Source organism: Triticum urartu, chromosome 7A, assembly GCF_056163025.1.
Source record: "Triticum urartu cultivar PI428250 chromosome 7A, HENAU_Tu73, whole genome shotgun sequence".
NCBI lineage: Eukaryota > Viridiplantae > Streptophyta > Magnoliopsida > Poales > Poaceae > Triticum > Triticum urartu.
In genome coordinates, this window is record NC_141879.1 from 118,800,322 (window position 1) to 118,872,410 (window position 72,089).

Below are 72,089 nucleotides of genomic sequence, written 5' to 3' on the forward strand. Positions count from 1 at the left end.
TACAGAGCGATCAATGCTGAAAACAGAACCTGCAGGTTTGCATTGTTGACTAGAAAGTGAAAAGAAGGCATTTACATGGCTTCCCTTCCATGCTGGTGAACTACAGATCTTTGAACAACCTCACCTTCTAAGTTTATCAACAGGGTTTCCTGACAAGTTCACAAAAAATGGCAGAAGTCTTTCTATTGACAAACAACTGAATACAGAGCGATCAATGCTGAAAACAGAACCTGCAGGTTTGCATTGTTGACTAGAAAGTGAAAAGAAGGCGTTTACATGGCTTCCCTTCCATGCTGGTGAACTACAGATCTTTGAACAACCTCACCTTCTAAGTTTATCAACGGGGTTTCCTGACAAGTTCACAAAAAAAAGCTACATGCAAATCCTAGTGTTTCAATCTGATATACAGGAAAGAAAAGAAAAAAGGAGCAACTTTCAGCCTAAACTCACCATCTCTAGAGGGCTGACGCTATGCAAGAAGAAACCATCTAAATCTGTTTGATCTCCAGGGATGGGGTTTTGAATATATGACATTGAATTGTCATGATGGAAGTGTCCACAAGAACCACCTGTGCTTACATATGCATTCTGTATACGAAGCAGCCAAGGATAAGCAATCACTGATGTGAAGTTTTCATCGACAAAGAGAATAGAAAAATTACAGCTTCTTCCAAAAATCACTGATGTGAAGAAGAAGAAGAAGACTAGCAAGAAGAAGACTAGCAAGAAGAAGAACAAGAAGAAAAAGAAGGAAAAAGAAGAAGAAGAAGAAGAAGAAGAAGAAGAAGAAGAAGAATTTTTCTTCTCTTTCTTTTTCTTCTCTCCTCCTCTTTATCTTCTTCTTCTAACTAAGGTAGGTAAAAATGCCAATTTTTAGCTAAGTTAGGTAAAAATGCTGAGTGTAGGTCATTTTAGAGCTAAGCTAGGTAAATAGGTTATTTTGGAGCTTAGTAAGGTTATTATGTCATTTTCGAGGAAAATAAGCTAAGGGCCTGTTCTGAAACTCTCCCAACTCCCTCAACTCCACTGATTCAGCTTCTGAAGCCAGCTTCTCACTTCACCTAGCAATTGCAAACCGTTCGGAAGTGTTGTTAGCTTCTCGCAACATTGCAGCCCAGCTAGGAGGGTTGTGGCCTGATAGGCATAGACTGGGCCGGCTAGATGCAGCCCAATTAGGAAGGGGTACCTGTTCGAGCGAGAGATTCACGTAACGATTCGCTCGGTTATGTTTCTTTTCGAGGGGGAGCGAAGTGGTATACTTGGTGGTGGCAGCTCGCTATAATTTCAGCGAACTCCATGCTTCATGATTTGGTGGAGCTGGGCCTGCCTTGCTTCTCATTTTTGCACTATGGGATCGCTCAGCTTCTCGGGCTAAATCTGTTCGGGACGAATTCATCTGAGAAGTTTTTGAAGCGTGGAGCCGGAGGACATCAAAACAGGCCCTAAGTCTATGTCATTTTGGAGTAACCAAGATTATCATGCCATTTTTTACCTAATTATGCTAAGTATGTCATAAATGAACTGAAGAAGCTAAGTATAGGTCATTTTTATCTAACCTAGGTAGTTATGCCATTTTTGAGCTAACTAAGCATATTTATTCATTTTGGAGGACAAAATGGCAAGTGATGGTCATTTTAGAGCTATCCTAGTTAAAATCGGTCATTTTGGAGGTAGGTAAGGTTATTTTGTCATTTTGGAGGAAAATAAGCTAAGTCTATGTCATTTTGGAGCTAAACCAAGATTATCATGCCATTTTTCCTAAGTATGCTAAGTATGTCATAAATGAACTAAAGAAGCTAAGTATAGGTCATTTTTTTAGCTAACCTAGGTAGTTACACCATTTTTGAGCTAACTAAGCATATTTATTCATTTTGGAGGAAAAAATGGTAAGTGTAGGTCATTTTAGAGCTATCCTAGTTAAAATCGGTCATTTTGGAGCTAGGTAAGGTTATTTTGTCATTTTGGAGGAAAATAAACTAATTATATGACAGTTTGGAGCTAAACCAAGGTTATTATGCCATTTCTTTACCTAAGTAAGCTAATTATGTCATAAATGAACTAGGTAAGCTTAGTATGGATCATTATTGAGCTATCTTAGGTAGTTATGCCATTTTTAGCTAACTAAATATATTAAGTCATTTAGGAGGGGAAAATGCTAAGTATAGGCCATTTATAGCTATCCTAGGTAAAGTATGTCAGTTTGGAGCTAAGTAAGGTTATTATGTCATTTTCGAGGGAAATAAGCTAAGTATATGTCATTTTGGAGCTAAACCAAGGTTATTATGCCATTTTTACCTAAGTGAGCTAATTATGTCATAAATGAACTAGCTAAGCTAAGTATAGATCATTATTGAGCTATCCTAGGTAGTTATGCCACTTTTTAGCTAACTAAGCATATCAAGTCATTTTGGAGGAAAAATGCTAAGTATAGGTCATTTTATAGCTATCCTAGGTAAAATATGTCAGTTTGGAGCTAAGTAAGGTTATTATGTCATTTTCAAGGAAAATAAGCTAAGTATAGGTCATTTTGGAGCTAAGTAGGTCATTTCTTAAGCTAAGTATGCATTTGTTAAGCAAAACACTTGGGAAAACTTACCATCATCACGGAGGTGAAGGACCGGTCGGGTTTGCTCCAGTACCAGACGAAGAAGGACCGGTCGAGGTTGTGCCAGTGCCAGACGGAGAAGGATCGGTCCATGCTTGTCGGGAGGCATGCTGCACCAAAGATCATTTGCAATGTCTCGTTACCATGATGCAACTGAAATGTGAATATTAGTAACTAATGACCATTCAAATGAAACTCGCCTTCGACGCTATACCAATCTAGGGCATCGGCGGAGGGGTCTGGCCGTTGTTCTGGCACACGGTCTACACATTTTGTTTTCACGAGTCAGTCATATTAGTTACTAATGAAACGAACATTACGTGCATGATTTGGCTAATATGCAGGAGAAACTTACCACTAGGAGCTCGTATAGGGCCCGGTGAGACACGTCGTTCCAGTTCCTCTCCGCCTCCAACAAACTAGCCGTCCTCTCCTCCAAGTCCCTCTCCCTCTCCGCCGCCTGCTTGTTTGTCTCTGCCAGAAGCTCCTGGGCCCTAGCCTCAATGGCGAGCTCCATTGGCCGTGGACGAGGCCTTATCTCAGGATCGGAGCTCGTCTGGTGCTTCTTGATCTCCGGGAGAGTTCTAGGACAATGTATGAGTCCATCCCCAATGGCTACCGAGCCATGGTACCTCCCGCCACCAGATAGCATTACGATCTCTGGATCAAAAGGACTCTGGCTCGGGTTGAAGTCCTCTCCTTTCCTCGTCTTCCCAACGTCTCTGTACCTCATGAGCTTGTTGTGGGAGGAGATGTTGGTGAAGCTCTCTGGATGATCGAGGTCATCCTCAGAGAATGCATTGGCCTTCTTGTACGGGACAGTATGGGCCATGGCATAGAGGTCGTACAGCGATGGCACATCCTCCTTGTTGTGTTGCGTCTAAAAGAGAGGAACAAAATATTAGTTAAGGGCTCAAGCTAGCATGAAGAATGAGATTACATGAATCGTGAAGCAAACCACATACCCAGTGATCCCCGTACTCAAACATGTTGGAGCTCCCTTGATGGTGTGGCACACCTTGCATTTGGGCACACTTATCCCTGGCCTTGTTGTGGATGGCTAGCCATTGGGGAGAGCACCACTCATCCACCACCGCCTCCCAACAGTCCATCCTATCTGCGCACCATCTCGGGAGCACCTAAGTTAGACAAAGAGAAATTTCAGCGCTACGCCTATGAATCAAATCAAGGAAACTAAGTACAAGGCCTTAAGAATAGCTAATTACCTTCATGTACTTCTCCTTACTCAGATACTTGGCGCGGCACTTCGTCTTGGACCTCTTAATGTTAGTCGAGGCATAGTAGTCTCCAACAGCCTGCACCCAAGCCTCGTGTCGTAAGTTCTGAAGTAGGCGCTTGCACTCGGCTTCGAGAACCATAGCCGCGTCCGCCTCGTGTTCCTCGAGACACCTGTAGAAGGTATGCAATCAAACAAGACAACAGTGATTAGTACAATCACTAGGTACTATTGCTTTTTAATTCTGTAAAGGAGAAATTACCCAAAACCGTCGGATCACAATGTCGGCCACCGTCTCACACAAGACACCGTCGACCCTCTCCTCCGGCGGGGCCGGGGCAGCCACGTATAGCTCCCAGCTCAGTGCTAGATGTGGAACCTGACCCTCACCGAGCAACGTGACCCACCCCGGGAAGTTGTGCTGGCAAAGCACACCATGCAAGGACCTGGTTGGGCATGTGGGCACCAAGGGCATATTTCCAACCCCTGCAGTATGACAAGGCCAACACATTAATATTAATTTGAAGAAACATGAAGGACAAAGGTTAAGAAAGAGTAAATGCACTTACTTCTCCCTGTTAAGCTCAATCAACCACCTGTGATCGCGGGTCGCTGGCACGGGCGGGAGCTTTGTACCACCACGCTGGTAGACCTTCTTGCCCCCCGCCTCAACTAGCTCGCCCTCGCTATAGCTATCCTCAGAAAAGTTGTCCTCGCCATCAGCATGGCAACTAGTCTTCGAAGTCACGTGGGACGAAGACTTTGGGACCGAAGTCTCGTGGGATGAAGACTCTGGGACCCGAGTCTCATGGGACGAAGGCTCGGTGACCCGAGGCTCATCGGCCCGAGGCTCGTGGACCAAAGTCCGAGACGGGTCCATGTTAGACAGGTCCACCTCAGATGGAGTAGTCATGTGGTCGGGAGAACCAGCTGGGGTGGCGGCGAGGAAGGCGTAGCAGCCTTCCTACCTCTCCCACCGCCACGCCCACCTCTAGGGCCCCTCTTTGTCTTCCCCCGATGTCTCCCGGCCGAAGAAGAAGTGTCCTCCAGTGGTGTCTGCATACTGTCTAGTAGCACTCTTCGGAGGTGCTGGGTGGAATGGAAACACCCCTCCCAACACGCGCTGAGGAAGGAGGCTCGGAGCGCTCTCGACCCGCGCCCACCATCTGTCAACACCTGCAATGACAAAGAGTAAACGAAATTAATACAACATAAACATAATAAAAAAATAAGTGTATCATCATCATGAACATAATAAAAAATTGAATACCTAATAACATGAACTAATTAATAATGTATATATATATATATGTACATAATAATAATTGAATATCTGACTCATAATTCACAAATGTATGACCCCGTTGGCCTCTAGAAGGATGAAGTGCACCTTTTTTGGGAGCTGTCGGGGATCGGGGTGTCGGGGTCGGGGTGCTGTGTCGAGGTCGGGGGTGCTGTGTCGGGGTGTCGTGTCGGGGTCGGGGTCAGGGTGTCGTGTCAGGGCCGCGGTGTCGTGTCGGGGTCGGGGTGTCGGGGTGTCGTGTCGGGGTCGGGGTGTCGGGGTGTCGTGTCGGGGTCGGGGTGTCGGGGTGTAGGGGTCGGGATGGCAAATCCTCGACCCCTGGGAGACCCTCGACCCCTTTTCCCATTTTCCCCTTGACCCCTCGACACCTCGATCCTTGACCCCTAGACACTCGAGTCCTGTCCCCCTCGATCGTCGACCCCTTTTCCCCTCGACCCTCGACCCCTCGACACCTTGATCCTCGACCCCTAGACCCTCTACTCCTTTTCCTCTCGATCCTCGACCCCTCGACCCCTTTTCCCCTCGACCCTCGACCCTTCAACACCTCGATCCTCGACCCCTAGACCCTCGACTCCTTTTCCCCTCGACCACTCGGCGAGCCTCTTTTCCCTCGGCGACCCTCGACCATCGGCGACCCTCTTTTTCTACTTTTCCTACTTTTTTTCATCTTCTACTTCTGCTTCTTTTTTTCATCTTCTTTCTTCTTCTTCTTCTTCTTCTTCTATTCTTCTCCTCCTCCTTCTCCTCTTCTTCTTCTTCTTCTTCTTCTTCTTCTTCTTTATTTTCCTTTTTCCTCTCCTTCCTTTTCTTTTTCTTTCTTCTTTTCCTTCTTACTCCTATCTTCTTTTTCTTCTTCATTTTCCTTATTTTCCTTTTTCCTCTCCACTTCTACTTTTTCTTATTTTTTCATCTCACAAAATGTACTAATAACCTAAAATATGACTAAATATAAAAAATAACCTACAATCTACTAACCTAAAAAAGTAACTAAATCAACTAACCTAAGCAACTAAATCTACGAACCTAAAAAAGCAACTAAATCAACTAAAATAGCAAGAAAAAGGGAAGAACCTCACCAGGGGGCGGCTGGATGGAGCGGCGCCGGGCGGCGGGGGGCGGCTGGACGGAGAGGTGCCGAGTGGAGGGGGGCGGAGCGGCGACGGGCGCCGGGGTGCCGGGGCGGCGGGCGGGCCTGAGCAGTGGGACGGCGGGGCGCCGGGGTGGCGGGCGGCCTTGGGGGTCGGGGCAGTGGGGGTCGGCGGCGGCGGGGGCGGGGGCGGCTCGGGCACGAGATGGTGGGGTGAGGTGAGGGGAGAGACAGAGGGGGGAGAGGGGTGGAGCGCGGGCGCTAATCATTTTTTGTTAGGTCAAAGCTCTTTGTCGTCTGCTAGCAAACGACAAAGAGCCTAGGTAGTGGGGTGGGGCCGGGGGGCGGCCGTTAGGTTGGCCACTTTCTTTGTCGTCTACTAGCAGATGACAAAGAAATTGGCTGTTAGGTCGTTCTCGTTAGTGGCCACCCACCCTCTTTGCCATCTGCTAGCAGACAACAAAGCTTCTATGCCATCAGCTAGCAGACGGCAAAGAGCAGGCTGAAGGCAAACATGATCTTTGTTGTCAGCTCATTATTTACCATCAATTTTCTATAAGTTGATGGCAAAGACGTTCTTTGTCGTCAGCTAGCTGACGGCACAGAGCTGGCTGACGGTAAAGATCCTGATTCCATTAGTGTAAGAGAAAACATTACCGCTGATAATGGGCAATGCATAAAACTCATGATGAACTCATAATGGGTGAGCAATGATTTTATTTCTAAGCTTAATGATCCTCATCTCTTACACAACACACTAGCATATAATAATACGTGTTTATTTAAAGCCTGGAACATCTGCCAATTAAAAGTTTTACCCACAAGGAACATTAATGTTCACTATTGACATGATGCAAGACATAAAGCCAAAGACTCGCACCTACAATACATCCTACATGTTATATGTGAATCTACAAACATGAAATTTGATCAATTACTCATGGGGTAAATTTTCTTTCTTCTTTACATATCCTTCCAGCAATGAAAGAATGTGCACATAAAAAAGTGTCTTCCTTTAGTTGAGCTTTTCAGTTCGGCACAGATGAGCAGTTCACTTTCCAAATCCTGGAACAGGTAGAAGTATCGCATAGCTGCGGAGAGAAAGAGAGAGAGAACACCAACCTGCGGTCGATGTCGGAGCAGCTCAGTGGATGCCAGTTAGAGGACACCAGAAGGAGTAAAACCACGAATAGTGACACTAAATTTGGAATCCTGCAGAACAAATGATATATACAATTTAGATCTTTTGACACAATGGTATAACACCTACAAATACATGTTCTTTACACAACAACTATAGTGTAGTAAACATGCAAATGGAAAATTGCATAGGTATCATTTTATACACGAAAGAAATACCTAAGATGTTGTAAGATAAATTTAATACAGATAGGCCATTGCTATGTTACATAAATCAAGTGCATAGGCCTCGGGTAGAAAGTTGTATACAAGCTATTCACCTACCCAATTCCTCACACAGCAACATCAATGCAATGGTCATGAAAGAATTGCATAATAGTGTATATAAACAGGAGAACAATCTACTACAAAGTTCAATAATACAACAGATATTGGCAGGGTGGACCTGACCAAAAGTGAATATCGATTGGCAATATGTTGATTCTTTGAAAGAAGGGAAATATATAGGTAAAATATTAAAACCTAAGGCAGTGAAAAAAGAATTAGCATGCATTATAAGTGACTTCACCTAGTATCATACAGACAACCGGCGCTTTCCAAAACTTCAGGAGGTGTGGACAATTCCAGCAGACTAAGTACAGTCACCCTAAACCTCAAGAATTTCTCGTGTTCCCATGCTACCTGCAAGATTACAATCATGTCACTTGGAAAGCTTGAAAGTTTAACAAAATATAATACTTAATCAGCAAAACTAAACCAGTTCAAGGCTTCTAGATTCCAAATGTATATACTAAACAGGCATATTAGATTCCAGAAATAGCATATACTCGATGGAGGGAGTACTTCTGAACTTATTTCTAAAGCACACCTGTTGCCAATACAAGGCTAATTCTTGATTCTGCATTTGAAATTCTATGTCAAGCTACAATGTGAGAAGAATTTATTTAGCAATAAATATATCAAATTCCATCGTGCTACTACTGACAGTAGGTCCACATAAGACGGATTATTTGAAATCCTGATGAGATTTAAACATAGCATTCATTTCTTAAAGTTAACATGTTAATTAACATATTGTTGCTTCTTCAATATGTTCCCATTTTTAACCCCACAAATGACCTATTGTTACAATTTCAAGCTTGGGCAGACCAGATTTTTCACAACCCTGAATATCATAAACAAGTGATGAAGGCATTCATGAAGCATGTGTCTGTTTGTCTCAAACCATGGACATTCTGCAGAAATCAAAATAAATACATTGATCACATTCCAGACTTGATCATAAAATCTCACATTGATATGCAACTATGTTGAAGCGTTGCCCCTATTTTATTTTTAGATAAAGGAGTTCATTGAACGCTATGAAGGCTATCTACCAAACCAATCTCATCGGCTAATGAATGAATCTGCACCAAATTAATGAAAAGAAGCAAAATAATTAAGCAAGAGATGAGATGGGGTGTACTAACATGGGGGCCATGGAAGTTGACGAAGAACACCTTGTAGGCATAGAGAAACAAAATCTGCACAAACAAAGAGACAAAGATGTGAAGCTCTAGGAGTAGAGGAGAGAAACTTTCACAAAGAAGAGGAGCGTGTGTAGGTGCATCGTGCTTCTCCTGTTGATGCCTCTCTCCTTCGTCGGGCGGTCGCAGCGAGACAAGAGCAGCACAAAGCCAGCCGTCTCTGCAGCCCGCATTGCAACCAGATTTATTGCTAGCAAACCAGATTTCCACTAGTTCCAATTATGAGGCCTGCACATTTGCTAGCCGTTTATTCCAGCAACAACCTCCTTGAATAAAATATCCAACGAATCCAACACAAAGAACATCTCATTGGGATTTATTTATTTGCCTATCTCCAAGCAATACATCCAATGAGCCATGCTATGCATCCACGGTCTACTTGCAACTGATTTGATATAAAGGAACCCTCAAGTACAGGAACTAACCAGTCGTAAACAAGATGGCTACAGAAGTGCAGGCCTCCAGCGATGGCTGAGTTGGGACGGCGAAGGCGAAGCAGCGCTTGACGACAATAGCGGAGCAGCATCGGATGCGTTGCTCCTGCCAAGTAAGACGGTGACGGCACCGTGGACCACCACGGATGCAAGAGTGGGGATGGAGACGGAGCTGCATCGGTGTCCGCACACGAAGAAGTGGGCAGAGCTCCTCGATGCCATCCCCTTGCTCCCGTCCTCTGCAACCACTATGGTGGCCGACTGGAACTCGAAGATAGAAGGCTTGGGGAAGAAGAAGGTCTCAGGGGCGTGCCTTCTCTAGTAGCTGACGTCGGAGGTGATGGGATGGGCCAATGGAGCAGAGGCAGCGACGAGTAGGGATGGGGCGGCGGCTGCGCTAACCCTAGCCGCCGGGAGGACAAAACGAGGGAGAGCGAATGAGGAGGGAGTACTTTTTTTATTTCAGCATGATAAAATCGATCGATGTGGCATGAGCAAGCGAGCGCCCTACAGTTCGCTCTTGGAGAGTGCGGCGACTGTGGCGGAGGGCTCGGTGAGTGGCGGCGGTGGCTGATGAGGAAGAGGGAGAGGAATCGGGGACGAAGGCAGCAAACGGGGAACGAGGGCTGGGCTATTTGTCTCACGTGAGCTAGCTCCCTGCGTTTCCACCTTACCTTAGCCGGTTAAAAAAACGGCACATTAAATCGGGACAGGTGGAACGCGCAAGGAGGCGCTATTTACACGGCTGTTAATGGGTTTGATGGTGTTCTGGCAGATTACATTGATGACAATTTGGCGATGGTAGAGAGCACTTCTATCTTTTATGTCAAACAATTTGCAAATACTATGGTAGAAGTATTTGGTCCAGAGTACTTGAGATCACCCAATGCTCAGGACACTCAGAGGCTTTTGGAGATGAACAAAACCCATGGGTTTCCATGTATGCTTGGGTCTATCGATTGCATGCACTAGAAGTGGAAAAATTGTCCTACAACATTTTACATCATATATTAGAGATGCTCTTGCCTCTTAGTGGATGTGTGCTTGACGCTGGCATGACAGTCACTTCCGATGCTTGGGGTACTTCTGCTGTCGGTGGCGGCTGCTGATGTGGGGGCTTGATGCATGGATCCGGTTGCATCCTCTTTGGTGGTTAGCGGTATATGTTGGTGTCGTTAGTCGATACGTGGGTGTGGGGGTCTGTCGATGGTCGCAGCATGACGGGGTGGTCAGCGGTGGTGGTTGTGGCACGGGGTTGCGATGGAGTTGTGGACATAATCTGAGCTTGTGTGTTGCGAATGTGGTTGGCCCGTGTTGGCGGCGCGGTGGAGGTGGTGGCAGTAGTGTCGGTGTCCTGTTGGCGAGGATACTCTCCTTGGTGTTCTGACACTTGCAGTGTAGTGGAGCGGCGGCGGATGGTGTCTTTCTCTCTGTTCTAGTTCGAGTGCTCTATCATTGCCACTTCGGTCATGCTTCGGCTTGTTTGGAGTGTGTTGGTGGTCGAGCCTCCTCTCAAGAGGCTTGTCGAGGTGGAAGGTCTATGGGCTCTGGGCGCATGCTTTGGCCGACAGGGGTCTGTGGCGGCGACGTGGTGTCGTCCATGGGAGTCTCTTTCCTTCTTGAAGGCATCGTTGAAGAGTTCATCCTGACACTAGATCACTATTGGTTGTAGCGGGTTTAGCGATTACTGGCGCGGTCGGATCCCCTCCTATGGGGTTCGATGGGGTGGTGGAGTGTGAGATCTAGGTGATAGCTTTGTCCCAAGGAGGGTCAGTACCAGTGACATTGGCGCCTACGGGTGCCATTTACTTCTTGGAGGTGTTGTCGAAAAGCTTCTTCTCCTTACCTTGGGTGTTTTTGGCCCTCGGCGTTGGCTTCTGCTTGGTGGTGGTGTCTAGTTTCGTTAGGGGTTGCTTGTGTTATCATAGTTGTCCCTTATCAACCGCGTGTTGTGTAGTTTTCGGCCTAGTTTTCCATATAAACAGTGCCAACTCTCTTTTTCTTAATGAAATCGCAAGAAGACCCTCCCCTAGGAAGAGTTTCCATAAATAAAGATAAAAAAGGAATCTTGCCAGACTACCACCCTAGGTCGTTATGGGAGATATGTTTCATGTAATTACAGGATCACCTAATCGTGTCATGTCCTTCAAAGATATCTGCCAAACTACTACCCTAGGTCTACCTTTATAAGGGCAAGTTGGAGTCTTGCCGGCGGAACAAGGTCATGCGGGAGCACATACTCATATAAAAAACACCATTGTAGCTCTCTATGATTAGCAAAAATAGGTAAGGACGTAGAGTTATTGCCTTCTAGGCTTCCTCTTTGCCTCAAGTGGTTAAACTTGCCCATCTGGGGCCTGGACCTAGGTAAAATCACTGTGCCATCATCATCATTGATGAGGCCCCTTCGAGCTCCACCCTTCTCTTTAAAAGCTTACATGACTACTTCCATATTGTAAGATTGGCAGGGCATTATTCGTCGTCATTCTCCCCTCTCACCATTCCTGGAAACCCTACGTCTCGACTCGACCCACAACCCTGCAGAAACGCCTGGATCAAGTCAATTGGAGCCGGCTCACGTCCATGACAGAGGCCTAGACTATTTCGCAAAAAACAACCCGACTTACTTTAAAACAGAGATCTCGCTTCCGCTGACACCATCAACGGCGACCCCCTGCCTATCCATTGCCTATGCTAGAAACACTCCAATAGACAGTAGCCTTTGTAACCCCTGACCTCAAGGGAGCAGCTCGGTCCATCATGAAAGGCCACCGCCACGTTGGAACACATGCAGCGTCCTGGGTGACGCATGCTTGATCAGCAACGACGATAATCCTACACCCCGTAGGCGCAGTGGCGTGCACCGAAGCCCCATTGCTTAGCGCGGCAACAAGGTCTCCCACTCTGTTAGATTCAGCGCCACACCACTAAAACTTCTCAATAGTAGGCATCGCTCCACTAGGCCTCCTCCCGCCCGTGCTGCACCCCCTCCATCCCATAATATAAGACGTTTTTACAAGTTAACCAACTGGCAAAAACGTCTTATATTATGGGATGAAGGGAGTATGTATCATGGTTCATCTTCAAAATCAGAGTCGTGGGTGCAAGCTATGCGAAAAGGGGAAGTGAGAGCAAGCCCCGCCAACACTTGCCGAGAGCTCCCATCCGTCAGCCACAACACTCACACTAATTGTGGTTAAACTCTTAGAGGAGCAATGATACTCAATATACATTTATTTTCCCCAAAAGTAAGGTTCTGCGCTGAACCAATCTCCTTTTTCTGTAGCAATTTATTAATGGGGCCAATTGACTTTCCATTGTACTGGCTACTGTTTTATTTGATAACTATCAGATCTAAGATGTACTTGGAGTGTCTTTTCTTCAAAAAAAAGGGACCTCCTTTACATGGCAGGCAGTAGCACAAGACATTGCATATTCGGGATGGCACCAAATATGCCTGCATAGGGAATGAAACATGCAAATAACGATGAATAACGTAGGATGCAAGATAGAAAACCTGAACAATTGACATATAACTTTATTAAGCTATTATAGTCTTGACTTAGTGCAATAAAGCCGAATCTATTGTATCCTAGAGTAATGTTTGATTGAAACCGACTAACCCACTAGTCTAGAAATTGAGCAAATCACCAAAAAAAGACTGATGAGGCTAACGACATAAATTGTCTGTGAACTAGGACATGCCAAAAATAAACATATTGCCCTGGTGGATATTGTTTTCTGACAAAGAATTTATTCCTCAAACTTTATCTCTGTTTGCATTAGAAGTCCGTTCATTGGCTTCCCCAAACATGAATTGCACAAAATCAAAATTTCAATGTGAGGATATTCATGGCATCCGAGACTCCAAGAACTATGTTTTTCATTGTAATGAAACATCAATTTTCAAGAAAACATATGGCAATATCAACATGATTTTACCATAGCAACACCCCAAAGATGAATTGCACAAAATCAAAATTTCAATGTGAGGATATTCATGGCATCCGAGACTCCAAGAACTATGTTTTTCATTGTAATGAAACATCAATTTTCAAGAAAACATATGACAATATCAACATGATTTTACCATAGCGACATTGTTATGTTCGAGAGTGTTTTTATCATGGTGGTGAGACCATAATAGCTATACTTGTTAATGTAAAAGATCCAGGTATCATATTCAACGAAGTTTAGACACAACAAATGGATTTTCCATAGAACAGTATCTTTAATACAATTAGGGAGAAGAGAAATTGGTATACAGCTGGATAAATCATATATTCAGGTTGTCAACGGATTCAAATAGCCGGTCACAAACAGGAAAATAGGTCTAACTAATAAATATATTGAACTTTTGATGAGCTAACTCAAGAAGAATATAGCATTGTAAGTTTGTAACTCACATAGCTTCATAAATAATTAGCTAGGCTCTCTAAGATTCATGTAATTGTTTCCCACAAAAAAAAGATTCATGTAACAGCAAGTAGTCCATCTATGTTGTGCGAAGCTTACTAGACCTCTCCAATACATCCACCAAGAGATAAGGGCAATTTCTTTTGAGATCTCCATAACCAGGGCTTGCCACCACAGCATCCATATCCTGTGAAGTGGACACAAATTCAATGCAAGCATCCTTAAGCCCGTCGCAGTGATGTTGATCAGCCAAGCCCAACGTGGTTGCCATGGTCTGCACGTTAATATCCTCGCAAAGGAGGCTTTGACATAATAGCTTTAGCCTCTCCATGGCATATCGATTCGCGGCCACGAGCAAGTGCCGAGCCATTTCAATATGACCTTCCCAATCAAGATCATCAAAAACAGCTGGCAATGCATCATTATAGATGAAATAGAGCAGTGCCTTGAAGACATTAGACCGCATCTCTTCGATGGTTACGAGTTGTGCCCTCGTCTCCCTCATCGGCCCATAGAGCTCCGCTTCAAACACAGGCGACCGCATGGCGAGGATGATCTTGTGTGCCATGAAAGTCTCTCCTGCAACACTGAATGTGACATCTGCCTTCTCCTTTGCTTCTAACAGCCTGCCGAGATGCGATATGATGTCCGAAGGCGGCACCTCGATTCTAGGGGGTGGTTTTATTTCAGAGACCCGAGGTTCTTTGATGACTGTGATGGCGCAGTTGATCTTGAGGCCGTCGTCGTGAAGGTACACCAATGCTTCTAACTCGCCCCTTTTTATGAAATGAGTGCCGATGGGTGGAGCAAACCTGCTCCCCATGTTTTGGCAAAACACTCTCGGCTCTGTCTTGTGCACGGAACACAGCAACCCTTCGCCGTCGACCAGCCTGAGGTCGCAGGATGTGTGCACTCTGGCGTCCTTGCTCAACAGCTCCAGGTAAATTGCCATGTGATCTTCGTTGTGTTGCCCATCACCATCAGGATAGAAGCGGATTTCCCACTCATGGCCCTCGACGGAAAAGGAGCCGGACCGGATGACCTTGCCGATGCCCATGCCCTTGTGATGGCTGTACCCGCAGATCTCGAACATGTAACTGTCCTCCACTTTCACCGGTGTGCACCTCGACACCGTTTTCGTGGCCGGCATTATGCAGGGTGTGGACGGACGAGAAGGATCGCCGCCGACGGAAGAACCGCCACCGCCAGCCACAGCGGCGGTTAGGAGTTTTGAACTGCGTGCCCTAACTCAGCGCATACGCACGATTCAGATGGTGAAGAAATTTGAACGCATTGGCAAGTGCATATGTGAAAAATGGACGGGAAAAGAAGAATGGAAAACTAGATGGTGGAAGAAACCCAACCTTGAGATGATCGGAGAAGTAGGCGGCGGCGAAGAAGACCAGAGGAAATCTTAAGGTGAGGAGACGCAGACCTCGTGGGACGTGGGTCTTTTGGAAAAAGAATTCTATGAGACCGGGTCTCACGCGAGACCCATCCTAATTGATGACACGTGGCATTCACAAATCTCACGTGTCATCCATCAGAACGGGTCTCATCTGCAAACCGTGAGATCTGGTCTCATATAATTTTTTTGCGGTCTTGTTGCTTCGTATCGAACTGTTCTCACACGGTAGTTATCGGACTGTGCTGCACTAATTACGTGCTTCCCCCATAACTGCTCCCCTTGAAGCACGTTTGACATCCCATAAAAAACTCTCAAATCTTTCTTCCTCGATTCCATGTATGCTACTGGTTCAAACAAACAAGGAAATGTTTTTGACCTGAAAATGGCGTACTCCTAATTGTTTTTGACCATTCATTTTGGATTAGGTTCTTTACATTATTGGAAGCAGTTCTCCGCGTTGCTGTTGGATTTTTACTGAATTTTTGCTACCTTTATTACATGCGCTTGTGTGTAAGGATTGTAAGAAGCTTCGAAAGTACTCCCTCCGTTCGTGTATTTGTTTTTTGACAAAATTCTAAAATGTAAGATGTATTTCTTCTAATTTTTCATAATTTCCTTGTTAGTCTTTTAAAAAAAGAAAAGTATCTATGTCTTGATTGTCTGTATCTCCCAATGTAGCAAAAGAAGGAAAGTATCTCTCTATCGATTGCATGCATCTCTTATTTTTCTGGGCTAATTGATTTACTTGCCACTAATCAATAAATTTGCCAAGGGTAATTTTTTCCTAATTTGTTAATAATTATGTGTCTTGGTCACCGTATCGAAAATAATACACCTTACATAAAGGAACGGAGTGAGTATCTACCATACTGCTAGCATCACTTACAGATGGTTTGAAAAATCGATACATGGAGTAGTAATGATTTATTTAATTATTGTGAAAAAGGACCAGATCTATTATCAAGATTCATAAAAAGTACAAAGCATTCTAAACATAATAAATATTACATCGAGAACTCCGCACCGTCAAACAACCACTACTACCACCAGAACGAGTTCCTGACGCGTCATTGTCACTGCTTCCCTACCGAAGCGGGCTTGACCTTCTCGATGACATCTAGGAAGTCTTCGTGCAGGTGCCCCTAAGGACCAGCACCCCAGAGCCGTAGTCGTCACCATTAAACCCTTGAATCGGTCTGAAGAAGCTGGCACAAAATCTCGCCGGCACACACGCACGGCGAGAAACCCTTACCTCGCCGTCCCAAGGAGAGGGCAGGAATATACGCCGGAGCTCCGTTGACTCCGTTCTAACGGACGGACTCGAGGAAGATCATAGCCCGGAAGACCAACACGAAGATAGACGCCTGCGTACGCCAGAACGCTGCCCTGCGGGAAAAAAACCTAAGGAAAGGTGGATCCATAGACTCGTCGACGAAACTTGGAGGGGATGAGAGCCCTATCCATTACAGATGAGAGAGAGAAAGAGAAACCCTAACGAACGGTCCTAGCAGGCCAGATTGTTGTAGGCTTGACCAGCGTTTTGAGATATTATGTTGATACAAAAAGTCCCCAACCGCTCACAAGCTCAAATGAGCTCCCCATGAACGGTAAAAATGGAAGAAAATTTGGAAAAAAAAATCTTGAATTCTTTTTGTGGCAAACTTTAACAAATGTTTTGAGAGCTTGCAACTTTTCAGTTTGAAATGACATTCGTGAAAGTCACGACAAAAGAATCAACACTCCAAAATGCTTTTGAAAATGGCATTTTTGGAGCATCGTTTTTTTGCTTTCGCGCGACTTCCATGAATGTGATTTCATTATGAAATTTTGCAAGCACTATGAACATTTGTCAATGTTCCACACACAAAAAAATCAGATTTTTAAGAAAAAAATATTTTTATTGATGTTATTGTTCATCCGAGCTCATTTGAGCTCAAGAATAGCCGTGTCCCGTTGATACGGCATAGCAAGCAGTCTCTGCTCCTTTACGCATGCCGAAAAGGAGGAGCAGCTATGGTTCAATTTAGGGCGTGTTCTGAACCTCTCTAGCTTCTCAAAACTCCACAAATCCAGCTCCTTGAGCTAACTTCTCACTTCACCTGGCTATTCAGATGCGTTCGGCCTGCTTGGCAGCTTCTCCCAGCCATTCCGATGTGTGCTGGCGGGTTGTTGCGGGGAACAGGAGCCACGCGAGCTGTGCGAATCGTTTTTCACGACTTGGCGATGGCATCCTCGCTGTAAATACGCTGGACTCCTCGCTTCTCCGGTTCGTGAAGCTGGCAAAAGGCTGCTTCAATATTTTGCACTAGAGGCCCGCAGCGCTTCGCGAAGCCCACTCCGTGGAGCTCAGACGTTCGGTCTAACTTCGCTCGCGGAGTTGAAAAAGCCTGGAGCGGGAGGAGTTCAGAACACACCCTTAGTGCCTGTTCGGCAACTCTCTGGCTCTACAGCTCCGCTCCTGAAGCGGCCGGAGGGGAGCGGCCTGCCGTGTATTTTCTCGGAGTTGCAAAAGTGATGCTCCGTCGGCTCTCGTATTCTACGGAGTTGGACAATTCCCGAACAGAGTCTTAGTCATTACGTTCGCAAAAGAGAGGATGGAGTGGAAGAGATGGCCGGTGATTCATCAAAGTTTAAATTATAGTAATATATTACCCGCATTTCTCCGTCAATTTTTAGACCTGGACATGACGCCTGTCAAATCCCGAAGAGGCCAAAGACTTTCAGGTCAATGCTTCACCTGGCAATTAGGTGCCACCTCAGCACACGTAACGAATCAAAGTCCTTCGCGAAAAGAGAACTAAAACCAAAATTGGTGTCCAAAAGTTCACTATGAATTTCGGAATGAAGCATCCATGACCGTGTGTGGCATGCATTATTGCGTTATGTACGATGCATGTATGACGTAGACACGCATTGATATGCAAACCAAGCAACACTGCAAACCCGGGTGACTGCATCAGAAACAACGTGATACTGCCACACGAACCTCACATAGCTTTAAACTAACAAATCCTCCAGCTTTCTTTCTCCTCTCCTGTGATTCCTCCTCTTATAAAGTTGACTTACCTAAATTGTAAAGTCAATCAACATAGGTAAACGTTTGCAGCCGGCAAAGCGGCCCAAACTTGGGCTGGTCCCTTCGCTAGCCACGCGCGCACTGCAGGGTACACGCATCAGACCAGCTCATCGCCCATCGCTCTTCTCTTCTCTTATCTCTTCAGGACGAACCAGATCCATTCGTTCTTCCTCGCCACGAACACCATCTCTTCCGCACACAAGCTGCACACATCGCTCATTCCTCGGTCTGCCATCACCTCGGCTGATCCGGGGGTTCAGAGATGTCCACATCAGCAGGCCGGGAGAACCTCTCCAGCCCGGTCCCAGACCGTTCCGGCACGCGTGCGTTCTTGTCGACGCTAGCCACAATTTTTCCCCAGCGCTACTCTCACTACTTCTGCTACGCTTGGACTTCCCCTCCAAAAAAGGAAAATGCTACGCTAGGATTCCATTGACTGACCTGACCACAGCAGCCGCCATGCATGGGCACCACGAGATCAGCTCCAGCAGCGGAGGCAGCAGCCCGACCTCCCTCTCCGACCCCTCCATCGACAGCGACGACGGCTCCGCCACCACCGACGAGTACTGCCCCGACGACCCGCGCGAGTTCCGGCGCCACGTCTCTTTTTTCTCCCCGTCTGTGCTCGCCGAGGTCGACCCCAGCAGCTTCCGTCCGATCTCCTCGTCCTCCTCCTGCGTCCTGGCCGACGTCGACAAGCACCTGCAGCGCATGGTCCTCCTCCTCCCAGCCTTCTCCGCCGCCGCCACCGCTCCGCGTGCCGACGCGCTGCGTCAATGGCTTGCCGGCTTTGACGTCGGCTGGGTGCTGGACATGGACGACCGCCGAAGCCTCCCGCGGCGGGAGGTCGGGAGGAGGGTCAGGGCGTGGGCGCAGGCGCTCGGCACCATGGAACGCGTTTTCCGCCACCGGCACCGGAAGGTCCGCAACCCGGTCAACGACGCAGCGGCGGGGGAGCTGGCGGCGCTGGGGCAGCTCGCGGCCGAAAGCGCCGGCGCGATGCTGAGGCTGGCTGGTTCCGTCGTCGCGCTTGGGAGCTCCCCGTCGAAGCTGCTGGCGGCGCTCGACGTGCACTCCCCGGTCTCGGTGGCCTACCCCGGCCTCGCCAGGATGTTCTCGTGGCCCCCCTACCACCCCGTCACGGCCGCGTCCGACGCCGCGCTGGCCGGCCTGGTGGACGCGTCCCGGCGCTGCGTGCGCGACCTCAGGGCGTTCATACGCGCGCCCCAGTACCCGTGGCGGATGCCGCAGGGCGGCGAGGTGCACCCGTGCGTCGGCTTCTGGATGGGCTACTTCCGCTGCATGCTGCGCAACCGCGTGTCCCTCTACTTCGTCCTCGCCGCCGGCAACGGCGACGCCGACACCGACTCGCCGCCAACGACGCCGCTCGCGCCCCACGAGAGCGGCCTGGTGACGGAGCTGATCTCGTGCCTAGAGGCCGTGCTGGAGGAGCAGTCCGCCGCGCTCGCGTTCCCAGGGCTGAGGCATATCTTCATGCTGAACAACACGAGCGCCATCCTGCGCCGCGCCGTGCGCTCCGACCTCAGCATGCTCCTGCCGCCCAGCTGGGTGCTCGTCCGCGAGGAGCGCATGGAGGGTTACATCAAAGCTTACCTGCAGGTTTCCTGGGGGACCGTCGTGTCGCGCCTTGACGGGAAGCCAGGAGCCCTGAACGCCCTCCGGCGACGGAACCCGCTGAGCGCATTTTACCTGGCGTTGGAGAACGCGTGCAGCATGCAGAGAGGCTGGAAGGTGCCCAGCCCAGCGCTGCGGGCCGCCCTCCGGAGTACCGTGTCGGGGAATGTCGTGCCGGCATACCGTCGGTACCTCGACGACCACCCGGAGGTTGAGGTGCCGGCAGGGCGCACCGCGGAGGAGCTGGAGAATCAGTTGTCGGAGCTGTTCGAAGGCTAGTAGACTGAAAGCTTCGCACTGCATGTTGTATCTGAAATTCTGAGCCAGAGACCAGCTTGTGCTGGCGCCTATCCACTTGCAGCTGGATTCAGAAACTCTCAATGTACTACGTAGAAGCATTCAGTTTTGCAGCAAAGATAGATGGTTAAACACTACCAATACACAAACACCTGAATCCCCAAAACCGCTGCAACACCCATCGTATGCTGACATTTAAGAGAGAGAGAAACAGATTCAGTACCAACAAATGGCAGAAGTCTTTCTATTGACAAACAACTGAATACAGAGCGATCAATGCTGAAAACAGAACCTGCAGGTTTGCATTGTTGACTAGAAAGTGAAAAGAAGGCATTTACATGGCTTCCCTTCCATGCTGGTGAACTACAGATCTTTGAACAACCTCACCTTCTAAGTTTATCAACAGGGTTTCCTGACAAGTTCACAAAAAATGGCAGAAGTCTTTCTATTGACAAACAACTGAATACAGAGCGATCAATGCTGAAAACAGAACCTGCAGGTTTGCATTGTTGACTAGAAAGTGAAAAGAAGGCGTTTACATGGCTTCCCTTCCATGCTGGTGAACTACAGATCTTTGAACAACCTCACCTTCTAAGTTTATCAACGGGGTTTCCTGACAAGTTCACAAAAAAAAGCTACATGCAAATCCTAGTGTTTCAATCTGATATACAGGAAAGAAAAGAAAAAAGGAGCAACTTTCAGCCTAAACTCACCATCTCTAGAGGGCTGACGCTATGCAAGAAGAAACCATCTAAATCTGTTTGATCTCCAGGGATGGGGTTTTGAATATATGACATTGAATTGTCATGATGGAAGTGTCCACAAGAACCACCTGTGCTTACATATGCATTCTGTATACGAAGCAGCCAAGGATAAGCAATCACTGATGTGAAGTTTTCATCGACAAAGAGAATAGAAAAATTACAGCTTCTTCCAAAAATCACTGATGTGAAGAAGAAGAAGAAGACTAGCAAGAAGAAGACTAGCAAGAAGAAGAACAAGAAGAAAAAGAAGGAAAAAGAAGAAGAAGAAGAAGAAGAAGAAGAAGAAGAAGAAGAAGAATTTTTCTTCTCTTTCTTTTTCTTCTCTCCTCCTCTTTATCTTCTTCTTCTAACTAAGGTAGGTAAAAATGCCAATTTTTAGCTAAGTTAGGTAAAAATGCTGAGTGTAGGTCATTTTAGAGCTAAGCTAGGTAAATAGGTTATTTTGGAGCTTAGTAAGGTTATTATGTCATTTTCGAGGAAAATAAGCTAAGGGCCTGTTCTGAAACTCTCCCAACTCCCTCAACTCCACTGATTCAGCTTCTGAAGCCAGCTTCTCACTTCACCTAGCAATTGCAAACCGTTCGGAAGTGTTGTTAGCTTCTCGCAACATTGCAGCCCAGCTAGGAGGGTTGTGGCCTGATAGGCATAGACTGGGCCGGCTAGATGCAGCCCAATTAGGAAGGGGTACCTGTTCGAGCGAGAGATTCACGTAACGATTCGCTCGGTTATGTTTCTTTTCGAGGGGGAGCGAAGTGGTATACTTGGTGGTGGCAGCTCGCTATAATTTCAGCGAACTCCATGCTTCATGATTTGGTGGAGCTGGGCCTGCCTTGCTTCTCATTTTTGCACTATGGGATCGCTCAGCTTCTCGGGCTAAATCCGTTCGGGACGAATTCATCTGAGAAGTTTTTGAAGCGTGGAGCCGGAGGACATCAAAACAGGCCCTAAGTCTATGTCATTTTGGAGTAACCAAGATTATCATGCCATTTTTTACCTAATTATGCTAAGTATGTCATAAATGAACTGAAGAAGCTAAGTATAGGTCATTTTTATCTAACCTAGGTAGTTATGCCATTTTTGAGCTAACTAAGCATATTTATTCATTTTGGAGGACAAAATGGCAAGTGATGGTCATTTTAGAGCTATCCTAGTTAAAATCGGTCATTTTGGAGGTAGGTAAGGTTATTTTGTCATTTTGGAGGAAAATAAGCTAAGTCTATGTCATTTTGGAGCTAAACCAAGATTATCATGCCATTTTTCCTAAGTATGCTAAGTATGTCATAAATGAACTAAAGAAGCTAAGTATAGGTCATTTTTTTAGCTAACCTAGGTAGTTACACCATTTTTGAGCTAACTAAGCATATTTATTCATTTTGGAGGAAAAAATGGTAAGTGTAGGTCATTTTAGAGCTATCCTAGTTAAAATCGGTCATTTTGGAGCTAGGTAAGGTTATTTTGTCATTTTGGAGGAAAATAAACTAATTATATGACAGTTTGGAGCTAAACCAAGGTTATTATGCCATTTCTTTACCTAAGTAAGCTAATTATGTCATAAATGAACTAGGTAAGCTTAGTATGGATCATTATTGAGCTATCTTAGGTAGTTATGCCATTTTTAGCTAACTAAATATATTAAGTCATTTAGGAGGGGAAAATGCTAAGTATAGGCCATTTATAGCTATCCTAGGTAAAGTATGTCAGTTTGGAGCTAAGTAAGGTTATTATGTCATTTTCGAGGGAAATAAGCTAAGTATATGTCATTTTGGAGCTAAACCAAGGTTATTATGCCATTTTTACCTAAGTGAGCTAATTATGTCATAAATGAACTAGCTAAGCTAAGTATAGATCATTATTGAGCTATCCTAGGTAGTTATGCCACTTTTTAGCTAACTAAGCATATCAAGTCATTTTGGAGGAAAAATGCTAAGTATAGGTCATTTTATAGCTATCCTAGGTAAAATATGTCAGTTTGGAGCTAAGTAAGGTTATTATGTCATTTTCAAGGAAAATAAGCTAAGTATAGGTCATTTTGGAGCTAAGTAGGTCATTTCTTAAGCTAAGTATGCATTTGTTAAGCAAAACACTTGGGAAAACTTACCATCATCACGGAGGTGAAGGACCGGTCGGGTTTGCTCCAGTACCAGACGAAGAAGGACCGGTCGAGGTTGTGCCAGTGCCAGACGGAGAAGGATCGGTCCATGCTTGTCGGGAGGCATGCTGCACCAAAGATCATTTGCAATGTCTCGTTACCATGATGCAACTGAAATGTGAATATTAGTAACTAATGACCATTCAAATGAAACTCGCCTTCGACGCTATACCAATCTAGGGCATCGGCGGAGGGGTCTGGCCGTTGTTCTGGCACACGGTCTACACATTTTGTTTTCACGAGTCAGTCATATTAGTTACTAATGAAACGAACATTACGTGCATGATTTGGCTAATATGCAGGAGAAACTTACCACTAGGAGCTCGTATAGGGCCCGGTGAGACACGTCGTTCCAGTTCCTCTCCGCCTCCAACAAACTAGCCGTCCTCTCCTCCAAGTCCCTCTCCCTCTCCGCCGCCTGCTTGTTTGTCTCTGCCAGAAGCTCCTGGGCCCTAGCCTCAATGGCGAGCTCCATTGGCCGTGGACGAGGCCTTATCTCAGGATCGGAGCTCGTCTGGTGCTTCTTGATCTCCGGGAGAGTTCTAGGACAATGTATGAGTCCATCCCCAATGGCTACCGAGCCATGGTACCTCCCGCCACCAGATAGCATTACGATCTCTGGATCAAAAGGACTCTGGCTCGGGTTGAAGTCCTCTCCTTTCCTCGTCTTCCCAACGTCTCTGTACCTCATGAGCTTGTTGTGGGAGGAGATGTTGGTGAAGCTCTCTGGATGATCGAGGTCATCCTCAGAGAATGCATTGGCCTTCTTGTACGGGACAGTATGGGCCATGGCATAGAGGTCGTACAGCGATGGCACATCCTCCTTGTTGTGTTGCGTCTAAAAGAGAGGAACAAAATATTAGTTAAGGGCTCAAGCTAGCATGAAGAATGAGATTACATGAATCGTGAAGCAAACCACATACCCAGTGATCCCCGTACTCAAACATGTTGGAGCTCCCTTGATGGTGTGGCACACCTTGCATTTGGGCACACTTATCCCTGGCCTTGTTGTGGATGGCTAGCCATTGGGGAGAGCACCACTCATCCACCACCGCCTCCCAACAGTCCATCCTATCTGCGCACCATCTCGGGAGCACCTAAGTTAGACAAAGAGAAATTTCAGCGCTACGCCTATGAATCAAATCAAGGAAACTAAGTACAAGGCCTTAAGAATAGCTAATTACCTTCATGTACTTCTCCTTACTCAGATACTTGGCGCGGCACTTCGTCTTGGACCTCTTAATGTTAGTCGAGGCATAGTAGTCTCCAACAGCCTGCACCCAAGCCTCGTGTCGTAAGTTCTGAAGTAGGCGCTTGCACTCGGCTTCGAGAACCATAGCCGCGTCCGCCTCGTGTTCCTCGAGACACCTGTAGAAGGTATGCAATCAAACAAGACAACAGTGATTAGTACAATCACTAGGTACTATTGCTTTTTAATTCTGTAAAGGAGAAATTACCCAAAACCGTCGGATCACAATGTCGGCCACCGTCTCACACAAGACACCGTCGACCCTCTCCTCCGGCGGGGCCGGGGCAGCCACGTATAGCTCCCAGCTCAGTGCTAGATGTGGAACCTGACCCTCACCGAGCAACGTGACCCACCCCGGGAAGTTGTGCTGGCAAAGCACACCATGCAAGGACCTGGTTGGGCATGTGGGCACCAAGGGCATATTTCCAACCCCTGCAGTATGACAAGGCCAACACATTAATATTAATTTGAAGAAACATGAAGGACAAAGGTTAAGAAAGAGTAAATGCACTTACTTCTCCCTGTTAAGCTCAATCAACCACCTGTGATCGCGGGTCGCTGGCACGGGCGGGAGCTTTGTACCACCACGCTGGTAGACCTTCTTGCCCCCCGCCTCAACTAGCTCGCCCTCGCTATAGCTATCCTCAGAAAAGTTGTCCTCGCCATCAGCATGGCAACTAGTCTTCGAAGTCACGTGGGACGAAGACTTTGGGACCGAAGTCTCGTGGGATGAAGACTCTGGGACCCGAGTCTCATGGGACGAAGGCTCGGTGACCCGAGGCTCATCGGCCCGAGGCTCGTGGACCAAAGTCCGAGACGGGTCCATGTTAGACAGGTCCACCTCAGATGGAGTAGTCATGTGGTCGGGAGAACCAGCTGGGGTGGCGGCGAGGAAGGCGTAGCAGCCTTCCTACCTCTCCCACCGCCACGCCCACCTCTAGGGCCCCTCTTTGTCTTCCCCCGATGTCTCCCGGCCGAAGAAGAAGTGTCCTCCAGTGGTGTCTGCATACTGTCTAGTAGCACTCTTCGGAGGTGCTGGGTGGAATGGAAACACCCCTCCCAACACGCGCTGAGGAAGGAGGCTCGGAGCGCTCTCGACCCGCGCCCACCATCTGTCAACACCTGCAATGACAAAGAGTAAACGAAATTAATACAACATAAACATAATAAAAAAATAAGTGTATCATCATCATGAACATAATAAAAAATTGAATACCTAATAACATGAACTAATTAATAATGTATATATATATATATATGTACATAATAATAATTGAATATCTGACTCATAATTCACAAATGTATGACCCCGTTGGCCTCTAGAAGGATGAAGTGCACCTTTTTTGGGAGCTGTCGGGGATCGGGGTGTCGGGGTCGGGGTGCTGTGTCGAGGTCGGGGGTGCTGTGTCGGGGTGTCGTGTCGGGGTCGGGGTCAGGGTGTCGTGTCAGGGCCGCGGTGTCGTGTCGGGGTCGGGGTGTCGGGGTGTCGTGTCGGGGTCGGGGTGTCGGGGTGTCGTGTCGGGGTCGGGGTGTCGGGGTGTAGGGGTCGGGATGGCAAATCCTCGACCCCTGGGAGACCCTCGACCCCTTTTCCCATTTTCCCCTTGACCCCTCGACACCTCGATCCTTGACCCCTAGACACTCGAGTCCTGTCCCCCTCGATCGTCGACCCCTTTTCCCCTCGACCCTCGACCCCTCGACACCTTGATCCTCGACCCCTAGACCCTCTACTCCTTTTCCTCTCGATCCTCGACCCCTCGACCCCTTTTCCCCTCGACCCTCGACCCTTCAACACCTCGATCCTCGACCCCTAGACCCTCGACTCCTTTTCCCCTCGACCACTCGGCGAGCCTCTTTTCCCTCGGCGACCCTCGACCATCGGCGACCCTCTTTTTCTACTTTTCCTACTTTTTTTCATCTTCTACTTCTGCTTCTTTTTTTCATCTTCTTTCTTCTTCTTCTTCTTCTTCTTCTATTCTTCTCCTCCTCCTTCTCCTCTTCTTCTTCTTCTTCTTCTTCTTCTTCTTCTTTATTTTCCTTTTTCCTCTCCTTCCTTTTCTTTTTCTTTCTTCTTTTCCTTCTTACTCCTATCTTCTTTTTCTTCTTCATTTTCCTTATTTTCCTTTTTCCTCTCCACTTCTACTTTTTCTTATTTTTTCATCTCACAAAATGTACTAATAACCTAAAATATGACTAAATATAAAAAATAACCTACAATCTACTAACCTAAAAAAGTAACTAAATCAACTAACCTAAGCAACTAAATCTACGAACCTAAAAAAGCAACTAAATCAACTAAAATAGCAAGAAAAAGGGAAGAACCTCACCAGGGGGCGGCTGGATGGAGCGGCGCCGGGCGGCGGGGGGCGGCTGGACGGAGAGGTGCCGAGTGGAGGGGGGCGGAGCGGCGACGGGCGCCGGGGTGCCGGGGCGGCGGGCGGGCCTGAGCAGTGGGACGGCGGGGCGCCGGGGTGGCGGGCGGCCTTGGGGGTCGGGGCAGTGGGGGTCGGCGGCGGCGGGGGCGGGGGCGGCTCGGGCACGAGATGGTGGGGTGAGGTGAGGGGAGAGACAGAGGGGGGAGAGGGGTGGAGCGCGGGCGCTAATCATTTTTTGTTAGGTCAAAGCTCTTTGTCGTCTGCTAGCAAACGACAAAGAGCCTAGGTAGTGGGGTGGGGCCGGGGGGCGGCCGTTAGGTTGGCCACTTTCTTTGTCGTCTACTAGCAGATGACAAAGAAATTGGCTGTTAGGTCGTTCTCGTTAGTGGCCACCCACCCTCTTTGCCATCTGCTAGCAGACAACAAAGCTTCTATGCCATCAGCTAGCAGACGGCAAAGAGCAGGCTGAAGGCAAACATGATCTTTGTTGTCAGCTCATTATTTACCATCAATTTTCTATAAGTTGATGGCAAAGACGTTCTTTGTCGTCAGCTAGCTGACGGCACAGAGCTGGCTGACGGTAAAGATCCTGATTCCATTAGTGTAAGAGAAAACATTACCGCTGATAATGGGCAATGCATAAAACTCATGATGAACTCATAATGGGTGAGCAATGATTTTATTTCTAAGCTTAATGATCCTCATCTCTTACACAACACACTAGCATATAATAATACGTGTTTATTTAAAGCCTGGAACATCTGCCAATTAAAAGTTTTACCCACAAGGAACATTAATGTTCACTATTGACATGATGCAAGACATAAAGCCAAAGACTCGCACCTACAATACATCCTACATGTTATATGTGAATCTACAAACATGAAATTTGATCAATTACTCATGGGGTAAATTTTCTTTCTTCTTTACATATCCTTCCAGCAATGAAAGAATGTGCACATAAAAAAGTGTCTTCCTTTAGTTGAGCTTTTCAGTTCGGCACAGATGAGCAGTTCACTTTCCAAATCCTGGAACAGGTAGAAGTATCGCATAGCTGCGGAGAGAAAGAGAGAGAGAACACCAACCTGCGGTCGATGTCGGAGCAGCTCAGTGGATGCCAGTTAGAGGACACCAGAAGGAGTAAAACCACGAATAGTGACACTAAATTTGGAATCCTGCAGAACAAATGATATATACAATTTAGATCTTTTGACACAATGGTATAACACCTACAAATACATGTTCTTTACACAACAACTATAGTGTAGTAAACATGCAAATGGAAAATTGCATAGGTATCATTTTATACACGAAAGAAATACCTAAGATGTTGTAAGATAAATTTAATACAGATAGGCCATTGCTATGTTACATAAATCAAGTGCATAGGCCTCGGGTAGAAAGTTGTATACAAGCTATTCACCTACCCAATTCCTCACACAGCAACATCAATGCAATGGTCATGAAAGAATTGCATAATAGTGTATATAAACAGGAGAACAATCTACTACAAAGTTCAATAATACAACAGATATTGGCAGGGTGGACCTGACCAAAAGTGAATATCGATTGGCAATATGTTGATTCTTTGAAAGAAGGGAAATATATAGGTAAAATATTAAAACCTAAGGCAGTGAAAAAAGAATTAGCATGCATTATAAGTGACTTCACCTAGTATCATACAGACAACCGGCGCTTTCCAAAACTTCAGGAGGTGTGGACAATTCCAGCAGACTAAGTACAGTCACCCTAAACCTCAAGAATTTCTCGTGTTCCCATGCTACCTGCAAGATTACAATCATGTCACTTGGAAAGCTTGAAAGTTTAACAAAATATAATACTTAATCAGCAAAACTAAACCAGTTCAAGGCTTCTAGATTCCAAATGTATATACTAAACAGGCATATTAGATTCCAGAAATAGCATATACTCGATGGAGGGAGTACTTCTGAACTTATTTCTAAAGCACACCTGTTGCCAATACAAGGCTAATTCTTGATTCTGCATTTGAAATTCTATGTCAAGCTACAATGTGAGAAGAATTTATTTAGCAATAAATATATCAAATTCCATCGTGCTACTACTGACAGTAGGTCCACATAAGACGGATTATTTGAAATCCTGATGAGATTTAAACATAGCATTCATTTCTTAAAGTTAACATGTTAATTAACATATTGTTGCTTCTTCAATATGTTCCCATTTTTAACCCCACAAATGACCTATTGTTACAATTTCAAGCTTGGGCAGACCAGATTTTTCACAACCCTGAATATCATAAACAAGTGATGAAGGCATTCATGAAGCATGTGTCTGTTTGTCTCAAACCATGGACATTCTGCAGAAATCAAAATAAATACATTGATCACATTCCAGACTTGATCATAAAATCTCACATTGATATGCAACTATGTTGAAGCGTTGCCCCTATTTTATTTTTAGATAAAGGAGTTCATTGAACGCTATGAAGGCTATCTACCAAACCAATCTCATCGGCTAATGAATGAATCTGCACCAAATTAATGAAAAGAAGCAAAATAATTAAGCAAGAGATGAGATGGGGTGTACTAACATGGGGGCCATGGAAGTTGACGAAGAACACCTTGTAGGCATAGAGAAACAAAATCTGCACAAACAAAGAGACAAAGATGTGAAGCTCTAGGAGTAGAGGAGAGAAACTTTCACAAAGAAGAGGAGCGTGTGTAGGTGCATCGTGCTTCTCCTGTTGATGCCTCTCTCCTTCGTCGGGCGGTCGCAGCGAGACAAGAGCAGCACAAAGCCAGCCGTCTCTGCAGCCCGCATTGCAACCAGATTTATTGCTAGCAAACCAGATTTCCACTAGTTCCAATTATGAGGCCTGCACATTTGCTAGCCGTTTATTCCAGCAACAACCTCCTTGAATAAAATATCCAACGAATCCAACACAAAGAACATCTCATTGGGATTTATTTATTTGCCTATCTCCAAGCAATACATCCAATGAGCCATGCTATGCATCCACGGTCTACTTGCAACTGATTTGATATAAAGGAACCCTCAAGTACAGGAACTAACCAGTCGTAAACAAGATGGCTACAGAAGTGCAGGCCTCCAGCGATGGCTGAGTTGGGACGGCGAAGGCGAAGCAGCGCTTGACGACAATAGCGGAGCAGCATCGGATGCGTTGCTCCTGCCAAGTAAGACGGTGACGGCACCGTGGACCACCACGGATGCAAGAGTGGGGATGGAGACGGAGCTGCATCGGTGTCCGCACACGAAGAAGTGGGCAGAGCTCCTCGATGCCATCCCCTTGCTCCCGTCCTCTGCAACCACTATGGTGGCCGACTGGAACTCGAAGATAGAAGGCTTGGGGAAGAAGAAGGTCTCAGGGGCGTGCCTTCTCTAGTAGCTGACGTCGGAGGTGATGGGATGGGCCAATGGAGCAGAGGCAGCGACGAGTAGGGATGGGGCGGCGGCTGCGCTAACCCTAGCCGCCGGGAGGACAAAACGAGGGAGAGCGAATGAGGAGGGAGTACTTTTTTTATTTCAGCATGATAAAATCGATCGATGTGGCATGAGCAAGCGAGCGCCCTACAGTTCGCTCTTGGAGAGTGCGGCGACTGTGGCGGAGGGCTCGGTGAGTGGCGGCGGTGGCTGATGAGGAAGAGGGAGAGGAATCGGGGACGAAGGCAGCAAACGGGGAACGAGGGCTGGGCTATTTGTCTCACGTGAGCTAGCTCCCTGCGTTTCCACCTTACCTTAGCCGGTTAAAAAAACGGCACATTAAATCGGGACAGGTGGAACGCGCAAGGAGGCGCTATTTACACGGCTGTTAATGGGTTTGATGGTGTTCTGGCAGATTACATTGATGACAATTTGGCGATGGTAGAGAGCACTTCTATCTTTTATGTCAAACAATTTGCAAATACTATGGTAGAAGTATTTGGTCCAGAGTACTTGAGATCACCCAATGCTCAGGACACTCAGAGGCTTTTGGAGATGAACAAAACCCATGGGTTTCCATGTATGCTTGGGTCTATCGATTGCATGCACTAGAAGTGGAAAAATTGTCCTACAACATTTTACATCATATATTAGAGATGCTCTTGCCTCTTAGTGGATGTGTGCTTGACGCTGGCATGACAGTCACTTCCGATGCTTGGGGTACTTCTGCTGTCGGTGGCGGCTGCTGATGTGGGGGCTTGATGCATGGATCCGGTTGCATCCTCTTTGGTGGTTAGCGGTATATGTTGGTGTCGTTAGTCGATACGTGGGTGTGGGGGTCTGTCGATGGTCGCAGCATGACGGGGTGGTCAGCGGTGGTGGTTGTGGCACGGGGTTGCGATGGAGTTGTGGACATAATCTGAGCTTGTGTGTTGCGAATGTGGTTGGCCCGTGTTGGCGGCGCGGTGGAGGTGGTGGCAGTAGTGTCGGTGTCCTGTTGGCGAGGATACTCTCCTTGGTGTTCTGACACTTGCAGTGTAGTGGAGCGGCGGCGGATGGTGTCTTTCTCTCTGTTCTAGTTCGAGTGCTCTATCATTGCCACTTCGGTCATGCTTCGGCTTGTTTGGAGTGTGTTGGTGGTCGAGCCTCCTCTCAAGAGGCTTGTCGAGGTGGAAGGTCTATGGGCTCTGGGCGCATGCTTTGGCCGACAGGGGTCTGTGGCGGCGACGTGGTGTCGTCCATGGGAGTCTCTTTCCTTCTTGAAGGCATCGTTGAAGAGTTCATCCTGACACTAGATCACTATTGGTTGTAGCGGGTTTAGCGATTACTGGCGCGGTCGGATCCCCTCCTATGGGGTTCGATGGGGTGGTGGAGTGTGAGATCTAGGTGATAGCTTTGTCCCAAGGAGGGTCAGTACCAGTGACATTGGCGCCTACGGGTGCCATTTACTTCTTGGAGGTGTTGTCGAAAAGCTTCTTCTCCTTACCTTGGGTGTTTTTGGCCCTCGGCGTTGGCTTCTGCTTGGTGGTGGTGTCTAGTTTCGTTAGGGGTTGCTTGTGTTATCATAGTTGTCCCTTATCAACCGCGTGTTGTGTAGTTTTCGGCCTAGTTTTCCATATAAACAGTGCCAACTCTCTTTTTCTTAATGAAATCGCAAGAAGACCCTCCCCTAGGAAGAGTTTCCATAAATAAAGATAAAAAAGGAATCTTGCCAGACTACCACCCTAGGTCGTTATGGGAGATATGTTTCATGTAATTACAGGATCACCTAATCGTGTCATGTCCTTCAAAGATATCTGCCAAACTACTACCCTAGGTCTACCTTTATAAGGGCAAGTTGGAGTCTTGCCGGCGGAACAAGGTCATGCGGGAGCACATACTCATATAAAAAACACCATTGTAGCTCTCTATGATTAGCAAAAATAGGTAAGGACGTAGAGTTATTGCCTTCTAGGCTTCCTCTTTGCCTCAAGTGGTTAAACTTGCCCATCTGGGGCCTGGACCTAGGTAAAATCACTGTGCCATCATCATCATTGATGAGGCCCCTTCGAGCTCCACCCTTCTCTTTAAAAGCTTACATGACTACTTCCATATTGTAAGATTGGCAGGGCATTATTCGTCGTCATTCTCCCCTCTCACCATTCCTGGAAACCCTACGTCTCGACTCGACCCACAACCCTGCAGAAACGCCTGGATCAAGTCAATTGGAGCCGGCTCACGTCCATGACAGAGGCCTAGACTATTTCGCAAAAAACAACCCGACTTACTTTAAAACAGAGATCTCGCTTCCGCTGACACCATCAACGGCGACCCCCTGCCTATCCATTGCCTATGCTAGAAACACTCCAATAGACAGTAGCCTTTGTAACCCCTGACCTCAAGGGAGCAGCTCGGTCCATCATGAAAGGCCACCGCCACGTTGGAACACATGCAGCGTCCTGGGTGACGCATGCTTGATCAGCAACGACGATAATCCTACACCCCGTAGGCGCAGTGGCGTGCACCGAAGCCCCATTGCTTAGCGCGGCAACAAGGTCTCCCACTCTGTTAGATTCAGCGCCACACCACTAAAACTTCTCAATAGTAGGCATCGCTCCACTAGGCCTCCTCCCGCCCGTGCTGCACCCCCTCCATCCCATAATATAAGACGTTTTTACAAGTTAACCAACTGGCAAAAACGTCTTATATTATGGGATGAAGGGAGTATGTATCATGGTTCATCTTCAAAATCAGAGTCGTGGGTGCAAGCTATGCGAAAAGGGGAAGTGAGAGCAAGCCCCGCCAACACTTGCCGAGAGCTCCCATCCGTCAGCCACAACACTCACACTAATTGTGGTTAAACTCTTAGAGGAGCAATGATACTCAATATACATTTATTTTCCCCAAAAGTAAGGTTCTGCGCTGAACCAATCTCCTTTTTCTGTAGCAATTTATTAATGGGGCCAATTGACTTTCCATTGTACTGGCTACTGTTTTATTTGATAACTATCAGATCTAAGATGTACTTGGAGTGTCTTTTCTTCAAAAAAAAGGGACCTCCTTTACATGGCAGGCAGTAGCACAAGACATTGCATATTCGGGATGGCACCAAATATGCCTGCATAGGGAATGAAACATGCAAATAACGATGAATAACGTAGGATGCAAGATAGAAAACCTGAACAATTGACATATAACTTTATTAAGCTATTATAGTCTTGACTTAGTGCAATAAAGCCGAATCTATTGTATCCTAGAGTAATGTTTGATTGAAACCGACTAACCCACTAGTCTAGAAATTGAGCAAATCACCAAAAAAAGACTGATGAGGCTAACGACATAAATTGTCTGTGAACTAGGACATGCCAAAAATAAACATATTGCCCTGGTGGATATTGTTTTCTGACAAAGAATTTATTCCTCAAACTTTATCTCTGTTTGCATTAGAAGTCCGTTCATTGGCTTCCCCAAACATGAATTGCACAAAATCAAAATTTCAATGTGAGGATATTCATGGCATCCGAGACTCCAAGAACTATGTTTTTCATTGTAATGAAACATCAATTTTCAAGAAAACATATGGCAATATCAACATGATTTTACCATAGCAACACCCCAAAGATGAATTGCACAAAATCAAAATTTCAATGTGAGGATATTCATGGCATCCGAGACTCCAAGAACTATGTTTTTCATTGTAATGAAACATCAATTTTCAAGAAAACATATGACAATATCAACATGATTTTACCATAGCGACATTGTTATGTTCGAGAGTGTTTTTATCATGGTGGTGAGACCATAATAGCTATACTTGTTAATGTAAAAGATCCAGGTATCATATTCAACGAAGTTTAGACACAACAAATGGATTTTCCATAGAACAGTATCTTTAATACAATTAGGGAGAAGAGAAATTGGTATACAGCTGGATAAATCATATATTCAGGTTGTCAACGGATTCAAATAGCCGGTCACAAACAGGAAAATAGGTCTAACTAATAAATATATTGAACTTTTGATGAGCTAACTCAAGAAGAATATAGCATTGTAAGTTTGTAACTCACATAGCTTCATAAATAATTAGCTAGGCTCTCTAAGATTCATGTAATTGTTTCCCACAAAAAAAAGATTCATGTAACAGCAAGTAGTCCATCTATGTTGTGCGAAGCTTACTAGACCTCTCCAATACATCCACCAAGAGATAAGGGCAATTTCTTTTGAGATCTCCATAACCAGGGCTTGCCACCACAGCATCCATATCCTGTGAAGTGGACACAAATTCAATGCAAGCATCCTTAAGCCCGTCGCAGTGATGTTGATCAGCCAAGCCCAACGTGGTTGCCATGGTCTGCACGTTAATATCCTCGCAAAGGAGGCTTTGACATAATAGCTTTAGCCTCTCCATGGCATATCGATTCGCGGCCACGAGCAAGTGCCGAGCCATTTCAATATGACCTTCCCAATCAAGATCATCAAAAACAGCTGGCAATGCATCATTATAGATGAAATAGAGCAGTGCCTTGAAGACATTAGACCGCATCTCTTCGATGGTTACGAGTTGTGCCCTCGTCTCCCTCATCGGCCCATAGAGCTCCGCTTCAAACACAGGCGACCGCATGGCGAGGATGATCTTGTGTGCCATGAAAGTCTCTCCTGCAACACTGAATGTGACATCTGCCTTCTCCTTTGCTTCTAACAGCCTGCCGAGATGCGATATGATGTCCGAAGGCGGCACCTCGATTCTAGGGGGTGGTTTTATTTCAGAGACCCGAGGTTCTTTGATGACTGTGATGGCGCAGTTGATCTTGAGGCCGTCGTCGTGAAGGTACACCAATGCTTCTAACTCGCCCCTTTTTATGAAATGAGTGCCGATGGGTGGAGCAAACCTGCTCCCCATGTTTTGGCAAAACACTCTCGGCTCTGTCTTGTGCACGGAACACAGCAACCCTTCGCCGTCGACCAGCCTGAGGTCGCAGGATGTGTGCACTCTGGCGTCCTTGCTCAACAGCTCCAGGTAAATTGCCATGTGATCTTCGTTGTGTTGCCCATCACCATCAGGATAGAAGCGGATTTCCCACTCATGGCCCTCGACGGAAAAGGAGCCGGACCGGATGACCTTGCCGATGCCCATGCCCTTGTGATGGCTGTACCCGCAGATCTCGAACATGTAACTGTCCTCCACTTTCACCGGTGTGCACCTCGACACCGTTTTCGTGGCCGGCATTATGCAGGGTGTGGACGGACGAGAAGGATCGCCGCCGACGGAAGAACCGCCACCGCCAGCCACAGCGGCGGTTAGGAGTTTTGAACTGCGTGCCCTAACTCAGCGCATACGCACGATTCAGATGGTGAAGAAATTTGAACGCATTGGCAAGTGCATATGTGAAAAATGGACGGGAAAAGAAGAATGGAAAACTAGATGGTGGAAGAAACCCAACCTTGAGATGATCGGAGAAGTAGGCGGCGGCGAAGAAGACCAGAGGAAATCTTAAGGTGAGGAGACGCAGACCTCGTGGGACGTGGGTCTTTTGGAAAAAGAATTCTATGAGACCGGGTCTCACGCGAGACCCATCCTAATTGATGACACGTGGCATTCACAAATCTCACGTGTCATCCATCAGAACGGGTCTCATCTGCAAACCGTGAGATCTGGTCTCATATAATTTTTTTGCGGTCTTGTTGCTTCGTATCGAACTGTTCTCACACGGTAGTTATCGGACTGTGCTGCACTAATTACGTGCTTCCCCCATAACTGCTCCCCTTGAAGCACGTTTGACATCCCATAAAAAACTCTCAAATCTTTCTTCCTCGATTCCATGTATGCTACTGGTTCAAACAAACAAGGAAATGTTTTTGACCTGAAAATGGCGTACTCCTAATTGTTTTTGACCATTCATTTTGGATTAGGTTCTTTACATTATTGGAAGCAGTTCTCCGCGTTGCTGTTGGATTTTTACTGAATTTTTGCTACCTTTATTACATGCGCTTGTGTGTAAGGATTGTAAGAAGCTTCGAAAGTACTCCCTCCGTTCGTGTATTTGTTTTTTGACAAAATTCTAAAATGTAAGATGTATTTCTTCTAATTTTTCATAATTTCCTTGTTAGTCTTTTAAAAAAAGAAAAGTATCTATGTCTTGATTGTCTGTATCTCCCAATGTAGCAAAAGAAGGAAAGTATCTCTCTATCGATTGCATGCATCTCTTATTTTTCTGGGCTAATTGATTTACTTGCCACTAATCAATAAATTTGCCAAGGGTAATTTTTTCCTAATTTGTTAATAATTATGTGTCTTGGTCACCGTATCGAAAATAATACACCTTACATAAAGGAACGGAGTGAGTATCTACCATACTGCTAGCATCACTTACAGATGGTTTGAAAAATCGATACATGGAGTAGTAATGATTTATTTAATTATTGTGAAAAAGGACCAGATCTATTATCAAGATTCATAAAAAGTACAAAGCATTCTAAACATAATAAATATTACATCGAGAACTCCGCACCGTCAAACAACCACTACTACCACCAGAACGAGTTCCTGACGCGTCATTGTCACTGCTTCCCTACCGAAGCGGGCTTGACCTTCTCGATGACATCTAGGAAGTCTTCGTGCAGGTGCCCCTAAGGACCAGCACCCCAGAGCCGTAGTCGTCACCATTAAACCCTTGAATCGGTCTGAAGAAGCTGGCACAAAATCTCGCCGGCACACACGCACGGCGAGAAACCCTTACCTCGCCGTCCCAAGGAGAGGGCAGGAATATACGCCGGAGCTCCGTTGACTCCGTTCTAACGGACGGACTCGAGGAAGATCATAGCCCGGAAGACCAACACGAAGATAGACGCCTGCGTACGCCAGAACGCTGCCCTGCGGGAAAAAAACCTAAGGAAAGGTGGATCCATAGACTCGTCGACGAAACTTGGAGGGGATGAGAGCCCTATCCATTACAGATGAGAGAGAGAAAGAGAAACCCTAACGAACGGTCCTAGCAGGCCAGATTGTTGTAGGCTTGACCAGCGTTTTGAGATATTATGTTGATACAAAAAGTCCCCAACCGCTCACAAGCTCAAATGAGCTCCCCATGAACGGTAAAAATGGAAGAAAATTTGGAAAAAAAAATCTTGAATTCTTTTTGTGGCAAACTTTAACAAATGTTTTGAGAGCTTGCAACTTTTCAGTTTGAAATGACATTCGTGAAAGTCACGACAAAAGAATCAACACTCCAAAATGCTTTTGAAAATGGCATTTTTGGAGCATCGTTTTTTTGCTTTCGCGCGACTTCCATGAATGTGATTTCATTATGAAATTTTGCAAGCACTATGAACATTTGTCAATGTTCCACACACAAAAAAATCAGATTTTTAAGAAAAAAATATTTTTATTGATGTTATTGTTCATCCGAGCTCATTTGAGCTCAAGAATAGCCGTGTCCCGTTGATACGGCATAGCAAGCAGTCTCTGCTCCTTTACGCATGCCGAAAAGGAGGAGCAGCTATGGTTCAATTTAGGGCGTGTTCTGAACCTCTCTAGCTTCTCAAAACTCCACAAATCCAGCTCCTTGAGCTAACTTCTCACTTCACCTGGCTATTCAGATGCGTTCGGCCTGCTTGGCAGCTTCTCCCAGCCATTCCGATGTGTGCTGGCGGGTTGTTGCGGGGAACAGGAGCCACGCGAGCTGTGCGAATCGTTTTTCACGACTTGGCGATGGCATCCTCGCTGTAAATACGCTGGACTCCTCGCTTCTCCGGTTCGTGAAGCTGGCAAAAGGCTGCTTCAATATTTTGCACTAGAGGCCCGCAGCGCTTCGCGAAGCCCACTCCGTGGAGCTCAGACGTTCGGTCTAACTTCGCTCGCGGAGTTGAAAAAGCCTGGAGCGGGAGGAGTTCAGAACACACCCTTAGTGCCTGTTCGGCAACTCTCTGGCTCTACAGCTCCGCTCCTGAAGCGGCCGGAGGGGAGCGGCCTGCCGTGTATTTTCTCGGAGTTGCAAAAGTGATGCTCCGTCGGCTCTCGTATTCTACGGAGTTGGACAATTCCCGAACAGAGTCTTAGTCATTACGTTCGCAAAAGAGAGGATGGAGTGGAAGAGATGGCCGGTGATTCATCAAAGTTTAAATTATAGTAATATATTACCCGCATTTCTCCGTCAATTTTTAGACCTGGACATGACGCCTGTCAAATCCCGAAGAGGCCAAAGACTTTCAGGTCAATGCTTCACCTGGCAATTAGGTGCCACCTCAGCACACGTAACGAATCAAAGTCCTTCGCGAAAAGAGAACTAAAACCAAAATTGGTGTCCAAAAGTTCACTATGAATTTCGGAATGAAGCATCCATGACCGTGTGTGGCATGCATTATTGCGTTATGTACGATGCATGTATGACGTAGACACGCATTGATATGCAAACCAAGCAACACTGCAAACCCGGGTGACTGCATCAGAAACAACGTGATACTGCCACACGAACCTCACATAGCTTTAAACTAACAAATCCTCCAGCTTTCTTTCTCCTCTCCTGTGATTCCTCCTCTTATAAAGTTGACTTACCTAAATTGTAAAGTCAATCAACATAGGTAAACGTTTGCAGCCGGCAAAGCGGCCCAAACTTGGGCTGGTCCCTTCGCTAGCCACGCGCGCACTGCAGGGTACACGCATCAGACCAGCTCATCGCCCATCGCTCTTCTCTTCTCTTATCTCTTCAGGACGAACCAGATCCATTCGTTCTTCCTCGCCACGAACACCATCTCTTCCGCACACAAGCTGCACACATCGCTCATTCCTCGGTCTGCCATCACCTCGGCTGATCCGGGGGTTCAGAGATGTCCACATCAGCAGGCCGGGAGAACCTCTCCAGCCCGGTCCCAGACCGTTCCGGCACGCGTGCGTTCTTGTCGACGCTAGCCACAATTTTTCCCCAGCGCTACTCTCACTACTTCTGCTACGCTTGGACTTCCCCTCCAAAAAAGGAAAATGCTACGCTAGGATTCCATTGACTGACCTGACCACAGCAGCCGCCATGCATGGGCACCACGAGATCAGCTCCAGCAGCGGAGGCAGCAGCCCGACCTCCCTCTCCGACCCCTCCATCGACAGCGACGACGGCTCCGCCACCACCGACGAGTACTGCCCCGACGACCCGCGCGAGTTCCGGCGCCACGTCTCTTTTTTCTCCCCGTCTGTGCTCGCCGAGGTCGACCCCAGCAGCTTCCGTCCGATCTCCTCGTCCTCCTCCTGCGTCCTGGCCGACGTCGACAAGCACCTGCAGCGCATGGTCCTCCTCCTCCCAGCCTTCTCCGCCGCCGCCACCGCTCCGCGTGCCGACGCGCTGCGTCAATGGCTTGCCGGCTTTGACGTCGGCTGGGTGCTGGACATGGACGACCGCCGAAGCCTCCCGCGGCGGGAGGTCGGGAGGAGGGTCAGGGCGTGGGCGCAGGCGCTCGGCACCATGGAACGCGTTTTCCGCCACCGGCACCGGAAGGTCCGCAACCCGGTCAACGACGCAGCGGCGGGGGAGCTGGCGGCGCTGGGGCAGCTCGCGGCCGAAAGCGCCGGCGCGATGCTGAGGCTGGCTGGTTCCGTCGTCGCGCTTGGGAGCTCCCCGTCGAAGCTGCTGGCGGCGCTCGACGTGCACTCCCCGGTCTCGGTGGCCTACCCCGGCCTCGCCAGGATGTTCTCGTGGCCCCCCTACCACCCCGTCACGGCCGCGTCCGACGCCGCGCTGGCCGGCCTGGTGGACGCGTCCCGGCGCTGCGTGCGCGACCTCAGGGCGTTCATACGCGCGCCCCAGTACCCGTGGCGGATGCCGCAGGGCGGCGAGGTGCACCCGTGCGTCGGCTTCTGGATGGGCTACTTCCGCTGCATGCTGCGCAACCGCGTGTCCCTCTACTTCGTCCTCGCCGCCGGCAACGGCGACGCCGACACCGACTCGCCGCCAACGACGCCGCTCGCGCCCCACGAGAGCGGCCTGGTGACGGAGCTGATCTCGTGCCTAGAGGCCGTGCTGGAGGAGCAGTCCGCCGCGCTCGCGTTCCCAGGGCTGAGGCATATCTTCATGCTGAACAACACGAGCGCCATCCTGCGCCGCGCCGTGCGCTCCGACCTCAGCATGCTCCTGCCGCCCAGCTGGGTGCTCGTCCGCGAGGAGCGCATGGAGGGTTACATCAAAGCTTACCTGCAGGTTTCCTGGGGGACCGTCGTGTCGCGCCTTGACGGGAAGCCAGGAGCCCTGAACGCCCTCCGGCGACGGAACCCGCTGAGCGCATTTTACCTGGCGTTGGAGAACGCGTGCAGCATGCAGAGAGGCTGGAAGGTGCCCAGCCCAGCGCTGCGGGCCGCCCTCCGGAGTACCGTGTCGGGGAATGTCGTGCCGGCATACCGTCGGTACCTCGACGACCACCCGGAGGTTGAGGTGCCGGCAGGGCGCACCGCGGAGGAGCTGGAGAATCAGTTGTCGGAGCTGTTCGAAGGCTAGTAGACTGAAAGCTTCGCACTGCATGTTGTATCTGAAATTCTGAGCCAGAGACCAGCTTGTGCTGGCGCCTATCCACTTGCAGCTGGATTCAGAAACTCTCAATGTACTACGTAGAAGCATTCAGTTTTGCAGCAAAGATAGATGGTTAAACACTACCAATACACAAACACCTGAATCCCCAAAACCGCTGCAACACCCATCGTATGCTGACATTTAAGAGAGAGAGAGACAGAGACAGATGCAGTACCAACAAATGGCAGAAGTCTTTTACTGACAAACACGGCATATGTAAGCAAACAACTGAATACAGAGCGATCAATGGTGAAAACAGAATCAGCATGTTTGCATTGTTGACTAGAAAGTGAAAAGAAGGCATTTACATGGCTTCCCTTCCATGCTGGTGAACTACAGATCTTTGAACAACCTCGCCGTCTAAGTTTATCAACAGGGTTTCCTGACAAGTTCACAAAAGAAGGGTTACATGCAAATTCTAGTGTTTCAATCTGATATTCAGAAAAGAAAAAAAAGGAGCAACTGTCAGCCTAAACTCACCATCTCTAGAGGGCTGACTCTATGCAAGAAGAAACCATCTAAATCCGTTTGATCTCCAGGGATGGGGTTTTGAATATATGACATTGAATTGTCATGATGGAAGTGTCCACAAGAACCACCAGTGCTTACATATGCATTCTGTATACCAAGCAGCCAAGGATAAGCAATCACTGATGTGAAGTTTTCATCGACAAAGAGAATAGAAAAATTACAGCTTCTTCCAGAAAAGAAGGAATTACCACTGCGTATTTTTCAAAAATATGCCGGAGTGGCTCGTAGATCTTTGTTGTTTTTGTTGTGTGCACCTCATTGCAATCAACTAATGGATCATATCCAACAACTATTTTCCTGGCTTAAAATAAAAATAATGTTAGACATTATGACCTTAATACAGAAATGTGTGCATACATGTTCATGTGTCACTTTTGCAATAAGCATAGTAATTCCTTCAGTATTTTTTTTTCTTGAAAGAGATTATTTAGTATTTTCTTATACTATGTTCAAGCTGATGCTGAGTTGCTGGCCCTCTAATTCTTCTATGAATTGAACATACACTTACACAGTCCACTTATGAAGAATATATATGCATTGTTTTTCCAGAACATGAAGACAGATTAGTAATGCAGCTCATACGAGCAGGAGGAACTAGTGCATAGACTAGAATCATTTCTTCCTTCAACAATACAAAAACAATTGTTAAACAGGCATATTCGACCAGTAGTAAACATATACCAGTTATTGCTGGTCAGCGCTAGTGTTTGCTCCAGCCATGTAATTTGTTCCCTGCTAGAATTGCTCATTTTGCCATCATGCAGAAGATCCTTTAACCAAATGAGAAAATCAATCAGAAAGAATCCATAAAGGCCAGCCTATTCCACGATATCGCACAAACTCTCCATATAAAGCAATCCAAGCACTAATTTAAATTGCAACCATATTGTGCCAAAAAAGATTGCAGAGTCCTGAACTAATCAGTGCAAGGGGGATAATAAGGAGGTAAAAAACAATACTCAAGTAAAGATAGAATAATTGATGATCATTATTGATTGCAGGATGCTGACATAATCACATACTCAGTGCACAGACAACGTGTTGTTTATCAGATAAGCTGCCTGCTACAAGAAATTCAAAACTGTTTACCAATAAAATATAATACCTCAAGAGGCCCTGTATCAACACCAACAATTTCCAGAATTTGGTCGTATGGCATCTTCACTTTCTTCAAGAAATTACTAACAATCTGCCCATGTGATGTAGTGGAATACCTGAGGATGAAGCGGATTTTCATGTCATACAATGCACACACATCAGAGAGGAAACCATATGAGATTTCAGATAGGAATAACTAGTATACCAGGGGATATTCAGAGCTTGGAAGTGCAGAGAACCCTGGAAGACAGAAAGAGAAATAGAGCACAAGTTAGAATTTGGTTTATTTAGTTGGGCCAACTGAAATCTCTCTGATACCTACAACATCACTAATGGAGAACGGTATGCTTCACACATTTACAAAGTATTCCAGTATTATTACTTTATTAGCATGAATTGAAGTACTTACATTTTGCCCAAGTGGGTCATCGCCAAATCGGGCAACATCCAGCACTAACTTGACTTCATAAACCTTTGTTGTGCTTTCCATCTTCATAAAAATACATATATATGCATTATTAAGAATTAAACCCACAATAAATTGCTAGAATATGAATCTGATGTCGTCTTCTTCAAGACAGGGAAAGAGCAAAATTGTTAACCAATGTCACATGACACTAAACATTCCCAGTCCACACGAAGCATATAAAAATAGAACTGTGTCACTTCCTTTGAGATCCAGAGCACAATGTGCCAGGAAAGGATGGTTGGAAAATAAAATGTGCCAGGAAAGGTTGGTAGAGAATCAGACTAATTCGTCGCTTAGTTATGTGAACACACTACACTGGATCATTAACTAATCGATGGCCATGAGTCGGGTTAGATCATGATGGGCACATGTGCCTCACTAGGGGGAAACATGTTGCATGTTCCATCCCAGGTAAGTCCAATGACCACCCTATAGATTATCATCGGATACCAGTCCTAGATCTGCAAATGTGTAGGCCATCACCTGATTGAGCAGAATCAGTGACATCGTGCAGGCAGTAACCTCCAACGAGCACAGCACACCACACACATACAGTAAGCAAATCCACATCAAAATGGCGAAACCCCTTCTTTCTCAATGAGCCCCTTTTAGTTAACAACTACAAGGATGAATAAACTTTTCCAAATACTATGAATTTCACAGAGATGCTTGGCCATATTAACTGATGAATATTTTATTCGGCTACAGTTACCAAATACTAGCAATTTTCTATAACAGCATCACGAACACGAAGCAATCTACCATCGTGGTCGGTTACAATTTCTTCAGTGGCACACTCGGCGCAGTAACTACAGTTCGCAGCACCACGCTGAAAAGTGAAAACGAACGGAAACACGCTACGAACAGGATGCGGTTGGACGGAACAGAGAGCGCGCGCGCCAAGCAATTCCCCCGGCACCGGCAGAGGCGAATCAGAGCGCCCAAATGATGACAAATCGAAGGGCAACGAGGAGAGGATGCGGAAGACGAGAAATCGAACGCGGAGACCGTACAGATGCACACGCACGCACCTGCCTCAGGAGGCGCGCCTGGTCAGCGGGCGTCCGCGCGCCGCCCGCGACGCTGAGGAAGGTGAGGCCGCCGCCGCCGACGCCCAGCGCGCCCCCGCCCCGCGGCCGGAGCTGCGGCTCGCCGAGGTTGAAGGCCGCGTAGAGCGCGAGGCAGAGCGCGGCCTGAACGGCCACCGTGCGGCGCCACGGCGGCCGCCGCCGCTCCTGCAGCTCGGCGGCTGATTCCACTTCCATGGCCCGTCGCGGCCTCGTCAATGCCGCTTGCCTCGTCGCAGCGGTGGGCGGAGACTACCGTTAAGATCGCACGCCCACACGTCCTTTTGTTCTGACGAGAAAAAGGATTAAAAAAATCAGTTCCTGTTTTCTCTTCTCGGCTGAGATGCGATCGTTCGGCGAATCAACCTATGGTTGATGATATTCTCAACCTATCAGGGGTTTAAATCCTGATGTTCGCATTATTCCTACATTTATTTCAGAATTTTCGGAGATGCGTTTTCAGTAGGAGGAGACGTTTCCGTCGACGACGAGGCGCCTACGACGACTTCGTACATCTCAAGATGATGTGCCGGCTCAGTCTTTCAGAGATGCTCATAGGAATATGAGGTGCGTATGTGCGTTCATAAGGTATATGAGCGCTTGTGTCTGTACTGATGTTAAAAAAAAGAGATGCGATCGTTCTCTCCTCTCTCTGCGTCTCGGATAGTCGGATGCTGGGGGCGAAGAGGTTTGCAAAGTGTCGCGGTGGTGATCCATGATAAAAAATGGATATCTTTTCGGGGTCACGTCGCGGTCCCACCAGATACGTAGTGCAGGTGAACAGCTGTCGAGACATGTTTGCTCGCTGGTCGAGGTTGAGTTGGCGAGCTCCTTTCCTGTCTTCTCGCCATCGCTTCCCGTTCTCGGCTCTGGCGAAGCTTCAAGTTTGATTCCGTTTGAACACGGTGGGGTTTCCCTTGCAGCATTTTTTATTTTGATTTTTTGATCAACGTTAGAGCAACTCCAACGGGCCGACCCAAACGAATGACATTTTTGTCTGTTTTTGTCCGTTTGGATCGGCCATCCGTCTGGCATCCGCCATGTTTTATATTTGAATCAGCAGTGCGCCCAACGCACGGCCCCATATATGGCGGCGTGGCCGGCTAGCCGCCTTATTTCAACAAATAACTCATTTTTGCATTGTTTCGCAAACAACTTTTGCATTCAAACATATAGTCAAATAACATAGTTTCAACCGGATAAAATAGTACTCCTTCCGTTCCTAAATATAGGGTGTATAGTTTTTGGCACGAAAATTAAAGAACGTATGTGGAGGGAAAATTTTACAAGTTTTGGGTGAGATTACACCTGACTAATTGGCATGCGAAAATAAAGAAGCTTGCCTAATATAAGGAAATGTAATCGAATCCCAAAAAAAATTATCCATACGAGTGGTGCAACTCAATACACCTTATATTTTGGGTTTTTCCTCAAAAATCTATACACCTTATATCAAGGAACGGGGGAAGTATAGTTCTTTCACTCCCTTGCCAAGCAGAAGGACAGTTCTTTCACTCCCAGTGTATGCAGTCTATGCTGCCAAGCATCCCTGGGAAGCCCCGCTGGCATTCATTGCCAACAACCGGGTTGTATCTTTATGAGTCGGCTCTCTCAAGTACTCAGGGCCAAACACAGCAATAACAGCCTTGCGGAACTTATATAGGGAGCCTAGGCATGTAGACTCGCTCATACGAACGTACTCGTCAATGAGATCATCAGGCACTCCGTATGCAAGCATTCAGATGGCGGCAGTGCATTTCTCATAAGAGGAAAAACCAATGTTTCCAACGGCATCCTCTTTGCACTCGAAATAGTCATCGTAGTCGACCACCCCCTCTCTAATACGGTTGAAAAGATGCCTACTCATACAGAAACAGCGGCGGAATTTCTTATGTTTGAACAACTACCAAAGAAGGAGATGCCCGCTCTTCGGTTGCGATTCAACGCCGGAAGGTGGCCTGGAATGGAGCCATGGCACAACGACCACTGACTATTGAGGTGGTGATGGACCAACACGGCAGCCAATATCTCCTCATCGTCATCGGATGACGAATCGTCGGAGTCGCAAAGGAAATTGTGAAAAAAGAACTTGTCGGCGGAGTCCATTTTGTACCTTGGCAAACGGTCGAACAGCTTGCGGGCGTCGGCGAAGGAGACGGCCGGCGAAGGGAGTCACGACGCGCACGGACCAGCTAGTTGCTCTGCCGGCGTCCGACGAGCGTGCCGGTGAGGATCTAGCCGAGACGGCGAGGCGGCTTCTTGGTCGCGGCCGTGTCGGGGGGTGGCAATGAAGGAAATATGCCCTAGAGGCAGTAATAAAGTTGTTTATATTTCCTTATATCATGATAAATGTTTATTATTCATGCTAGAATTGTATTAACCGGAAACTTAGTACATGTGTGAATACATAGACAAACAGAGTGTCACTAGTATGCCTCTACTTGACTAGCTTGTTGAATCAATGATGGTTATGTTTCCTGACCATAGACATGAGTAGTCATTTGATTAACGGGATCACATCATTAGAGAATGATGTGATTGACTTGACCCATCCGTTAGCTTAGCACGATGATCGTTTAGTTTGTTGCTATTGCTTTCTTCATGACTTATACATGTTCCTATGACAATGAGATTATGCAACTCCCAAATACCGGAGGAACACTTTGTGTGCTGCCAAACATCACAACGTAACTGGGTGATCATAAAGGTGCTCTATAGGTGTCTCCGATGGTACTTGTTGAGTTGGCATAGATCGAGATTAGGATTTGTCACTCCGATTGTCGGAGAGGAATCTCTGGGCCCTCTCGGTAATGCACATCGCTATAAGCCTTGCAAGCAATGTGACTAATGAGTTAGTTGCGGGATGATGCATTACGAAACGAGTAAATAGACTTGTCGGTAACGAGATTGAACTAGGTATTGAGATACCAACGATCAAATCTCGGGCAAGTAACATACCGATGACAAAGGGAACAACGTATGTTGTTATGCGGTTTGACCGAAAAAGATCTTCGTAGAATATGTAGGAACCAATATGAGCATCCAGGTTCCGCTATTGGTTATTGAACGGAGATGAGTCTCGGTCATGTCTACATAGTTCTCGAACCCGTAGGGTCCGCACGCTTAACGTTCGGTGGCGATCAGTATTATGAGTTTATGTGTTTTGATGTACCGAATGTAGTTCGGAGTCCCGGATATGATCACGGACATGACGAAGAGTCTCGAAATGGTCGAGACATAAAGATCGATATATTGGACGGCTATATTCGGACACTAGAAGTGTTCTAGGTGATTTCGGAGAAAACCGGAATGCCGGAGGGGTTACCGGAACCCCCCCGGGGAAGTATTGGGCCTTAGTGGGCCTTAGGGGTGAGAGAGAGGGCAGCAACCCAGGAGGTGGTGCCCCCCCCAATGGGAGTCCGAATAGGACTAGGGGAGGGGGCGCGGCCCCTCTTTCCCTCTCCCTCTCTTTCCTTCCCCCTTCCTAGTAGGACTAGGAAAAGATGAATCCTACTCCTACTAGGAGGAGGATTCCTCCTCTCCTTGGGCGCCACTAGGGCCGGCCGGCCTCCCCCTTGCTCCTTTATATACGGGGGCAGGGGGGCACCCTAGGACACACAAGTTGATTGTTCCAAGCCGTGTGTGGTGCCCCCCTCCACTGTATTCCACCTCGGTCATATTGTTGCAGTGTTTAGGCAAAGCTCTGCGTCGATAACTTCATCATCACCGTCCTCACGCCGTCGTGCTGACGAAGCTCTCCCTCGAAGCTCTACTGGATCGTGAGTTCGTGGGACGTCACCGAGCTGAACATGTGCAGATTGCGGAGGTGTCGTACGTTCGGTACTAGGATCGGTCGATCGTGAAGACGTGCGACTACATCAACAGCATTGTCATAACGCTTCCGCTTACGGTCTACGAGGGTACGTGGACAACACTCTCCCCTCTCGTTGTTATGCATCACCATGATATTGCGTGTGCGTAGGATTTTTTTTGAAATTACTATGTTTACCAATAGTGGCATCCGAGCCAGGTTTATGCATAGATGTTATATGCACGAGTAGAACACAAAGGAGTTGTGGGCGTGGTATATACATATTGCTTATCGTCACTAGTTGATTCTTGGTTCGGTAGTATTGTTCGATGAAGCGGCCCAGACTGACATTACGCATATGCTTACGTGAGACTGGTTCTACCGACGTGATTCGCACACAGATGGCTGGTGGGTGTCAGTTTCTCCAACTTTAGTTGAATCGGATTCAATGAACAGTGTTCTTTCTGAAGATCAAAAAGCAATCATTATACCGCATTGTGGTTTTTGATGCATAGGTAAGAACGGTTCTTGCCCAGCCTGTAGCAGCCACGTAAAACTTGCAACAACAAAGTAGAGGACGTCTAACTTGTTTTTGCAGGGCATGTTGTGATGTGATATGGTCAAGACATGATGCTAAATTTTATTGTATGAAATGATCATGTTTTGTAACAGAGTTATCGGCAACTGGCAGGAGCCATATGGTTGTCGCTTTATTGTATGAAATGCAATCGCCATGTAATTGCTTTACTTTATCACTAAGCGGTAGTGATAGTCGTAGAAGGAATAGTTGGAGAGACGACAACGATGCTACGATGGAGATCAAGGTGTCGCGCCGGTGATGATGGTGATCATGACGGTGCTTTGGAGATGGAGATCAAGGCACAAGATGATGATGGCCATATCATATTGATGTCTACTACACAACCTTCTTCTTGTAAACGTTGTTGGGCCTCCAAGTGCAGAGGTTTGTAGGATAGTAGCAAATTTCCCTCAAATGGATGACCTAAGGTTTATCAATCCGTGGGAGGCGTAGGATGAAGATGGTCTCTCTCAAACAACCCTGCAACCAAATAACAAAGAGTCTCTTGTTTCCCCAACACACCCAATACAATGGTAAATTGTATAGGTGCACTAGTTCGGCGAAGAGATGGTGATACAAGTGCAATATGGATGGTAGATATAGGTTTTTGTAATCTGAAAATATAAAAACAGCAAGGTAAATAATGATAAAAGTGAGCACAAACGGTATTGCAATGCTAGGAAACAAGGCCTACGGTTCATACTTTCACTAGTGCAAATTCTCTCAACAATAATAACATAAGTGGATCATATAACTATCCATCAACATGCAACAAAGAGTCACTCCAAAGTCACTAATAGCGGAGAACAAACGAAGAGATTATTGTAGGATACGAAACCACCTCAAAGTTATCCTTTCTGATCGATCTATTCAAGAGTCCGTAGTAAAATAACACGAAGCCATTCTTTCCGTTCAATCTATCATCGAGTTCGTACTAGAATAACACCTTAAGACACAAATCAACCAAAACCCTAATGTCACCTAGATACTCCAATGTCACCTCAAGTATCCGTGGGTATGATTATATGATATGCATCACACAATCTCAGATTCATCTAGTCAACCAACACAAAGAACTTCAAAGAGTGCCCCAAAGCTTCTACCGGAGAGTCAAGACGAAAACGTGTGCCAACCCCTATGCATAAGTTCACGAGGTCACAGAACTCGCAAGTTGATCACCAAAACATACATCAAGTGGATCACGTGATATCCCATTGTCACCACAGATAAGCAAATGCAAGACATACATCAAGTGTTCTCAAATCCTTAAAGACTCAATTTGATAAGATAACTTCAAAGGGAAAACTCAATTCATCACAAGAGAGTTGAGGGGGAGAAACATCATAAGATCCAACTATAATACCAAAGCTCACGGTACATCAAGATCGTGTCGAATCAAGAACGCGCGCGAGAGAGAGATCAAACACAAAGCTACTGGTACATACCCTCAACCCCGAGGTGAACTACTCCCTCCTCATCATGGAGAGCGCCGGGATGATGAAGATGGCCACCGGAGAGGGATTCCCCCCTCCGGCAAGGTGCCGGAACGGGTCTAGATTGGTTTTCGGTGGCTACGGAGGCTTGCGGCGGTGGAACTCCCGATCTATTCTGCTCCTCGATGTTTTTAGGGTATATGGACATATATAGGCGAAAGAAGTCGGCCAGGGGAGCCACGAGGGGCCCACGAGGGTGGGGGCATGCCCAGGGGGGTAGGGCGCGCCTCCCTGCCTCGTGGCTTCTGAAAGAACTTGCGGTGCCCCCATGTTTGGTTTTGTTAATTGATGACAATCTCTATGGACTAATGGTTACCTTGAGTCATATTTGAAGGTTTTGTCCATAGGCTTTTCTTGGAGTACATATGTTGGTTTCAAGGAGAGTTTGTGTCGACCAAGGTGCTATTCAAGGAATTATCCAAAGATCGGTCATGTGAGTGTTGAGCTTATTGCAAGCATGTCTTGAAGAAGAAGATTGTGTGATCATTCATGTCTACCTTCAAGACATCATCCAAATGAAGAGAATTGGAAAGATTCAAGGTTGATCAAGATTAAGTCAAGAATGAATCAAGTTGATCAACACACAAAGCATACAAGATGTACTGAGGGATCAAGTGATCCCATGGTATGGTAAGCATTGTCCATTACGCTTTGCTTGCTAACCCATGGTTTTCGTGAGAGTTCTTTGTGGGGTTAGGTTGCGATGTGCAAGTTCAAGTGGAGCATCATGAAGAGATGAAATGCTTGAAGCTTGCCGTCCATTATGGTAACAATGGATTTATGAAGATGTACCGAAGAGTGGCTCACCCATGGTGGAGTATGGGGGAGAAATAACTAGTCTTCATCGAGCCAACACAATCAAGAAAGGTGGTCCATCTTGAGGGAGTCAAGATCATCATCATCTAGCTCAAGTGGACTATGTGCAAGACAAAGGTTTGCCCTTGATAGGTTTTCTATTTTACCGGTCTCATAGTGGTAGTTGGGAGACCGGGTTATAGGATCAATTGCCGTACTATCAAGGGGGGCTCTCGATGAGTAACTTGATCGTATCGTTCGTAGAGAGCTCAAACCATTGAATTCTTGCATCATCTTTCTTGGTTCTTGTTTGGTTCTCTTTGAGAGTTTTGGAGCTTATGGTCATCTTGTTGACAAGCTCGAGTTCATCGAAAACAGAGTTCCCTTGCATCTTCTATGATGTTTTCGATGTTGGAGGTTATGCCCCTTCTTTGCTGTTGGAGGTTTCACTCCTCCATTTGTTAGACATACCTCCCCTGCCTCTTCTTTTTATAACCAATCACTTTTTTGATGCTACTCGTCGTCTTGTATCCAACAAGCTTGAGTTTGCTCTTATGAAGAAGTTATGGCAGTTCTGGTTTTCTCCCTGCGGTAGTACCGCGGTCGGCAGCGGTAGTACCGCTTATAGCGTCAAGCGGTAGTACCGCTCTACTACCGCCTCGATTTTGGGTCCTGCTCTTTTCGTGTCGGGTTTAGCAGTAGTTGCACGGCAGTAAGGCACAGTAGTTCCGCCTATAAGCAGTAGTACCGCTCCGGTCGGACGGTAGTACCGCTACTGCATTACTGCCGCCGTACTCTGCTCTGCCCTGCCTCTTTTGGTCCCGTGTTCTGCTCCTCCAGCGGTAGTACCGCTGGGGTGAGCGGTAGTATCGCTTATATGCGGTACTACCACCCCAAGGTTCATGTTTTGTTGCTCTTTTTCCCTGCTTCTTCCGCCCGAGCGGTAGTACCGCTCGTGTGCGGGCTGAGCACATAACGGTTGGATTTTTCCCCTCCTTAAAAGGGGGTCTTCTTCCCCAATGAACCTTTTTTATCCTTTGAGCTCGTGTTCTTCCCCCGTTGTTGACCTTCTTCGAGCTTGCTAACTCTCAATCCCTCCATGGATTCTTGCTAGTTTTTGAGGGAAAAGAGAGAGGAGATCTAGATCCACATTTCCACCAATCACTTTCTCCTCTATGTGAGGGGAACCCCTTGGATCTAGATCTTGGAGTTCTTTGTGTTCTCTTTCTTGTTCTTCCTCTCATTTTCCTCCCTAGCATTAGTTGCTTCGGTGGGATTTGAGAGAGAAGGACTTGGGCACTCCGTGTGCCCTTGCCATTGCATTTGGTGCATCGGTTTGAGTTCTCCATGGTGATGCGTGGAAGTTACAAGTTGAGAAGCTTATTACTCTTGGGTGCTTGGTACCCTTGAGCTTGTTCCTCTTGGGTGCTTGGGTGCCCTAGACGGTTGGTGGTGTTTGGAGCTCAATCATTGTGGTGTAAAGCTCTGAGCAAGCGTCGAGGTCTCCAATTAGGTTGTGGAGATCGCCCCGAGCAATTTGACGGGTACCGGTGACCGCCCCCAAGGGTTGCCAAAGTGTACGGGTTCGGTGACCGCCCCCAAGGGTTGCCATTTGTACGGGTTCGGTGACCGCCCTCAAGGGTCCCTTAGTGGAATCATGGCATCTTGTATTGTGCGAGGGCGTGAGGAGATTACGGTGGCCCTAGTGGCTTCTTGGGAGCATTGTGCCTCCACACCGCTCCAAACCGAGATTAGCATCCGCAAGGGTGTGAACTTCGGGATACATCATCGTCTCCGCGTGCCTCGGTTATCTCTTACGCGAGCCCTTTACTTATGCACTTTACTTTGTGATAGCCATATTGTTCTTTGTCATATATCTTGCTATCACATAGTTGCTTATCTTGCTTAGCATAAGTTGTTGGTGCACATAGGTGAGCCTAGTTGTTTTAGGTTTTGTGCTTGGCAAATTAACCACTAGGTTTATTCCGCATTTGTTCAAGCCTAAACCGTAATTATTTTAAAGCGCCTATTCACCCCCCTCTAGGCGACATCCAAGATCTTTCAATTGGTAACAGAGCCTCGTATCTCTTGTTAGGCTTAACCGCCTAGAGAGTAAAGATGTCGACTAGGGGATTAGGATTCTCTAACACTCTTAGTTTTGATGGCACAAATTTTGATGTTTGGTTAATTCGCATGCTTAATCTCTTTAGGCTCATGGACCTAAATTTAGAGCGAATTGTAAATATGGGGTTTTCTGCTCCAAAGGATCCCCAAAGATTATCTTTAGAGGATGAGAAAAACTCTTATCTCAATGCTCAAGCTTCTAATGTGCTTTTCGATGCTTTGAGCAATGTAGTTATATTTCAACTCATGCTGTTCTGGGATGCTCATGAGTTGTGGACGAAGCTTCAAGATAAATATGGTGTGTCCATGATTTGTGGGGATGATTGTTCTCCGTCCACCTCCGGTCGTATAGTCTTCTCAACTTCTACTACTTCACCTACATGTGGTTTGCCACAAGGTAATGATATGGTGAGTAGTGTTGGTCATTGCAATGATGATAGTATGCTTCTTGTGGATGATCCTTCATCACTATCTTATTGCAATGCTCCTTCTTTGGGCTTTAACACTTCGAGCACTCCAAATGTTTCACATGCTTGTGTTGATAGTCCTTGCATATCATGTAGAAATTTCTTGACTAAATCTCATGATGATATGTTTACTATGTCTTGTTGCCATGATAAAAATGCATATATTTCCTCGAATTGTTGTGCTAACAATGTAGAGGAAACCCAACACCCCATGGAACAAGATGTGGTCTTGAATGGTGCTTCAATGGATCCTACATCATCATCTATTGCATTTTGCCTTATGGCCAAGGCTTCAAAGGTATCTCCCATTTTTAATCCCAATATATCTTGTGATGATATTGATGATGGCAAGAGTGATGATGATGTTGATTATGATGAAGAGAATGATGATGTTGCCTCCTTAAAAATTAAGGGGGAAATTATTTTTAAAGCTCTTCTTAAGAATAAAATTGCTCGTTCCAACTTCATGGAAATCATGTCTATTTGCTATTGAGGGCAAGAAATATATTGATGAGTTAGAATCTCGTCTTGAGGAGCATGAGGTCACCATTGATAAAATGGAAGGTCATGAGCATGATTACGCTAATGAGATTGCGGACCTCTCTCAAGCTCTTGAACTTGAACAAACCACCAAGGAATCTCTTGAGGAGACTTTTTCTCTAGAACTATCTAGAGTGAGGGAATCTCGTGATAGAGCTCTTGAATTGGCCAATTATTTTGAAACTAAAAATGAGGAGCTTGAAGTTGCGCATGCTAAACTCCTTGAGGACTTTGAGCACCTCGAAAATGGCTCAAGGGTCATTAATAGTGAGCTCATCAAACTCATCAAGTCTCATACTCAACTTAAAGCTTCGTATTCAAAAGAGCTTGCCAAGTTGTCTTCTCCTCTTGTTGTTAATTATGATGCTTGTGCTACTAACTCTATCTCTTGTGAAGCATCCCCATTGAAGGAGAATGTTGAGCTAAGGGCTCAACTTGAGTTGCTATCTAGCAATTATGGGATGTTGGAAGAAAATCATGTAAAGTTCACAATCTCTCATGATGATCTTCTAGTATCTCATAATGTGCTAAAGATAGATCATGAGGCCATGCTTGCTAAGGTAACATCTAGTGAGCCTCATGTGGATACTAGCACTACTTTTGGTCAAAATGCTATATTGCCTTGTGCTAGTCCTCACGATTCATCCATGCATAACATTGGTACATCTTGTGATGAATTGCTTTCCTTGCCCTGTTGCTCTAACGATGAAGCTTATACTTCCTCTAGTACTTGTGTTGAGACTAACCATGTAGAGGAAATCAAAGAGCTCAAGCCCCAAGTCACTTCTTTGAAGAAAGACTTGGAAAAGAGTCATAAAGGGAAATTCACACTCAACAATATCTTGAGTGTGCAAAAATCCCACAATGACAAAGGTGGACTTAGATTCAACTCCAACAAGAAGAAGAAGTCCAAGGTGAACAAAAAGAAGGGACAAGAACAAGTCAAGAATTCGGCCAAGATTGTTTGCTTCAAGTGCAAAGTAGAAGGGCATCATGTTAGATCTTGCCCTTTGAAGAAGAAGGCTGTAACGCCCATGATGCGGCTATATCTCCCACGTGTCGAAGCACGACTTAGAGGCATAACCGCATTGTAAGCAATGTCGCAAGTGAGGTAATCTTCACACAACCCATGTAATACATAAGGGAAAGAGATACATAGTTGGCTTACAATCGCCACTTCACACAATACATGAATAAAGCATTACATCATCCAGATACAAACAAGGTCCGACTACGGAAGCAAAATGAAAGAAGACTACCCCAAATGCTACAGATCCCTGATCGCCCCGACTGGGCTCCACTACTGATCAACTGAAACGAAACAACACAATGAACGAGATCTTCATCGAGCTCCTCCTTGAGCTTGGTTGCTTCACCTGAACGATATCATCGGCACCTGCAAGCTGGTTTTGAAGTAATCTGTGAGTCACGGGGACTCAGCAATCTCACACCCTCGCGATCAAGACTATTTAAGCTTATAGGTAGGGTAAAAGGTATGAGGTGGAGCTGCAGCAAGTACTAGCGTATATGGTGGCTAACATACGCAAATGAGAGCGAGAAGAGAAGGCAAAGCACGGTCGAGAAACTATGATCAAGAAGTGATCCTAAAACAACCTACATCAAGCATAACTCCAACACCGTGTTCACTTCCCGAACTCCGCCGGAAAGAGACCATCACGGTTACACACGCGGTTGATGCATTTTAATTAAGTTAAGCTTCAGGTTTTCTACAACCGGACATTAACAAATTCCCATCTGCCCATAACCGCGGGCACGGCTTTTGAAAGTTCAAATCCCTGCAGGGGTGTCCCAACTTAGCCCATCACAAGCTCTCACGGTCAACGAAGGATATTCCTTCTCCCAGGAAGACCCGATCAGGCTCGGAATCCCGGTTACAAGACATTTCGACAATGGTAAAACAAGACCAGCAAAGCCGCCTGGATGTGCCGACAAATCCCGATAGGAGATACACATATCTCGTTCTCAGGGCACATTGGATGAGAGCTCCATACAGCTAAAACCAAACCTCGAGTTTCCCCGAGGGGGCGCTGCAAAGGACTCTAGTTTGGACCAACACGCAGAGGAGCACTGGCCCGGGGGGAGGGTTTAATAAAGATAACCCTTGGGTTGGCCGACCCGAGAGAAAGAAAAGGCTAGGTGGCAAATGGTAAAAACCAATGTTGGGCCTTGCTAGAGGAGTTTTATTCAAGGCGAACTGTCAAGGGGTTCCCATTATAACCCAACCGTGTAAGGAACGCAAAATCAAGGAACATAACACCGGTATGACAGAAACTAGGGCGGCAAGAGTGGAACAAAACACCAGGCATAAGGCTGAGCCTTCCACCCTTTACCAAGTATATAGATGCATTAATTAAATAAGAGATATTGTGATATCCCAACAATAAATATGTTCCAACAAGGAACAAGCTCCAATCTTCACCTGCAACTAACAACGCTATAAGAGGGGCTGAGCAAAGCGGTAACATAGCCAAACAACGGTTTGCTAGGACAATGTGGGTTAAAGGTTTGACATGGCAATATGGGAGGCATAATAAAGCATGTGATAGGTATCGTAGCATAGACATAGCAAAAGAGCGAGCATCTAGCAAGCAAAGATAGAAGTGATTTCGAGGGTATGGTCATCTTGCCTGAGATCCCATAAGGAAGAAGAACGAGTCCATGAAGAAGACAAACAGACGTAGTCGAACGGATCCTCACAAATGCGACGTTAACGGAACTAACCCGAAGAAGCAACACCGGAAAGAAACAAACAACATGGTAAACAACCATCACATAAACATGGCATGATGCGCAAACAAGTATGATGCATGTCCGGTTTAATGAGGCATGGCATGGCAAAGTGCACAAGCTATCCTACAAATTAAGTGGAGCTCAATATGCAACGATTTGCATATTGACGAAACACCACATTCAAGTTATTTAGTTCGATCTCGTTTATGTACCCAACAATATTAAATGTTGATTAACATGGCAAGGGGGGTGAAGCATATGAAAACAACCTAACTAGGCAAGTTTAAATGAGGCCAGAACAACAAACAACAATTCCGGTAAATCCCCATATGCATTTATCAATTTGGTGCAACAACAATTTTTAAACATTTAAATGTTATTATCATGATGCGAATGACATGTGCAAGTTTTATGCAATATTTATGAAAATATTGATACGAGCATTTTATGAAGCATTTGTCATCATGGTAGAAAGAAAGGGGTGCCACGACGACGAAACGGTAATGATGCCATGGCAACATTCCGGTTCCGGTACTTGATTGAGATACCGATGCAAAGGGGAAGTGTGCGGATGCATGCAAAAGATGGTGGGGCGCTCCCGGATACCGGGTGTCCCATGAATCAACGATGGTGTCAAACGAGGGAACAACTAACGTTCACGGGTGGATTACAACAACCAACATGCATCTCATACAACTCATGCATACGGTCCAAGAGTGGTCGTCTCGGGGTTATACCTTCGAAGCGTGCGTTATCGGAGGGGTTCAAGTTTGATGTGGTGTAGGGGAAGTAGACGTTCTCGGGACGTTCGGTAGTGGAAGTAGGGGTACATGACGACGGTAGAGGTACTCGTGATCTTGGCGGCGGTAGTCGTTCATGTTCTTAGTCGCACAAGTTTTCGTAGATGTTCAGGGTCACGGCGAGAAACTTGACGTCCACGGTGTCTTCGAGGGTCGACGGTAGTGGTACTTGGCAAAATGCACGTCGAGGGTAGTTGTTCTCGTATCGACGTGGTACTTGGCGAATCCCGTAGTCGAAACTTGGTGATCCTAAGGGGTACTTGACGAATAACGGCCGTCGTGGTACTTGGTGAAATCCTCGGAGATGGACTTGACGCATGAAAGGTCTTCGGTGCCACGGTACTTGTCAGATCATCATGCAGACTTACTTTCAAAGAGGAACTTGTCGCGTCCCAAAATGAGCAAGGCAAAAGCCCTCGTTCAATGAAGCTCGAACTTGACGAAATCCACAAATAGGACTTGGCGTATCCTGGTCTTGGAGAGGTCTCCGGAAAAAGAACTTGGCGAAAACCCCCAAAGGCACTGCTCGTTCATTTGAAAGGGGAAAAACAGCGACAGCAACGAGCATGGCAAGGATCGAGCGCCAATGACGCCATGGGCGTGTAGCAAAGCAAAGGAGCTTGGGGCTCCTATCATAGCAGAGGCAAGAGCGGGGCACGAGGAGCAAGGCGAGCAGCAGCACAATACGCAGACAGAGGAGGTGCTGCCGGGCACTTATGGTGGTGGAGCAGGGGCTCCACGCGAACAGGGCCACGGTGGAGGTCGCCGTCGCGGATGTCCAGGAGCAGGGGTGGACGAGGCGCGTGGCGCGAGGGCCCTCCTCCTCTACGTGTGGTGGCATAGGAGGACGAAGGGTTGAGGGACGAGGCGGGCGGCGCTCCGGTGACTTTGGTCACTAGCGGGGCTGGAGGCGACAGGGCTGCAGGCGCAGGTGCTCGTGGAGCTCCTCTCCTCGAGCGCTCGGGCAACGGGGACGAGGTGCAGGGAGAGGCACGGTCGCGGCCCGGCACTACAGAGGGAGGCGCGCCATGGGGTCAGGTGCGGTGGTGCGAGAGCGAGGCAGGGTGTTCGAGCGGGTCTGGGGTCTGTCGAGGAGAGGTGCGAGGTGAGGAGAGGGAGACGAACGAGAGGAAGGGGTCGATGGGGAGAGGGGAGATGGGATCGGGCACAAGAGTGAGATCGAGAGAAGGAGGAGGTCGAGCGAGGCAGTAGTGCTCGCTGCCTCTAGCGGCGCAAGGAAGAGGGTACGAGAAGGAGGGAGTAGCGATGCGGGAGGGGATCGAGTAGGTTTAGGAGGGAGATGGGCCAGGGAGGTTGGGCCCGCGTGGGAGGTTGGCCTGGGCTTAGGTATGGGCCTTAAAGGCCGGCTTGCTGGGCTCTCTCTCACTACTAAAAGAAAAGAAAAAAAAACAGAGATTAAGAAAGAAAAGAAAGAGGGGTTAGGGGAATAAGTTGGACACGCAGGTAATTTTCCCGGACTCACAAAAATGTGCTTGTTCCGGGAAAATAGAAAAGGCCATGATTGAGAGATCTAAACTCAAATCCATTTGAATTTAATTCAAATGGTTTGAATGAGTTCAAGGTAATGAAGAGTCCAAAAATATTCAGATTTCTGGTGGAGCTCCGGAAAATGACGAAAGAATAAATGGCAAGGTTAGAGAGTCCACACTTGAAGAAGAAAAGGCCAAGGGATTTAATATTCAAGTGTGTTAAGGTGAATTCCAAATAAATGGAATATTTTATAATATCTCCCTAAATATCGGGAGGGTATGTTTTAAAGAGAAACCACCATGTGAGTTCCCTCAATTTAAATGGACCAAAGATCCATACGGTTTATTTATATGAGTTGCAAAGATTGATGACATGATGGCATGATGACATGATGCAATGCACATGATGCAAAGATGGATGCAACAGACAAAACAAATCACCTGATGAAACTCGGAAAACATGGAAGGCATGAGAAGCTCTGGTCTTGGGGCGTTACAACACTCCACCACTACGAGAGGATCTCGTCCCGAGATCTAGGATGGCACCGGAGAGAAACGAAAGAGAAAGAGAAGAGGTAAAACCGAGTTGCTTCTTTGACAAACGAGTGAAACCAAAGAACCTTGAAATGTTAAGCCAATTGAAAGAAGGAATGCAACGAACGAAGTTGAAAACACTTTGTTAGGAAAGAGGAACAAGGAAAAACAAATTCAGACAGCACTCCGGTTGAAAAGGGATGCAAGACTTGATAAGATGAAAAGAACTTGAATAGAGGACACAACACTCCGGTTAAATTGATAAGCATGAAAAGAAAACAATCCTCGAAATTCGAGATGATGATTGAGAAGAGCAACATCACAAAACCTTCGGGAGAAAGAATAGAAGCTAGATCGTTGGAAATGAAAGAATTGAGAAGAAAATGACAACTTCTGCCACAATTGGGCTTGGAAAACACCCTTCCAAGAAAATTATAACGGAGTTGTTGGAAAACCAACAACGAAAAGGATAAGCTTGTTGTGGGCTTATGGAAAACATCTCAAAACTATGAGGTGAAATTATGCCACTGACGAAAAATAATAGATTGGATTGATATCAACAAGGAGACGAGAAACTTATTTCACCGGGAGGATAAATGAAGAACTTGGGTCATTTATAAGCACCATAAATAGCAACAATCCTTAGGGAAGGCTTTAGGTGAAACATGACACAAGATACCTCCAACGAAGAGGTTGATGGATTTAAAATACCTCATTCTTAACAACGTGTGAATCATGAAACATGAACTCAAATTATCAAGAATGACATAATACCACCTCCAATGATACGGTAGAAAGAATTGCACTCCGGATTACAATATGAAGAAAGCTTGAGCTTCTTAGAAAAGAATCTCGATGAAAAACTTGGAGAAGGAATTAAATCATTTATGAACCATCATGTAGAACCTCCATCATGATCTCCGGTAATAAAAGAATAATTAAACGAAAGGAAAGAGAAGTTGAAAACACAAGGTGAAACCTTGTAATGATTTAGATGGATCTCCGTGATAATTAGAGCTTGGAACTTCGAGAAAGAAAAGATGAACAAAAGAAAATCAAGAATTTATTCATCATGAACAAACTCTGAAGGAAAGGATTTATCACTTGGATGAAACAAGAATAAGAATTATGTTATGGGTATCCTTCACCAATTTAATTGATGACAAGCAACGGATTTGGCATACTACTTATTCTCGTAGAAAGCATTAAGATAGATATAGCGCAACTTGAGTAGGTCTTCAATGATCCACCGGTAGAATTTGGAAAGCACGAATGCATTGATATGATAAACGAAGGAAGAAGAAACTTGGAAGAACCACCGTAAGAATTGAACATGAAAATAGCAAAAGCACAGATTCACCGGGAAGAATTGGAAAACGAATGAAGATACTTGAAGGAATTTAGATACAAGAGAACGAATAGATCACGAGCTGATTAGAGGATATTTGAGCGATGCACCGGTAAGATTAGGAGAACGATAACTGAAAGCTAGGAATGAATAAACCAAAATGATGGCCTTTGGAGAATCAAACTGTAAAGACTCCTGAATTGCTCCGGATGGGTGAAAAGAATTCTCACAATTGAAAACAACCGAGAGGATGGCAACACGCTAGAATCACGAATCTTGAAAAGAATGGAGCAAGATTTAAGAGAAACTCTTCTCCGGTCTTCAAAATCTGAGAATTATGACGAGAAACACCACCATGAATTATTTAGACACTCCGGAAGAATCAAAAGCGAAGAGGTTGATCCAACGATGAAAAGAATTTGACCGATCTTGGAGCAATACATATGACTGATGATAATTCATTCTTACGTCAAAACTTCAAAAGGAATTTAGGATAGCTCCGGGAAAATAGAAGAGTCAGGTAAGATCCTGGGAAAAACCTGTGGGTTAGGGCCCACTCGAAAGAAACACTGTTGAACAATTTAAAAGGAAGATTGCGCCGGTTGAATTACATGGCTTGAATGAGATAACATCCTGGAAAGAGCTTGAACGAAAGCAGAGTGGAAAGACGAATCCTCGAGATATCTTGAGCACTCTGGAACAATTGAATAGCAAGAAGTGGATTATTAAGAGGTGCACCGGTATGATAAACATTTTAAATGAGGAAAGGGTATGATCAACAAAGCTTGACTTGAACCCATCGGAGAAGAAAAGAATGAAGAATGATGATCTTGAAGGTCTGTTAAAATCTTCTTGAGAATCACCGGATAAGAACATTGATGGAAAAAATGGAGATACTTCCCATCAATAAAAGGATAATTGATTAAGACATGTGAGTCCTTGAGGAAAAAGGGTGGGAGGGTGGGAAAACAAAGACAATTTGGAGACGGATGAAACAAACACCATTGATGAAGACTGAGATTGGATCTTGCAAATGTTCAAATGATCGGATCCACTTGACGAGAAACACGCCGGTTGAAAAGAAATTGAGATGACAAACTCGATGATCAAGAAGGATTAGTATTCACATAGAAATATGAGAACACCGCTTAGGAAAAGGTATGGAATCAACATTTGACTTCGAAGCAACTCAAATACCACAACTCAAAACAAAACAAAGGATTGACTTGCAAAATAAGCCGGAACAAACATATGATAGAGATTTCGTCCGAAGTTTTTGTGGTGGGGCCTACACGGGCTCGATCGTACAGCACCATCATGTACAAGGCAGTGCACATGACATACGAAGCGTCACCGAGTCAGCATAGCCAAGGACTCTTTAAGACACAACAAGACCACTGTAAGATCAACCGTGGATAGGCGGACCACTAGACGTCGAACCCCAATTTCATACCATACATCTGTCAGAAAGATATCCTAAGAGCTACTTGAATTCCCACTTATAAACTTCCGAAACTTTCCGGTTATGCAATCAGGTGTTGGGGATACAGGGGAAGCATAATATCTCACCCAAAACTAACAAATCCTACATCCAGATGTATCCATCCTTCAACACAAAACCAAGAAACCTTCAAAAATCATTTACCTCAACCTTCGAAAAGCATCCGTTATACGAGTTATGGCAATACTCCCGAACTCCCGCCCCAGTACTGGGTGGCGTCGAGGTTATCTCACCAACAACTGCATAAAAGAGATTTTCGATCTCGGCGAACTCAGGTATTCCAGAACTGCAACGATAAAATTGTGACGACAACACCTCGGAGCTCAACTCCCCGGGACACTGCCACAACCCCTAAATGTCAGGAGGCACCAAGAACAATGTTCTCGTCACAAAACCATCGAAATGATTCCAAGATACCCGCGTGATCCTAAAAAAAATTAGTGAAATTTGCGAAGAGAAGAGTCAAAACTCTACGTTAGGATGCCTCACCAGAGCGACGAAGGGACTGAGGAGTAAAAAGAATCCTACTCTCAGATATATATAATCCTAGATGACTCAAAACATTTTTTTTCTAGACTCAACAACGCCAATGATTCAATCAAGCAGGGGGATCCTAAGTCAGGGAAGGCTCTGATACCAACTTGTAACGCCCACGATGCGGCTATATCTCCCACGTGTCGAAGCACGACTTAGAGGCATAACCGCATTGTAAGCAATGTCGCAAGTGAGGTAATCTTCACACAACCCATGTAATACATAAGGGAAAGAGATACATAGTTGGCTTACAATCACCACTTCACACAATACATGAATAAAGCATTACATCATCCAGATACAAACAAGGTCCGACTACGGAACCAAAATGAAAGAAGACTACCCCAAATGCTACAGATCCCCGATCGCCCCAACTGGGCTCCACTACGGATCAACTAAAATGAAACAACACAATGAACGAGATCTTCATCGAGCTCCTCCTTGAGCTTGGTTGCTTCACCTGCACGATATCATCGGCACCTGCAAGCTGGTTTTGAAGTAATCTGTGAGTCTGTAGCGACCCGACCCGAATGGATCAAGTCTTTGTGCTTAAGTGTCATCCCTGGATCGGTATGCTGACACACACATTACTCGAGGATTTATAACAGAGGTAAATCATGTTGGGGAACGTAGCATAAATTCAAAATTTTCCTACGTGTCACCAAGATCTATCTACGGAGTCATCTAGCAACGAGGGAAGAGTGGATCTACATACCCTTGTAGATCGTGCGCGCGGAAGCGTTCAAGAGAACGGGGTTGAGGGAGTCGTACTCGTCGTGATCCAAATCACTGATGATCCTAGCGCCGAACGGACGGCACCTCCGCATTCAACACACGTACAGAGCAGTGGCGTCTCCTCCTTCTTGATCCAACAAGGGGGGAGGAGAGGTTGATGGAGATCCAGCAGCACGACGGCGTGGTGGTAGAAGTAGCGGGATTCCAACAGGGCTTCGCCAAGCACTGCGGGAGGAGGGAGATGTGTCATGGGAGGGAGAGGGAGGCGCCAAGGCTTAGGTTGAGAGGCCCTCCTTCCCCCACTATATATAGGGAGCCTAGGGGGGTGCCGGCCCTAGGAGATGCAATATCCTAGGGGGGCGGCGGCCAAGGGAGGAATCCCTTCCCCAAGGCACCTAGGGGGTGCCTTCCCCTTTGAGGACTCTTCCTCTTTTTTTTATCTCTTGGCGCATGGGCCTCTTGGGGCTGGTGCCCTTGGCCCATGTAGGCCAAGGCGCACCCCCTACAGCCCATGTGGCCCCCCGGGGCAGGTGGCCCCACCCGGTGGACCCCCGGGACCCTTCCGGTGGTCCCGGTACAATACCGGTGACCCCGAAACTTGTCCCGATGGCCGAAATAGCACTTCCTATATATAATTCTTTACCTTCGGACCATTCCAGAACTCCTCGTGATGTCCGGGATCTCATCCGGGACTCCGAACAACTTTCGGGTTACCGCATACTAATATCTCTATAACCCTAGTGTCACTGAACCTTAAGTGTGTAGACCCTACGGGTTCGGGAGACATGCAGACATGACCGAGATGACTCTCCGGTCAATAACCAACAGCGGGATCTGGATACCCATGTTGGCTCCCACATGTTCCATGATGATCTCATCGGATGAACCACGATGTCAAGGACTTAATCAATCCCGTATACAATTCCCTTTGTCTAGCGATACGATACTTGCCCGAGATTCGATCGTCGGTATCCCGATACCTTATTCAATCTCGTTACTGGCAAGTCTCTTTACTCGTTCCATAACACATCATCCCGTGATCAACTCCTTGATCACATTGTGCACATTATGATGATGTCCTACCGAGTGGGCCCAGAGATACCTCTCCGTTTACACGGAGTGACAAATCCCAGTCTCCATTCGTGCCAACCCAACAGACACTTTCGGAGATACCTGTAGTGTACCTTTATAGCCACCCAGTTACGTTGTGACGTTTGGCACACCCAAAGCACTCCTACGGTATCCGGGAGTTGCACAATCTCATGGTCTAAGGAAATGATACTTGACATTAGAAAAGCTTTAGCATACGAACTACATGATCTTGTGCTAGGCTTAGGATTGGGTCTTGTCCATCACATCATTCTCGTAATGATGTGATCCCGTTATCAATGACATCCAATGTCCATGGTCAGGAAACCGTAACCATCTATTGATCAACGAGCTAGTCAACTAGAGGCTTACTAGGGACATGGTGTTGTCTATGTATCCACACATGTATCTGAGTTTCCTATCAATACAATTCTAGCATGGATAATAAATGATTATCATGAACAAGGAAATATAATAATAACTAATTTATTATTGCCTCTAGGGCATATTTCCAATAGTCTCCCACTTGCACTAGAGTCAATAATCCAGTTCACATCGCTATGTGACTAACACTCAAGGTCACATCCCCATGTGACTAACACCCAAAGAGTTTACTAGAGTCAATAATCTAGTTCACATTACCATGTGATTAACACTCGATGAGTTCTGGGTTTGATCATGTTATGCTTGTGAGAGATGTTATAGTCAACGGGTCTGAATCTTTCAGATCCGTATGTACTTCGCAAATTTCTATGTCATCTTGTAGATGCAACTACTACGCTACATTTGGAGCTATTCCAAATAACTGTTCTACTATACGAATCCAGTTTACTACTCAGAATAATCTGGATTAGTGTCAAAGTTTGCATCGGCGTAACCCTTTACGACGGACTCTTTTACCACCTCCATAATCGAGAAAATTCCTTAGTAGTTACTAAGGATAACTTTGACCGCTGTCTTGTGATCCATTCTTGGATCACTCCTGTACCCCTTGACTGACTCATGGCAAGGCACATTTCAGGTGCGGTACACAACATAGCATACTGTAGGGCCTATGTCTTAAGCATAGGGGACGACCTTCGTCCTTTCTCTCTATTCTGCCGTGGTCGAGCTTTAAGTCTTAACTTCATACCTTACAACTCAGGCAAGTACTCCTTCTTTGACTGATCCATCTTGAACACCTTCAAGATCATGTCAAGGTATGTGCTCATTTGAAAGTACCATTAAGCGTTTTGATCTATCCTTATAGATCTTGATGCTCAATGTTCAAGTAGCTTAATCCAGGCTTTCCATTGAAAAACACTTTCCAAATAACCCTATATGCTTTCCAGAAATTCTACGTCATTTCTGATCAACAATATGTCAACATATATTTATCAGAAATTCTATAGTGCTCCCACTCACTTCTTTGGAAATACAAGTTTCTCATAAACTTTGTATACACCAAAATCTTTGATCATCTCATCAAAGCATACATTCCAACTCCGAGATGCTTACTCCAGTCCTTAGAAGGATTGCTGGAGCTTTGCATACTTATTAGCATCTTTCAGGATTGACAAAACCTTCCGGTTGTATCACATACAACCTTTCCTCAAGAAAATCATCGAGGAAACAATGTTTTGACATCCTATCTGCAAGATTTCATAAATAATGCAGTAATCGCTAATATAATTCCAACAGACTCTTAGCATCGCTACGAGTGAGAAAGTCTCATCGTAGTCAACTCCTTGAACTTGTCGGAAAACATCTTAATGACAAGTCGAGCTTTCTTAATGGTGATACTTACCATCATTGTCCGTCTTCCTTTTAAAATCCATCTGCACTCAACAGCCTTACGACCATCGAGCTGTTCTGCCAAAGTCTACACTTTGTTTTCATACATGGATCCTCTCTCGGATTTTATGGCCTCGAGCTATTTATCGGAATCCGGGCCCACCATCGCTTCTCCATAGCTTGTAGGTTCATTGTTGTCTAGCAACATGACTTCCAAGACAGGATTACGTACCACTCTGAAGTAGTACGCATCCTTGTCATCCCATGAGGTTTGGTAGTGACTTGATCTGAAGTTTCATGATCACTATCATAAGCTTCCACTTCAATTGGTGTAGGTGCCACAGGAACAACTCCTGTGCCCTGCCACACACTAGTTGAAGAGACGGTTCAATAAACTCATCAAGTCTCCACCATCCTCCCACTCAATTCTTTCGAGAGAAACTTTTCCTCGAGAAAGGACCCGATTCTAGAAACAATCCCTTATTGCTTTCGGATCTAAGACAGGAGGTATACCCAACTGTTTTGGATGTCCTATGAAGATGCATTTATCCGCTTTGGGTTCGAGCTTATCAGCCTGAAACTTTTTCACATAAGCGTCGCAGCCCCAAACTTCTAAGAAATGACAGCTTAGGTTTCTCTAAACCATAGTTCATACGGTGTCATCTCATCGGAATTTCGTGGTGCCCTATTTAAAGTGAATGTGGTTGTCTTTAATGCCTAATCCATAAACTATCGTGGTAATTCGATAAGAGACATCATGGTATGCATCATATCCAATAGGGTGCAGTTATGATGTTTGGACACACCATCACACTATGGTGTTTCAGGCTGTATTAGTTGTGAAACAATTTCCACAATGTCTTAATTCTGTGCCAAACTCGTAATTCAGATATTCATCTCTATGATCATATCATAGATCTTTTATCCTCTTGTCACGACGATCTTTCAACTTCACCCTGAAATTACTTGAACCTTTCAATAATTCAGACTCGTGATTCATCAAGTAAATATACTCAACATCTACTCAAATCATCTATGAAGTAAGAACATAACGATATCCACTACATGCCTCAGCACTCATTGGACTGCACACATCAAAATGTATTACTTCCAACAAGTTTCTTTCTAGTTCCATTTTACTGAAAACGAGGCTTTCAGTCATCTTGCCCATGTGGTATGATTTGCATGTCTCAAGTGATTCAAAATCAAGTGAGTCCAAACGGTCCATTTGCATGGAGTTTCTTCATGCATATACACCAATAGACATGGTTCGCATGTCTCAAACTTTTCAAAAATGAGTGAGTCCAAAGATCCATCAACATGGAGCCTCTTCATGCGTTTTATACTGATATGACTTAAGTGGCAGTGCGACAAGTAGGTGGTACTATCATTACTATCTTATATCTTTTGGCATAAACATGTGTATCACTATGATCGAGATTCAATGAACCATTCATTTTAGGTGCAAGACCATTGAAGGTATTATTCAAATAAACAGAGTAACCATTATTCTCTTTAAATGAATAACCGTATTGCGATAGACATAATCCAATCATGTCTATGCTCAACGCAAACACCAATCTCGATGGTAGAGGGAGCGTGCGATGCTTGATCATGTCAACATTGGAAATACTTCCAACACATATCGTCAGCTCACCTTTAGCTAGTCTCCATTTATTCCGTAGCTTTTATTTCGAGTTACTAACACTTAGCAACCGAACCGGTATCTAATACCCTGGTGCTACTAGGAGTACTAGTAAAGTACACATCAACACAATGTATATCCAATATACTTCTATCGACCTTGCTAGCCTTCTTATCTACCAAGTATCTAGGGTAATTCTGCTCCAGTGGCTGTTCCCTTTATTACAGAAGCACTTAGTCTCGGGTTTGGGTTCAACCTTGGGTTTCTTCACTAGAGCAGCAGCTGATTTGCCGTTTCATGAAGCATCCCTTTTTGCCCTTGCCCTTCTTGAAACTAGTGGTTTCACCAACCATCAACAATTGATGCTCCTTCTTGATCTCTACTTTTGTGGTGTCAAACATCGCGAATATCTCAAGGATCATCATATATGTCCCTGATATATTATAGTTCATCATGAAGCTCTAGCAGCTTGGTGGTAATGACTTCGGAGAAACATCACTATCTCATCTGGAAGATCAACTCCCACTCGATTCAAATGATTGTTGTACTCAGACAATCTGAGCACAAGCTCAACAATTGAGCTTTTCTCCCTTAGTTTGCAGGCTAAGAAAATCGTCGGAGGTCTTATACCTCTTGACGTGGGCACGAGCCTGAAATCCCAATTTCAGTCCTTGGAACATCTCATATGTTCTGCGATGTTTCAAAAACGTCTTTGGTGCCTCAATTCTAAACCATTTAGCATTACGCACTGAACTATCATGTAGTCATCAAAACGTGTATGTCAGATGTTCGCAACATCCACAGACGACGTTCGAGGTTCAGCACACTGAGCGGTGCATTAAGGACATAAGCCTTCTATGAAGCAATGAGGACAAACCTCAGTTTACGGACCTAGTCCGCATAATTACTACTATCATCTTTCAACTAAAATTTCTCTAGGAACATATCTAAACAGTAGAACTGAAGCGCGAGCTACGACATAATTTGTGAAGACCTTTTGACTATGTTCGGGATAATTAAGTTCATCTTGTGAACTCCCACTCAGATAGACATCCCTCTAGTCATCTAAGTGATTACATGATCCGAGTCAACTAGGCCGTGTCCGATCATCACGTGAGACGGACTAGTCATCATCGGTGAACATCTTCATGTTGATCGTATCTACCATACGACTCATGCTCGACCTTTCGGTCTCTTGTGTTCCGAGGCCATGTCTGTACATGCTAGGCTCGTCAAGTCAACCTAAGTGTTTCGCGTGTGTAAATATGTCTTACACCCGTTGTATGTGAACGTTAGAATCTAACACCCGATCATCACGTGGTGCTTCGAAACAACGAACTGTCGCAGCGGTGCACAGTTAGGGGGAACACTTTCTTGAAATTATTATGAGGGATCATCTTATTTACTACCATCATTCTAAGTAAACAAGATGCATAAACATGATAAACATCACATGCAATCAAATAGTGACATGATATGGCCATCATCACTTTGCTCCTCTTGATCTCCATCTTCGGGGCTCCATGATCATCATCGTCACCGGCATGACACCATGGTCTCCATCATCATGATCTCTATCATCGTGTCTTCATGAAGTTGTCTCGTCAACTATTACTTCTACTACTAAAGCTAACGGTTAGCAATAAAGTAAAGTAATTACATGACGTTTATGTTGACACGCAGGTCATAAATAAATTAAGACAACTCCTATGGCTCCTGCCGGTTGTCATACTCATCGACATGTAAGTCGTGATTCCTATTACAAGAACATGATCAATCTCATACATCACATATATCATTCATCACATCCTTTTGGCCATATCACATCACATAGCATACCCTGCAAAAACAAGTTAGACGTCCTCTAATTGTTGTTTGCATGTTTTACGTGGCTGCTATGGGTTTCTAGCAAGAACGTTTCTTACCTACGCAAAAACCACAACGTCATATGCCAATTGCTATTTACCCTTCATAAGGACCCTTTTCATCGAATCCGATCCGACTAAAGTGGGAGAGACAGACACCCGCTAGCCACCTTATGCAACTAGTGCATGTCAGTCGGTGGAACCAGTCTCACGTAAGAGTACGTGTAAGGTCGGTCCGGGCCGCTTCATCCCACAATGCCACCGAATCAAGATTGGACTAGTAACGGTAAGCATATTGAACAAAATCAACGCCCACAACTACTTTGTGTTCTACTCGTGCATAGAAACCACGTATAGACCTAGCTCATGATGCCACTGTTGGGGAACGTAGCATAAATTTAAAATTTTCCTACGTGTCACCAAGATCTATCTATGGAGTCATCTAGCAACAAGGGAAGAGTGGATCTACATACCCTTGTAGATCGTGCGCGCGGAAGCGTTCAAGAGAACGGGGTTGAGGGAGTCGTACTCGTCGTGATCCAAATCACCGATGATCCTAGCGCCGAACGGACGGCACCTCCGCATTCAACACACGTACGGAGAAGCGACGTCTCCTCCTTCTTGATCCAGCAAGGGGGGAGGAGAGGTTGATGGAGATCCAGCAGCACGACGGTGTGGTGCTGGAATTAGCGGGATTCCAACAGGGCTTCGCCAAGCACTGCGGGAGGAGGGAGATGTGTCATGGGAGGGAGAGGGAGGCGCCAGGGCTTAGGTTGAGAGGCCCTCCTTCCCCCACTATATATAGGGAGCCTAGGGGGGCGCCGGCCCTAGGAGATGCAATCTCCTAGGGGGGCGGCGGCCAAGGGAGGAATCCCTCCTCCCCAAGGCACCTAGGGGGTGCCTTCCCCTTTGAGGACTCTTCCTCTTTTTTATCTCTTGGCGCATGGGCCTCTTGGGGCTGGTGCCCTTGGCCCATGTAGGCCAAGGCGAACCCCCTACAGCCCATGTGGCCCCCTGGGGCAGGTGGCCCCACCCGGTGGACCCCCGGGACCCTTCCGGTGGTCCCGGTACAATACCGGTGACCCCGAAACTTGTCTCGATGGCCGAAATAGCACTTCCTATATATAATTCTTTACCTCCGGACCATTCCGGAACTCCTCGTGACGTCTGGGATCTCATCCGGGACTCCGAACAACTTTCGGGTTACCGCATACTAATATCTCTATAACCCTAGCGTCACTGAACCTTAAGTGTGTAGACCCTACGGGTTCGGGAGACATGCAGACATGACCGAGATGACTCTCCGGTCAATAACCAACAACGGGATCTGGATACCCATGTTGGCTCCCACATGTTCCACGATGATCTCATCGGATGAACCACGATGTCAAGGACTTAATCAATCCCGTATACAATTCCCTTTGTCTAGCGGTACGATACTTGCCCGAGATTCGATCGTCGGTATCCCGATACCTTGTTAAATCTCATTACCGGCAAGTCTCTTTACTCGTTCCGTAACACATCATCCTGTGATCAAATCCTTGATCACATTGTGCACATTATGATGATGTCCTACCGAGTGGGCCCAGAGATACCTCTCCGTTTACACGGAGTGACAAATCCCAGTCTCGATTCGTGCCAACCCAACAGAAACTTTCAGAGATACCTGTAGTGTACCTTTATAGCCACCCAGTTATGTTGTGACGTTTGGCACACCCAAAGCACTCCTACGGTATCCGGGAGTTGCACAATCTCATGGTATAAGGAAATGATACTTGACATTAGAAAAGCTTTAGCATACGAACTACATGATCTTGTGCTAGGCTTAGGATTGGGTCTTGTCCATCACATCATTCTCCTAATGATGTGATCCCGTTATCAATGACATCCAATGTCCATGGTCAGGAAACCATAACCATATATTGATCAACGAGCTAGTCAACTAGAGGCTTACTAGGGACATGGTGTTGTCTATGTATCCACACATGTATCTGAGTTTCCTATCAATACAATTCTAGCATGGATAATAAACGATTATCATGAACAAGGAAATATAATAATAACTAATTTATTATTGCCTCTAGGGCATATTTCCAACAAATCACATGTAAAAAATAACGTAAATACTATTACCTCAATCCAAAATAGCGGAAGTAACAAGGTTGTGGATTCCCATCAACACCAACGGCAAAGTTGAGTGTAGAAATTTTAACCCTAACGTATCACTAACTCTTCGTAAGAATCCTGCAACATGAGACATTGCAGCCACAAAGGGTCAGTACATTGAATGTATTGGCAAATTCACACCATAGGATAATGATGAACAATGGCTATCACTACATGCATATTTGGCTGGTGGAAAAGCTCTATGGTTATAATGTTTTTGCGAAAAGCCAATT

The 72,089-nt window shown here is 46.1% G+C and overlaps 3 protein-coding genes and 2 pseudogenes across 3 annotated transcripts; 2 read left to right on the plus strand and 3 right to left on the minus strand.

Annotated features, from left to right (window-relative positions):
* Positions 1 to 13,827: 13,827 nt before the first annotated feature.
* Positions 13,828 to 14,898, minus strand: LOC125518472 (BTB/POZ and MATH domain-containing protein 1 pseudogene; annotated as a pseudogene).
* Positions 14,899 to 18,376: 3,478 nt separating this feature from the next.
* LOC147958426 (exocyst complex component EXO70B2-like) lies at positions 18,377 to 20,301 on the plus strand. The gene has a single exon (XM_087536922.1). The coding sequence runs from the start codon at positions 18,692 to 18,694 to the stop codon at positions 20,144 to 20,146; it is 1,455 nt and encodes a 484-aa protein (XP_087393048.1). The 5' UTR covers positions 18,377 to 18,691; the 3' UTR covers positions 20,147 to 20,301.
* Positions 20,302 to 34,259: 13,958 nt separating this feature from the next.
* On the minus strand, positions 34,260 to 35,330 carry LOC147958427 (BTB/POZ and MATH domain-containing protein 1 pseudogene; annotated as a pseudogene).
* Positions 35,331 to 38,808: 3,478 nt separating this feature from the next.
* LOC125518473 (exocyst complex component EXO70B2) lies at positions 38,809 to 40,733 on the plus strand. The gene has a single exon (XM_048683302.2). It carries the CDS (start codon positions 39,124 to 39,126, stop codon positions 40,576 to 40,578), a length of 1,455 nt encoding a protein of 484 aa, XP_048539259.2. The 5' UTR covers positions 38,809 to 39,123; the 3' UTR covers positions 40,579 to 40,733.
* A 4-nt stretch (positions 40,734 to 40,737) lies between these two features.
* On the minus strand, positions 40,738 to 44,139 carry LOC125521517 (Calcineurin-like metallo-phosphoesterase superfamily protein). The gene is made up of 8 exons (XM_048686571.2): positions 43,780 to 44,139; positions 42,689 to 42,769; positions 42,485 to 42,519; positions 42,287 to 42,395; positions 41,863 to 41,951; positions 41,370 to 41,478; positions 41,131 to 41,268; positions 40,738 to 41,032 (listed from the first exon to the last, which is right to left on the minus strand). The coding sequence occupies exons 1-8, from the start codon at positions 44,011 to 44,013 to the stop codon at positions 40,955 to 40,957; spliced, it is 873 nt and encodes a 290-aa protein (XP_048542528.2). The 5' UTR covers positions 44,014 to 44,139; the 3' UTR covers positions 40,738 to 40,954.
* Positions 44,140 to 72,089: the final 27,950 nt, after the last annotated feature.

Bases quoted from the DNA above. Each gene is read 5' to 3' on its own strand.
- LOC125518473 (XM_048683302.2), top strand. From the start codon at position 39,124: ATGCATGGGCACCACGAGATCAGCTCCAGCAGCGGAGGCAGCAGCCCG.
- LOC125521517 (XM_048686571.2), bottom strand. From the start codon at position 44,013: ATGGAAGTGGAATCAGCCGCCGAGCTGCAGGAGCGGCGGCGGCCGCCG. The intron at 42,770-43,779 runs GTGCGTGCGTGT...ATTTTTATGAAG, and splicing joins AGGCGCGCCTCCTGAGGCAG to ATGGAAAGCACAACAAAGGT. The intron at 41,952-42,286 runs GTATTATATTTT...ATTTGGTTAAAG, and splicing joins TTGATACAGGGCCTCTTGAG to GATCTTCTGCATGATGGCAA.
- LOC147958426 (XM_087536922.1), top strand. From the start codon at position 18,692: ATGCATGGGCACCACGAGATCAGCTCCAGCAGCGGAGGCAGCAGCCCG.